Source organism: Pelecanus crispus, chromosome 4 (genome assembly GCF_030463565.1).
Source record: "Pelecanus crispus isolate bPelCri1 chromosome 4, bPelCri1.pri, whole genome shotgun sequence".
NCBI lineage: Eukaryota > Metazoa > Chordata > Aves > Pelecaniformes > Pelecanidae > Pelecanus > Pelecanus crispus.
In genome coordinates, this window is record NC_134646.1 from 52,924,516 (window position 1) to 52,991,488 (window position 66,973).

General features: G+C 41.0%; 2 protein-coding genes across 2 annotated transcripts; both read left to right on the forward strand.

The window, feature by feature from the left end:
* Window positions 1-28,252: 28,252 nt before the first annotated feature.
* FRG1 (FSHD region gene 1) lies at window positions 28,253-35,527 on the forward strand. The gene is made up of 9 exons (XM_075708813.1): window positions 28,253-28,390; window positions 28,748-28,815; window positions 30,627-30,749; window positions 31,687-31,744; window positions 31,929-32,043; window positions 32,385-32,489; window positions 33,264-33,355; window positions 34,410-34,520; window positions 35,407-35,527. The coding sequence occupies exons 1-9, from the start codon at window positions 28,329-28,331 to the stop codon at window positions 35,441-35,443; spliced, it is 771 nt and encodes a 256-aa protein (XP_075564928.1). The 5' UTR covers window positions 28,253-28,328; the 3' UTR covers window positions 35,444-35,527.
* A 5,488-nt stretch (window positions 35,528-41,015) lies between these two features.
* ASAH1 (N-acylsphingosine amidohydrolase 1) lies at window positions 41,016-56,969 on the forward strand. Its single transcript, XM_075708812.1, has 14 exons — window positions 41,016-41,110; window positions 45,635-45,681; window positions 45,873-45,963; window positions 47,204-47,290; window positions 48,295-48,373; window positions 49,223-49,297; window positions 50,098-50,143; window positions 51,589-51,733; window positions 52,933-52,987; window positions 53,194-53,275; window positions 53,888-54,019; window positions 54,237-54,360; window positions 54,910-54,966; window positions 55,650-56,969. The coding sequence occupies exons 1-14, from the start codon at window positions 41,033-41,035 to the stop codon at window positions 55,737-55,739; spliced, it is 1,188 nt and encodes a 395-aa protein (XP_075564927.1). The 5' UTR covers window positions 41,016-41,032; the 3' UTR covers window positions 55,740-56,969.
* Window positions 56,970-66,973: the final 10,004 nt, after the last annotated feature.

Sequence of the window (66,973 nt, forward strand, 5' to 3'; positions counted from 1 at the left end):
CCACTTGGAAGCAGCAGTCACACCAGCTTCCCTGATGACTTGCACTTCTATAAAAACATTGTCTCCCTGTATCTTCACACTGGAAACACATCTTCCCGTGTTAGGAATATCTGCATATGTTAAGAAACATTTCTTTATCAAAAGGATAGTCAAACAATGGAAGAAGCTTCCTAGAGAGGTGGTCGATACCCCAAGACTGTCACTGTTTAAGAGGGATTTGGCCAATGCCTTTAATAATATGCTTTAACTTTTGGTCAGCCCTGAAGCGGTCAGGCAGTTGGACTAGATGATCACTGTAGGTCCCTTCCAACTGAACTATTCTATTCTAGTCATAATTCAAGGAGCAGATCTCATCCTGCTTTTTCCCCCTTTTTGCATTTAGCTACCTCTGCACCTTTTTCTTCTCCGAGTCAAGCACAGTTTGGAAAGGAGTTACATTAGGCAAAGAAAAGGACCCTTTTGCTCTGGTTAAATAAATAAATAAATAAAACTGCCTCCCCCACTACATTTCTCATGTGCAATCTTAAACCGGTAAAGACTTTGTATCAAACCATCCCTGTACATATTTACAGAATGTGGATGTATGCACATACTTACAGGGACATGCACATTGCTGTACCATAGATCTAAAAGCAGTGCCTCAAGCTAAATGTGAGAACGTGTCTTTTGTTTGCTTCCTGAGTCAAGTAGCAAATTATGCCTAAGAAAAAAATAACAGGGCATAGCAGTAGGCTGCTGTGAAAATGAATACATCGGAAGCAATCACTACTTTAACTCAGTTTCTCAAGTGCTGCTTTTTAAGTGATCTTTGAAAGATTTGGATAGGCTGAATAGCCTTTCTCTGATCACAGGACTGAAGCTCAGTCTACTTTGCACAAAACTTAAGTAGCAGAAATTCTTCGATGTACCAAAAGGAGGTGTGGAGCACTTGAGATAAAGGGGAGAAGGCCTTCACAGAGCTAGTTGCTTTCAGGCTGTGATCCATACTATTACCCTTTATATAGGTACTGTTCATTCTCTAATTACCACAGGATAAATTGTTGTGCAAACTTAAAGTGAGCGACAGCAGCTACACAGTATCTGTCCGTTATTAATGTAGTCGTACCCCAAGATCCACGCTATACAGCTGATCTAGTGACAAAATAAAGTTGCCTTACAGGAGCTTCAAGCTACAATCGTAACAGCTTGTCTGTGTGCCTACACTTACAAATACTGCCCTTTTTCTTGTTTGTTTTCAGAGACACTCAGCTGTGGAAGCAGAGTCCACAGCCCTCATGTGGCCTATTGCATCGCCTATGCAGCTTCCTCAAATGGCTTAATTATGTACCCTTGGGAGATTTTAACATCAATTAACTCAAATTGTTCTACAAAAGCAAACAATGGACAAAATCCTGTTTGTATTACTCAAACAGTTTAGAATACTTGTTACTGAATGAGTGGTAAGAGTGTATTTTCCAGGCCCTTTTGTGCCTGATTTGTATCAGTCATGTCCAAAGACGAGCTGATACAGGCCCCAGCAGCACAATTGTAGCTTGGTGATCAAGATGCAGCAGTTCATGTGTTGAACTCTGAAAAGCCTTTTATCAATTCCTGTCTGTTGGCCCAGAGCTGATCATCAAACAAAGCAAGCAGGATTTGGCCCACAGTGTGCTCCATTTTGAAAGCACACAGCTGGGATTGCCAGCATAAGCAAATGTTGGCAATGTTTAACTCTGACAGGGATGCTCTGTTACATATGCTATGGGACTGTCCAAATCCCTGGCAGAAAATAAAGTGCCAGTGTCTAAGTAACCAAAGATTTAGAAATTCCACATTTGTTTATTTTAGAAGCTCTAACTGTACTCCCAAGGATAGCTACAGCACTAGAAGAAGGTTGTTCTGAGGATGATTCATTGCCAAAAGAGAAATCCTTATCAAATAGAAATCAGCAAGAGACAATTTCTCAGATTCATTGCAAGAATTAGCTCTGAACTGAAATATTTAGTCTTTAAAGGAAATCTCCTTCCATCCAGAGTCCTGGATCACTTTTATTAAAGACTGAACCTTCCTCACTTTATCACCTAAGTATCTGCTGGTACTGGCTGTAAATCAGGAACTCGGAAGAGAAGCTGAACCTATATCATGTTTACTGTGGCTTGCTTGTCTCCATTTGTTTAAATCACCTCCTATAACAGATTTGCTGAAATTGGTCCAGGAATGCTGAAGTGTAGCAAATTTATGTATATTTGACAAAGTGGGCTGCAACTAGATGAAAGTTATGAACAATAACCCCAACAAATAAAACCTCTTCCTTTGTATTTATCTTGCACAAGCTCACATAAACACCTGACCTCTTTTCTGCACCTCATAGCACTCCAGAGCCGAAGAAAGTTAAGACTGAACCAGCAGACAAATGAAAGCCACCAACACTAAAAAAGACATAAAAATCTAAAGTAAATCATAAAATTCTAAAGCAATATCCACTCAATTTCATTTACAATGCATCTCAATGTAACTCATTCATCCTCTCACTCTATACTGTCTAACTACACACTAAGCATTTCAAAAAACTTTTTTGTCCTTTTTGGTAAAGCACTTTGTACAGTGTTGGCTTTCAACTATTAATAACAATAACCTGTAACTAATGTTTACCTAAATGCAAGTCCCCAAAAGACTGACTTGGAAATGGATGGTCTATTTACTCAACTTCTGATGAGTACAAACATTCAATCTTTAAAATTGATTTATTTCTAAATGCTCATTCTTCCCCATTTAATTTTCTGACAGAAGTTACCCGTAGGTTAATAGAAAAGTAAAGCTGGAGTAGTCAGCTGCAGAATACTGGGTTGCAGGATTTTTACTCTGAATGCAATTCCAAAGACAAGTCTTTTGCACAAGCTCCCTTTCCAATCTTTTCTAACATTTTCTTTTCTTGTCTTTAATTGCTTTCATCAATATTCCAACATCACGAATTTTTCTCCATTTATACTCAAGATTTAGTGCCCACTGAAGAAAAAAATTGCAATAAATGCAAATAATGTACCTTGTCTAGTCCAGGACTCCTGCTCAGGAATCATCATGTGACAGTATGTACCGTTGTAAGGCACGTCTGTATTTCTAGTTCATCTTGCATGGGAACGAAGCACCAGATCTTCACAAATCATGCCCTGTTTTTATATTTCTCAGCTGCAGTAGCTTAATTTTCCAAATTCCATCATTTCTAGCTACATTTCTTTCCAACTTTAATGTCGTGGTCAATCTGTTTGTAACAGTAATCCCCATCTTCAACTGTTCTTGTGTCTACATGTTCCTCTACAGGGTGTATAGCATCCTATTGTCACAAACTACTCTCAGTTATTATATCCATTATATCTCATTAATTTATCTTCTTACCTCCAAAACCACAGGAACTTCTGTTCTGAAATTACAAGCTTTGTCCAAGCATTCCCACCTCCTACTCTAATCAGGAGCCAAACTCTCATCGCTTTGCTGTGAAGTTCCACAAGGTGCCTCCTAACACAAGAAGAGATGTGACTTTCCCAAGAGTTTGAAGTCGCTGCCAGTGACACTAGAAGAACAATATTTTCTCTTCTTAAAAGTGAAAACAACTATTCAATTACTAGAGACACAGTGTGAAATGTCTTTCCCATTCTCTCAAGGTTTTGACAATGTCAGCTTTATCATCATTCCTGAATCTGAACAGAATGTTTTAAAAATGCAAAAATTTATTCAACTGAAAATCTGAAAGATAATTGTTTCAGGCTAAATGAAATACAGTGCTTTGATTATTCAAAACAATCAAACCTTCTAAAGTGGTTTGAAAGTTATTCAAATTCTAAATTTGAAGACCCAAGTCAGTTTCCATCCAAGCTCCTTTTCTCTTGCTTCTACAGATGAGGCACTACAGTGCCGAGCCCTTTCCTTGGAGTGACAAAACCCACTAGTATACTGCCGAGTAGCCGCGAGTTCTCTCTGCTGGCAAGTCAACTGTAAAACCATATAGATTAGTTGAGAATTGCCCAAGAACTCACAAATATTCTTTTTATAGTACACGCACTGAAATTTCAAAGCAATTGAACAAATTACGATTCTTCTCTCTTGGCTTCCTTACTATTTCTGCCCTTTCTGCATAACTCTTTTAATCAATTCTGGCTTACTCCTAACATGCTCCAAAAAGCCATAACACTTGTTTAATTTGAATCTCCAGTGCAGGCATCAGATATATTTCCAAAGTTATCTCTCTAAGTAACTGACATGCATTTCTTTTCACAAATAGAATCACACCTACATTTGGAGATCACTAAGCTCAAGAAGGTAAAATAACATGGAATAAATTATAAATACATATAGATTAAGGTAAACAAAAAGGAACACGCATGTATGTCATGAGTTATCCTGTCTGAGGGCACCTATAATGTCGCATGGCATTAGCATTATCAGTATCATCTTTCTTTTGCTGCTATGGTAGAAATCTGTGTGTGTGTGTGTGTATGCACACATGGCTATGTATAACTGGGCTTTAAAATTATAAAAAACTACCCCAAACTGTGAAACTTCCTTTTCAATCTTATCCGATTTTAAATTATTTCCACGATATATCTCACAAGTATTTCCACAACTTTTAGGAAAAACTGCAAACTTTGCACCAAAAAAGAGCAAACAAATATCACGTTCCTTAGTGACTCATTATTCACACAGATCCGTGCCTTTGCTAACCCAAATGGTGACTTGTGAACTCTACTTCTTGCACATTTTAGCTGCAACAGTGATCTGCATTCTACAGTCATCAATGTGAGTCAATGCCTAATCTGTTCCCAGATGCTCTAAGTTTTCCATACTGAAATCAGAGTCCTAAAACTAGTATTTTTTCAGGTATTTCTAATCCCCAGCAATCATTTTTGGAATATGTTTAAAAAAGTATGAAACAACTGTATGCAGTAATTAGTACTTAACACACCTTTTATAATCATCTGTTGAAAACACTTTCTAATTTCTGCTACTGTGCACTGCACGCTCATTATATTTTGCAGCTATTTCCACCTGGATGTTTTAATTCCACCAAAAAAAAACCTTCCCCCCCCAATAAAATCTTCACTTTCAGCAAATGTCTAAGCTGTGTCTCAGGGTAGCCTCAAAATTTGCAACTTCATTTTCGACACAAAAATATAGCAATAATGTGTCGAGTTGATGACAAGCTAATGATAAAGCCCCAATTAAACTGGCTTCCTAAAAGAGTGATATCAGAAAGGAACTTCAGCGCAGCAGTATTTGTCACTGCACCCCACACACAGAAATCTGAACTAAAGGAGTGCCTGTCTTCCCTTGATTTAACTGGGAGTTACATAAATTAATTTCGTCATTGGTTGTTTGCTAGGTTGAACATACAACACAAGGAGAAAGTTAGGTGTCTCAGAATACAATCCCAAATGAGCAGCCTGGTAAGTAAGTTATTCCAAGCTAATAAAGAAATTCTAAGAAAAGAGGGTATATAGTTTTGTTTTGGGTTTTTTTTTTCCTATCCAGGAATCCTCTGGAGTGCTACAGAAACCCTTTCTTTTCTAGAGAGCTACAGTTTTACATAGAAGACATGGCAAATTCTCTACCTTTGAAAGGTGTGTCCCAGCTATCAGAGAGGACTGTGGTCCTCTGATATGGTCAGCAGTAGTCCCAACACATGGAATTAACTTGGGATCAGCTTCCAGAAAACACAAATTTAAAAAACCAAGAAAAAGAAAATGCTAATATTAATTTTTCTTCCTGGGACTAGAAGTTTCACTTAAAATTAAAGCTCAGATTGTAATGACTCCTAAAGCTGGAAATTTAGGAAAAATACCAGAGACGGTAAGAGTTAGAAATGCTGTGTCAGTCTCAAAAAATCTTTCTACCTCACCTCATGTCTCTGAGCACATGGGTGGCCTACTGCTGCCTGAAGAGATCAAGGGCTGACCTGGGGTGTGTGCTGACACAACCAACCTATTAGGGACTGAAGATAAAAGTAGAATACTAAGAATTGATGACAGAATTTGCTCTAATCACTTCCACCTACCTTGATAAAAGAGAAAAGGAAATACCTCTGTCTCAGCCATTCAACTTGGGGAAAACTGACTTGTTGGGGGAAAAAAATCTGCAAAATAATGCTTTAAAACATCTGTTAAAAGCCTTTTAATATATCTATGTATGTCTTCAGTTATTTCACCTGAAGGTCAGAGAGACAAGTAACCAGTGATTTTTGTTGGTTTGGTACCTAAGCACAAGAAAAGCTTGAAAGATAAGAATGATATTTGAACTCTATAGTTCAGGTTCACAAATCATTCTGAAAAATAAACTGTTACCCAAACATTTCAGTTTATTCCCACGACTGAAAAAACAGATGTGTCACTAGAAAGCAGAGAGCTTGAAGAGCTTTTGGGGGTAGTCCTCCTGAGTATACCAACTATTCCCTTTAACTTAGAATTTGTATACTTAGTACTGCTGCATACAAAGCAATTTTTAAACTAGAGTTTACTTAAAGTAGATAAGAGACCAAAGCCATGTGTTTCAAACTGTTAGGACTCATAAGTATGATAACTGACTTACCAAACAGAGCTTATCCAAATGACAGTGTGAAATCCTCACTGTTTGCCTGTATTAGTTTTAAGCGCCTTCTAATACCAACTGTCTTCAAAACATGTATTACTAAAAGGACGAAAATAAAATTTCTTTCAATCTGCAATACATTTGGGAAAATACATATTAAATACTGTGTTTGTGTGCATACTTGCAGTGGTCTCAGCTGTTCCCCATCTACAAAATAAGTTACCAGGAGAGGAATGGAACTTCATTTGCAAAGCAATAGCTTTCAAATGAAGAGAACTCAAGTCCTTCATCTTATTACTATAGCTATATGTTAAGCTCCACACACTCTAATAGCACCATAGAGAGGGAGAGAAGACCCCAGACTTGAAGAGACTACAAATTTTGAAGCGATTTCTGACAGCGTTACATAAAATAGCTCATCACAACTACTCCTGTGTACAAACAAACAAACAAAAAATCACCTATAATTTTTGCCAGGAAACAAAAGAACGGAGACTGATTAATGACAAAAATTGTTTGTAGAAATAAGGACCAGGGAAAGTATTTCATTTTCTAACTTCTCTAATAACGTTCAGTAATCCAGCATATTGCCTTTTTAACACCTTTTTCTAGAGCTACTCTAATGCAACATGTTCTCTTTGATGTTAGCGAGACTACTTCAATTTATGCCAGATTCTTTTCTACCATAACATTCCCAAATGCAAGTATCATAGCTTCATTGCCAGTACAGAAAACAGGAATGGATGGCAAAGTTTAAGGCAGAGTACCATATTAACAGCTTAATTATTTTAATTCTTGGTTTTCACATGGGTAGCATCAACAAAACTCAAGGAGCTCTTAGAGAGGACACTTACATACTTCAGTTTTTGGTTTGGTTTTCAGGCTATTATTCCAAGTTGCTTTGGTTTTATTTCAGGTGTCAGAAGCCTGAGGAGGAGTTCCTGTATTAGTTTTATGTGGCAAGGGGTGACCTCTGTGGGGAAAAAACAGGGGCTCCCCCTCTTGTAGACAGAGCCAGCTCCAAACCGAACCCACCGCAGGAGACAGCTGAGGACATCAGCCAAGCTGAGGGCACCTCTGCAATAGCATATTTAAGAAAGGATAAAAACCGTTACACAGTAGCTGTGAGACAGAGGAGTGAGAAAAAAATCCCATAGATACCAAGGACAGTGGAGATGGAGGGAGAGAAGGTGCTCCAGGTGCCAGAGCAGAGATTCCCCAGCAGCCCATGCAGAAGACCATGGTGAAGCAGAAATTCTCTGCAGCCTCTGAAGAGCACCACAGTGAAGCAGGTATCTCCTGCAGCCCATGGAGGACCCCACACTGCAGCAGGTGGAGGTGTCCTGAACAAAGTTGCAGCCCATGGAGAACCCACACTGGAGCAGGCTCCTGGCAGGAACTGCGGCCCATGAGGAACTCGGGCTGGAACAATCAATCTCTTCCTGAAGGACCATAGCCCATGGGAGGGAAAAGTGTGAGGAGGAAGGAGCGGCAGAGACAAACTATGTTGGACTGACCTCAACCCCCCCAAGGTTCCCCATCCCTCTGCATCGTTTGGGGTGGGGAGGAGGTAGAAGAGTCAGGAATGAAGGAGTGAAGTTGAGCCTGGCAAGGAGAGAGGGGCAAGGGGAAGGTAGTTTTAATTTCATCTTTGTTTCTCACCATTCCACTCTATTTTTAATTGGCAATAAATTAACTTCACTTTCTCCAAGTCAAGTCTGTTTTGCCCATGATAGTAATGGGTAAGTGATCTCCCTGTCTCTACCTCAACCCACAAGCTTTTCCATCTTATTTTCTTCCCCTGTCCTGTTGAGAAGATGGAGTGACAGAGCAGCTGGATAGGCATCTAGCAGTCACCCAATGTCAACCTGCCACAGGTCCTTAAGTACTTGTACAGACTGGGTTTCTTGGGACACTTCACCATGGATCTTTCTTTTCCTATTAGCAGTAGAGATTAACCCCAAAAATGGCACTTACTGCATATTCTTTACACACACCATATTCTTCCATTCATTAGATACTTCTATTTGGAACATATTCAGCATTTACCTTGATTTACATCACTTGACAAACATTTTTTCCCATGTAGCTTTACCTATAATTATACATATGCTATACACAGCTGCATCATCACTGAACATGTTTGTTACATTTACTGCTTACTTTGAGGGGACAAAATAGCAAGCATCTGAAATTTCATCCAAATCTTTAAGTAATTTCTGTAACTGGATACAGATGATCTATGGATATATACTATTTTTCTCATCTGCATCAAAAATTTTAGAAGGTGTTTTATTTATACCAAATCCCCATTCCAAGTGTTTATGACTTGGTTACAATGAAGAAACAAAACCAGAAAATCTCTTCTCATCTTCCCATTGTCCATTCAAAATTTATTACACAGTAAGATATGTCATTTTAAATAATAACTACTAAAGCTGGGACAATTAAATTTCTGCTATACCTACTTTGCTTTCTGAAAAAGTCAAATATTACAGCATATTCAAAATCATACATGTAGATGTTACCAGATCAAAATTATATTGCTGATTAAACTGTGAAAACGATAGAACAAACCTGTAATGCCCAACAGCCTACCTGTCTTCTGGTACTGATTTGGAAAACAAAATGAGATATTTCTCTGTCAAAATCCTCATCAGAATCATATATGTGAACACAAATGGGGAAGACTTATCCAGGGTCATTAGCTTCATTCCTTGATACTATGGGTGTCCCATCCAGGAATGCCTTTTGGCAACTTGCCAAATTCCATCCTAAAAGCAGCTAGTTGTTCATCTAATTTCCACTCACATTTATTACTGTCCACCTTATTGCCACCTATTCTCATCATAACTTTACCTCTTGAAGGCAATTGTGGACAGTTTTATTGACCCGCAGTTTTCATGATGACTTTTGCCTCAAATACTTCTTCATTTTTAACTCTGCTGGCCTCTGGAACACCTCTTTGCTTTGTTTAAAATATTTGCTGCTGAAGCTACAACAGTTTTGAGAATTCTGAGATGGAGATGATCTCATCAATCCCACTTGAGTGTACTTGAATTTCTACCCTGTATACAGGCAGTGCAATTTATATGCTCTCCTTCCATTATCCCTCTCACATCAATGTCACTATTTTTACTGAGAAAACATGCAGTTAGTTCTGGAGTGCTAGACCTACAGTATCCTTCATCTTTACCCGTGTAAGTCTTCCTCTTCTTCCCCTTAATTTCTTAATTCTTTCCAAGGTACTTATTCATCTAGCTAGATGTCTAAGTTTTTTTCCTCTTAGTTGGGATAAATTTTCCCAATACATTTAGCAATTTACAAGTGTTCTCTATATTCAAGTTCCTGAGCTCGGGGGTTGTTTAGCCTGGAGAAGAGGAGGCTCAGGAGAGACCTTATCACTCTCCACAACTACCTGAAAGGAGGCTGTAGCGAGGTGAGGTGGGTGTTGGTCTCTTCCCCCAAGTAACAAGTGATAGGATAAGAGGAAATGGCCTCAAGTTGCACCAGGGGAGGTTTAGATTGGATATTAGGAAAAATTTCTTCAACAAAAGGGTTGTCAAGCACTGTAACAGGCTGCCCAGGGAAGTGGTTGAGTCCCCATCCCTGGAGGTATTTAAAAGACATGTAGATGTGGTGCTTAGGGACATGGTTTAGCTGTGGACTTGGCAGTGTTAGGTTTACAGTTGGACTCAATGATCTTAAAGGTCTTTTCCAACCTAAATGATTCTATGATTCTATAGCTGAATGTACTATGTATTTTCTGTCTGAAATTTAAAACCCCACTATTATTCTTCCACTGAATTTAAACTAAATTTACTAATGATATCACTTAATCCATAGTTACTTTCTCTGACTTCCTGTTTTATAGTCACAGAATGGTTTAGGTCAGAAGGGATCTCTTCAGATCCAGCCCCTTGAGTCCAACGCTCATGTTGAAGGAGGGCCAGCAAGAGCAGGTTGCCAAGGACCACAATGCCCTTTTACTCAATGAAAATACATTAAAATAACACAACGTCTTATTGTTTCAGTGCCATTGGGCAGCAAAAACATCCTGGAATGCAAGTACTAACAAAAAGATACTATAAAACTCACTTTTATTCATGTTGTTTACTAGTATTAGTCATAGCTGAAAAAAATTTTTAGATCCTGGAGTCTCTAGCCAAACAGCTATTCCACCAACAACATAGTGAAAAGCATCTGTGCTGCATCTAAAAATCTATCAGTATGTTTGGGGCTTTGCAAAAGCACGGTCACTGCAAGTCATATCCAAACAAACTTAATTTACTCTTAAGCTCAGCAACAAAGGAAAGCAGAGTAAGGTGCAAATGCAGGTAGATACTCAGGCAGTCAACCTGCTAGAAGTTGTAGTCATGGCAGTAAGTCTGATAGAGACAAACCCAGGATCAACACAGACAATGTAAATTTGATATCCAGTCTTAGTATGTTTCTATCTGCTGGAGAGAGCAGTACGGATCAAATGGATGACTGCTTCTCAATCTAGCATCACATCTGAAGCCATAGCTGCTTTTTAGATATTCTTTCAAAAATACACAGGCTCCATCTAGTCTTTCGTATTGTAAAACAAGTCATAGAGACAGCGTTATTTAAGACAGCAACAAACAGCATTTTTTCATTTTTATACTACTAGTCAGAAATCACGTGAAAAACAACCATATTTTTTTGTGTTGGTGCATTAGTTCTCTAAACCTTAATTAAAAACAAAGTCTTGATTTTTCCATTTGAAACAGAAGATGGTTTGTATGTTCACCTACATGTATGTCTGTGCATAGAGAAACACACAGGCACACACTCCTCTCCTCCCCTCAAGCCTAGCATTATACAGAATACAAGAGAAACTGGGAGGGAAGAAACCCAAAACTTTCTCCTGCTGCTGTGCTGGCTTTGAAAGGGTTAAGTGAGCACTCCTCATATCGTACATTTGTACTGCCGGTTCAAATAAATGGGTTTCATTTTATTGTTTACTTGTACTTGATAAGGTTCTTGGATTGATTCTGGTGGCTCACAATGCCTTCCAGGCACAGGATGTTATTCTTACTACTGCATCCAATGCCTTTCACAACACAGTGGTTTTCTCTAAGGCAGGCATTGTGAAACTAAATTGTCAGCAAAATCAGTTTCTCCATTTTTGTAAAACGAAGGAAATTCTGCGAAATGAAATCAATTCTGTGCCAGCACAATAACCATAACAACCAGAAATATCAAGAGAGCTGGAAAAAAGGCGGCTATTTTTTCCCTCCTCTATCAGTGCTGGACAATATGAAGGCACTGTGGAATCCATGACTCACCTTGTTAACCCACAGCTAGGAAAGTATCTAAACATGTTGTTTCAAACCACAGAAGCTGCTCTTACAGAGCAGGCAAGTATTTTTTAACTGAATCAATTAGTAGCAGCAGTAACTCAGGTTCCTGTAACTGAAAAACTATGTCTCTCTCCTCATTCCTCTTCATCTCAAATACAGTTAATATTAATGTCCAGTGAACTCCAAAGGATTTGCATGACTTTGCACTGGGAAATACAGTGAATCTGATTATTTCAACAGAAGACGAAAATCAAGATTTTTTTGCATCGCTCCCTCACCTTGTCACTGACCTGCATAGTCTCAAAATATCTGTATATCTCTGTATACCTTCATCTTGTGTACCATCTGTAGTAAGATGGCTACTAACATCTGATTACCTAACAGAAATGCCAGTAACATTCCTCACTAATAAGGAACTATTTTAAGAAGTTCATTTTTTAATTCATTCAAATAAGCCAAAGAACCGATTTATTATCCACACAGTCTGGTCATTGTTTTGAACCTCCAAAACTGGGCCCATCTTTTTGGAGCATATGGAAATTCTTACTAGAATAGCACAGTATTTCTGCTTATGATCTTATAAAGAAAATGAAGAAGTCATTAAAGTAACTAAAGTTTTAAGGTATTTTCCTGCTTTCTGTGTGGATTTGGAAGATACTTTACCACATGTGTTTGTCCCTAGGCTTCAGAACTAGAGAACCAGCTCTGGTTTTTATACATATACCCTGGTCAAAATCTGCTGTTAAAATCTGTTAGGACTATTTTAAATTTCTGAGGTTTTCTCAAATCTCATCCAGCTCTTTTCTCCATGTTAGCCTGCTGTAAATTGGAGCTTTGGGACTGGCTGCACAAAAGAACTCCCACATTGCAACAGCAATTGCATTACAACACCTGTCTTGCGCATCCTGCCTTCCTAGGGAATCCTGCCCCATGGACAGCACCTGAGGCCCAGCTGCAGAAATGGTCGACACTGACAGCAATATCTGTGAGCGGCAGCCCCTTCATCTGCCACAGCTACCTTTACCAGAGCCTACCAACCTTGTAGCACAGGGAACAGAGCAAATCATGTGTTATCTCCTCAGCTTCCACAACTCAGTAGCCTGTATGCTCACATAATGTTAAGGAGGTGGTTGTTAAAGTCAGTGCTCTCATCCGTGAGCTGTGACTCATGGTAACTGCTAAAGGAGCACTAGGGCAATCACAGCAAGTATGACAGGGATCACAAATCAGAACTTTTACTAACCTAAGAGTAGCATTTATTAGGACTAAGCACACTGCCCACAGAGCCCATAACCTGGTAGGTAGGAAATGCCAGAGAAGGTGTTTTCAATTCTGCCTTCCTTCAGAAGTTACATCTTCCCTCCCTCGAGGTCCATGGAGGCAACTAGCCCTCATGAGGATTCACACCTCTGCATCCTCTAGATGTATACAGAATGAACAGTAGTAACCAGTGCTCCTCAAATCAAATCGGTATTAGTTTTTCTAGGCAAACTGTAATAACATCATAGAGCACTGTTGTCACTCAGCCTCAAATCATAGAATCATAGAATGCTTTGGGTTGGAAGGGACCTTTAGAGGTCATCTAGCCCAACCCCCCTGCAGTGAGAGGGGACAGCTTTAACCAGATCAGGTTGCTCAGAGCCCCAGCCAACCTGACCTTGAATGTTTCCAGGGATGGGGCCTCCACTACCTCTCTGGGCAACCTGTTCCAGTGCTTCACCACCCTCATGGTAAAAAAATTTCTTCCTTATATCCAGCCTAAATCTACCCTCGTTTAGTTTAAAACCATTACTCCTTGTCCTGTCACAACAGGCCTTGGTAAAAAGATTCTCCCCATCTTTCCTGTAGGCCCCCTTCAAGTATTGGAAGGACGCAATAAGGTCTCCTCGCAGCTTTCTCTTCTCCAGGCTGAACAATCCCAACTCTCTCAGCCTGGCCTCATAGGAGAGGTGTTCCAGCCCTCGGATCATTTTGGTGGTCCTCTTCTGGACCCGCTCCAGCAGGTCCATGGCCTTCTTGTGCTGAGGGCCCCAGAGCTGGACGCAGTACTCCAGGTGAGGTCTCACCAGAGCAGAGTAGAGGGGCAGAATCACCTCCCTCGACCTGCTGGCCACGCTGCTTTTGATGCAGCCCAGGATACAGTTGGCTTTCTGGGCTGCAAGAGCACATTGCTGGCTCATGTCCAGCTTTTCATCCACCAGTACCCCCAAGTCCTTCTCCGCAGGGCTGCTCTCAATCTCTTCATCCCTCAACCTGTACTGATACCGGGGGTTGCCCCATCCCAGGTGCAGGACCTTGCACTTGGCCTTGTGGAACCTCATGAGGTTCACACAGGCCCACCTCTCCAGCTTGCCCAGGTCCCTTTGGATGACATCTCATCCTTCTGGTGTGTCAACCGCACCACTCAGCTTGGTGTCATCTGCAAACTTGCTGAGGGTGCACCCGATCCCACTGTCTATGTCATTGATGAAGATGTTAAATAGCACCGGTCCCAGTACGGACCCCTGAGGGACCCCACTTGTCACCGGTCTCCATGTGGACATTGAGCCATTGACCACGACCCTCTGGATGCGACCATCCAGCCAATTCCCTATCCACTGAACAGTCCACCCATCAAACCCATATCTCTCCAATTTAGAGAGAAGGATGTTGTGGGGGACTGTGTCGAACGCTTTACAGAAATCCAAGTAGATGACATCCACTGCTTTTCCCTTGTCCACTGATGCAGTCACTCCTTCATAGAAAGCCACTAGATTGGTCAGGCAGGACTTGCCCTTGGTGAATCTGTGCTGGCTGTCTCGAATCACCTCCCTGTCCTCCATGTGCTTGAGCATAGCTTCTGGGAGGATCTGTTCCATGATCTTCCCAGGCACAGAGGTGAGGCTGACAGGTCGATAGTTCCCAGGGTCCTCCTTTCTTCCCTTTTTAAACTGGGCACAACATTCCCCTTTTTCCAGTCAGCAGGGACTTCACCAGACTGCCATCACTTTTCAAGTATCATGGAGAGTGGCTTGGCAACTACATCAGCCAATTCCCTCAGGACTCTGGGATGCATCTCATCAGGTCCCATAGACTTGTGTACACTGAGGTTCTTCAGGTGGTCTCGAACCTGATCTTCCCTTACAGTGGGAGGGGCTTTACCCCCCTGGTCCCCATCTTTTGGTCCATCAATTCGGGAGGGGTGAGGAGAGAGGCTGCCGGTGAAGACCAAGGCAAAGAAGTTGTTGAGTACCTCAGCCTTCTCCTTGTCTGTTGACACAAGTTCGCTTTTCTTGTTCATCAAGGGGGCTACGCTTTCTTTAACCTTCCTTTTCTGGTTGATACACCTGTAGAAGCCCTTCTTGTTATTCTTTACGTCCCTTGCCAAATTCAGCTCCATCCTTGCCTTGGCCTTCCTGACCTCCTCCCTACACAACCGGGCCGTTTCCCTGTATTCCCCCCAGGACACCTGTCCCTGCTTCCACTGCCTGTGCAGTTCCCTCTTACTCTTTAGTTTGACCAGCAGGTCTCGACTCAGCCATGCTGGTCTCTTCCCTTCCTTGCCTGATTTTTTACACTTGGGGACTGAGAGCTCTTGTGCTCTATGGAAGGTGTCCTTAAAGATCTGCCAACTCTGTTCCATTCCCCTGTCCCTGAGGACCGTCTCCCAGGGGGTCCTTCTGACTAACTCCTTGAAGAGCTGGAAGTTTGCTTTCCTAAAATTTAGGGTCCTGACTGTACTCCTCGCTTTTCCCATATCCCTCAGGAGTGTGAACTCCACCAATGCGTGATCACTGCAGCCCAGGCTGCCTCCAGTCTTGACATCACCGATGAGCTCACTTGCATTGGTGACCATCAGATCCAGTATCACGTCCCCTCGGGTAGGTGTGTCTATTACCTGGCTTAGGAAGTTGTCGTCTATGCATTCCAGGAATCTCCTGGATTGCCTACAGTTCGCCGTGTTGCTTTTCCAGCAAATGTCGGGGTGGTTGAAGTCCCCCAGCAGGACAAGAGCCTGCAAGCGCGAAGCCTCCTGGAGCTGGAAGAAGAAGGCTTCATCAGCAGGCTCCCCTTGATCAGGCGGCCTGTAGTAGACACCAACCACAAGGTTCCCTTTGTTGCCTCTGTCTCTGACTCTTACCCATAAGCTTTCGACCTGCTCATGTATATTCTTCAGGGACAGCTCTTCACACTGTATTGATTTCTTTATGTAGAGGGCAACGCCTCCACCCCTCCTTCCTCGCCTGTCCCTTCTGAAGAGCCTGTAGCCATCAATAGCCACATTCCAGTCGTGGGATTCGTCCCACCAGGTTTCGGTTATGGCAATCAGGTCGTAGCTGTCTAGTAGCACAGCAGCTTCCAGCTCCTCCTGTTTCTTCCCCATGCTGCATGCATTTGTGTAGAGAATCCTGGAACCAGGAGATACAGATTCAAAACCAGACAGAGCAGGGTATCAAAACCTGGTCTCTAACATACTGGATGATCACTTAAGTGGTATGATAAAAAGGTGAAGGATGTTTGGGTCAAGGGATTTACATCAAGTGTGCTAGTTTATAAATCTTTAAAAAAAACCTCTTTGGCTTACTGTAGAGCAATATGTTCAGCACCATCTTCCTACATTCAGGGCCAGTTCTCTTATACTCATGAGGAATTTCACACCTGTGCCTGAGCTTTCCTTTCAAATTAGCTGCTCATCAACTCTATTACTAAACAAACATGAAGCAGCTGTAGCTCTCAGACTATGATTAAAATTAAACCCTTCAAATCCAGCCTAGCTTAGAGAACCTCTGTACAGTTGTTCTCAATTGATTAACTCCAACTGGCTCACTACTAAAACTAATCTATTAATTTAACAGTCTGAAAAAAAGTTTCAAATAAAGCATTTCATATAAAAGGGATCCAAATGATACTTCAAGTAAAACACAAAAAGATGATTCCACTAAAATGCTCTAAGAAAAATAAATTATTTATAGTTTTAAATTGCCTTTTTTGGCCTTAGAGTTAAACCATGGATTATTTTATTGATTCAACATTCATTGTTTTGTTTTGCACAACACTGGAAAAACAGAATGATGCCATTATTGGTCTTCTAAGGGAGGTAATGGAAGATGCTAGGAACTACAAACCAATCAGCCCACTATCAGCTGCATGCACCACCTGTGGCAAAATACAGAGTGCTTACCACAGGGCTGGGTTCCAACTAGGCTACAGAATAGGTTTTCGATCTGAACTTTCCAGAATATATACCCCCTCTGTGCAGCCAATGCAATAAAGGAAAACATAAATAGGGCTGATCCATATGTCTGCATTATCCTGTTTAATCATGATGTGATGCATAAAATCGTAAGGCTAGAAAGTTAGTCTTCTACTACTTCACACAGTAGGTGAATGAGTCTTCTGCATGAACTTTCAAAACATTTCAGGAGACAATTCTTTGCCTTTACAACTTCTCTTTAAGTAAGAGAAAATATGAATCTACATGAGGGCTTCTCTGCTGCTAGCTGCAACTCATAAATATGAGCAATACTAACCCAATCACATACTGTCCTTTTCCTTGTTTCTATTTTAGGTTGAAAGGTTTCGCCTCAAGATCCATGTCATTTTTACTGGTATGACTAAAGGGATGAATCCTCCCCATGTAATGTTCTAGTTCAATTACCAGTATTTCACTGGAACCTAAACAGTCCAATAAACGCACCTTCGTTAGTATTCTCATGACTATGTTCTCCACTTGCTCACCCACTTCAGCATTTAAAGTCTGCTAGTATCTTACGCACAAGATGGCGCTGGGTGTGGATTCACTTTGACACTGTTTCCATCTCCACCTGTCCATCTCATCCTATGGTATGTGCAAAGTACATAACCTCTCAAAAAGAAACTCACAATACAATTTAACAGTTATGAGACAATAGCCTTAGGCACTGCGTGATCCTAGAACTAGGGATCTGTCTCTGAGCCAGATGGTCACATCATAGTCTCCAAAAATTGGCACACAACTGAGGAAATTGCCCAATTCAGTTCTCAGGATTGTAACAGATTCAAAAGCCATGCCAAATTAATGTTAAAAAATAAAACAGAGAGATGTCTGTAGCTCTTTTATGGGAGATGGGAAGAGATAAAAGGCAAAACTTCCGCGGGCTGAGTATGTTTCAGGGATGAATGAAGGCACCATACAGCATGCAGCTTGTGCAGGAAATCTTTCTACCCTTCAGAAGGAGGAATAAACAGGAGACCCCAAGGATGTGACCCTTCAGACATCACCCAAGAGGACAGCTACATTGTATTTCTCATGCCAAGAGCAGACCACAACCCCAGCAGTAGCCAAAACCATGTCACCAATCCAGCCAGGATTATTCCCTAGCCTCTCTGCAGGGAGACACTTTGTGGAGGCATAAGACAGTACTATGCATCCAGACAAAACGAGCACTCTGTCACCAGCATCAAAGGAGACATTTGAAAAAACAGCTGCCTCCAGCTGCTCTTCCTCCTTCCACTAGCAAAGGACTCACAGGTAACATTTAGAAAACCGTATCACCTCCAGATGACCTTCATCTGAATCACACTCCCACACTGATATGCCCCTCTGTGAAGGTATCACTGGTACAAAGGCTTAAACTTAATTTACTCTGAAGTTCACCAACATCAGAGGAGAGCAGAGTAAGGTGCAAAAGCTGGTAAACACTCAAGCAGTCAGCCTGTTAGAAGTTGTAGTCATAGAATCATTGAATCATAGAATCGTTTAGGTTGGAAAAGACCTTTAAGATCATCAAGTCCAACCATTAACCTAACACTACCAAGTCCACCACTAAACCAGTTAAGGGTAGAGTAATAATTTCATGTTTCCTGGCTTGGTGGCTGGATTATTTTTTAATGAAAGTAAAAACTAGGAACCATTAAGGTTGGAAAGGATCTCCAAGATCACCAGTCCAACCATCAATCCAACACCACCATGCCCACTAAACCATGTCCCAAAGTGCCACGTCTACACATTTTTTGAACACATCATGGATGGCAGTAAATCTCATACAGACAAACCCAGGATCAACACAGACAATGTAGTTTTAATATCCAGTCTTAATACATATCTACCTGCTGGAGAGAGCAGAACAGATCAAATGGATGACTGCTTCTCAATCTAGCATCACATTTGAAGCCATAGCTGCTTTTTAGGTGTTCTTTCAAAAATACACATTGCTGGTACCAAGTCTGGGGAGTCTTGTTACATGCCTCCACATGCAGAAGAGGAAACAAGAGGTGGCACCTGCAAATATTCTCAGCATCTCGTAACAGCACCCACACCCCATGAAACAGATGGAGAAAAGATCTGACACTTTCAGGTCAGAGGGGTGAGATAGCTGCTAGGTAAAGCAAGTAAGGGGGTTTCACACAGCATCCAGGAGCCTGACAGCTCTCTTTCCCTTTATCCCTTTTTAGAGCTGTCACTGTCATTTGGTGGATGAATACTCTCTTTGCATGTGTGGGTATGGGTAAGCTGGGCCTTGCACCGCTACAAACCCTTGATTTTTAATAACTGTATTGCCTTGGATTCATGTTGATTCCACAGGGTGCTTTTCTTTCTCATTGCCTTTAACAGTCAGGTCACAATGTGGTCAGTGTTTATGTTTGTTGTCTTCCTGTGAGTAATCTGCCTCAGGCCATAACCCAGGCATGACACAGGAGTACAGTAAGTCTGAACTGACGCTGAAGCTTTCCAGACTGCTGCAGTAAACTACCACAAATAGTGTTTCAAACAGTATTTGAAAATATTATGTGGCTGTGAACCTTGACTGTTACACACCGCTACCAAGAAGGTCTGTCCTTTACACACTCCATCAGCCCCTGAGAAGAAGCCTGACCTATGCATAAACATCCTCTCTTCTTTTTAATGTCCCAGCACAGCAGAGGAGCACTGAAGGACTATTAAGAGTGGCCTGGCTTGCAGGGTTCACTTCTTGCATCACACCACAAGACTACCAACATTATTTTTATGCTAAAAAAACTGCTCTACTTAAACAATATGACTGTGTTCCCTGAATTTCATGCCATTTGAGGGGAAAAAAAAAAATGAACCATTGTTCTTTTTTCACTCTAATTTCAGCCAGCTGCAATTGACGTCCTCTCGCATCCTGTCCCTGGGTGAAGGGGCCCCTGCACTTGCTGGGACAGACTGTTTGCCTTACTCAGAACAGAGGCAATCTCCCTGCCTCCAGGGAAAAATGAGGTGCATGGCTATGGTGTGCATAGCCCACATATCTGACCACAGATCCATAGATTACCCGTTGCTACTGCTGAGGCCCTGGGCAATATGGTATTTCTTTTAACTAGACTACTTGTGGCTTTCCACTAGATACTGGAGAAAAATGCATGTCCCATTCATGGACCTAGCAGAGCTAGACATTTTGTACCTCCTAGATATGGCAATTCTGGTCACCTCAGGCAGTGATGAAACCTGAGCTGGATCTTGGTCATCTGCAACAAAGACAACAGCAACAATGGACCTTACCAATGCTGAATTTTTTCCCTGGAGCCCAATGTAACCAGATCCAAGACCAATCCCTACCCACGCCAGGACTGCACACCGAAAGCAGGTCTGGGAGAATTTCAGGTCTAGTACTCTGGACCAGTTACAGCAGATCCTCCCACACACCCCTAGGGACTCCACCCCCACAAACAGGCCAAAGAACAGTATGGATATGACTCAGTGCTCCATGAAGAAGTTAATTTTCTAAATTACACCCCATATATTGCACATGCCAGAAACTCTGCCTGGATTATTCCCTAGGATTCCACTCCAGCCAGACAGTACTCTGAGATGCACTGAAACACCTCAGCCAGTCTAACAGACTTCACCTTTTAAGATCTAAACCAGATCATGCCTTGTCACAACATAGTTTCATGAAGCTGTGACAGCAAAAAGACTATTTTTATCTTTGGCAAATTAGATCAGGGATTTTCAGGAGCAGGAGAGACCCCTTCAGCAAAATAAAGCTTAACTGGGAAAACATATTTCATGCTGCACCTAGACTGTAAGAAGAGCACTGACGTACACTGAGGGTATGTTGTGGGGAAAACAGCCTAAAAGCAGGTGATGCATACTGAAATGTTCCCTCTCCTTTCCTCTCAGGATCAGAATATGGGAAGATCAGCAGTTTCAACTCCCACTCACTTACCTACGGTGACAGGATGCAAGCCAACAGATGTTGCCAACTCAAAGCACTGAACAATTATTAGTTCGGCTAAAAAACTCACAACATTGGCTTTAAAAGCAGTATTTTAAAAAATAATAGATGTGGTCTTCTTTTGTTCTGCCTTTCAAATTTTTAAACCCTTACAATCAGGTTTTATGTCTCTTCTTCATAACCATGAGGGACAGGAATTTTGGATTGCATTGTATTTTTCCAGTGGAAGCGAAAAATCTGACATCATTCATTAATTCATTCAAGTTACTGAAGCTTTAAAAAAAAAAAGTCAAGCTGCATTAGGATGGTGAATGCTGCCATCTCTGGCTGCCATATTTCAAAAGAATTTCCATATACTGTGCTATGGGTTAGAAACTTTATTTCCTAATGTCAAGGAGGGGATAACTGTAAACTCAGAACCTGTTTTGCTCTGCTTGTGCTGCTTTTAGAAAGCATAACAGAAAAAACTGGACAAACCAGACTTACTAGGTATGTGATGGGCAAAATTAAAAACGAAGAGTACAGTGAGATACTGATGATAGTCCTGATTAAGGCAAAGATCAGTAAGTTCTACATTCGCCTTTCATCTCTAACTGCTTCAAACTCTAATAAATATTGTCATCGTTTGGAGGCTCTTGGGATGAAAAAACAAGTAGGACAGTCTGAGCCAGGCCCTCAAAAATGAGCAGGAGTTAAGTGTATTTATTTCTCTTTTATATTTGGCTCAAGAAGGGGGGGGGGGAAACCCACAAGTGGAACCACAGTCACCTACATTTTACACATTTACAAGGAAGTGAGTGGACAGGGATAATGAACAGCTCAGAATTCCCTCCAGAGCAAAAAGCTTTTTCTATCTTTGCCTAGACTATGCCTATTCTATATGCAACAGTCTACAGATCTCCCTTCCACCTCCACAATTGCTAAGCCCATACAAAAGCATTTTTTACAAGACATTCACTGCCACTGCATTAGTAAAAATTGCCTTTTTGTGGAGGAGCATCTGCATTCAGGACAAATTACACAGAATCAGGAGTTATGGAGGATAAGAGAGGAAAATCACTTCGAATAGCTCTTCAAATTCAAATGGGCAATGAAAACAATCATAGTGGGTAAATGCTCCAGTCCTGTTAGAAAAGAAAAAATGCAGAAAGAAATTATACGGCAATCCTGGGGGAGAGGAAACATAATTTACAAAGAAAAAGTATACAGTTTTATGGCCAGGAGGACACCAGCACTGAAAATGAACACCCTGCCACAGATTCATTCTCCTTTAAAGTCCTGCCAATTCATATCTCCACTGAAATTATAAAGGACACCCATGTAGTCTCAGAGGACATGGAGTAAGAAAAATACACAGCCCAAAGGGAAGTGACATACTTTTGCAGGGGGGTGGGGGGCTTACCCTCGGTAAGCCACTTCTCAGAAGGAATGCTGTGAAGGTGAGTACACCCTTCCTAGACCATGCAAAACCACCTGTTTATTTCTTACTAAGTCACAGAAGAAACACAAAAAGGAAGAAACCTTTTTTGAAATGCTCATTTAAAAAAAAGCACTGGTTAGAAACTTTATTTACCTTAAACTTTGTAATAGGCTAACAAAGAACAACCACAACAGTGCTACACATCCATGAAAAGGGAAATCTGTGGCTTTCCTAATAAGATAAACAAACTCAACCACATATAACAAGGGAAAGGAGGCTTGCTGGAGACCAGAAAAGTGTCCTAGAGAGGGAAAAGTCTGCATATGAACACATAGCACAAAGCAGGTAACTTGCCACAAAAATCGTATCGTGTTTAATTTAGAGTTGAGTCTGCATTTGCTGTACAGTACCAGTAAATAAGGGAAGGGGCTTTCAACTGCATTTGCATCAAACATGCCAGCTATTTGTCAGGAAACATCAAAACACATCAAATACACTCAACTTACAGAATCAAATTTCCATCCCATAAAACCTGAAATTACAGTATATAGCAATAAGTTGCTTCTTAAGCACTGGAAGTAATGCAGTTTGATTTTTCACTCATTAGTGTCCTATGATTTACTAGGAGTTTTTCCTCACAGACTCCTTTCTGCTTGAGGGGTTTCTCCCATCTCAACTAAGACAGGAGTTCATATTGCAACTCTTCCCTCCATCAGGGAAGTTATAGGTCTTTTTCCTACTTACCTAAAAACAGTTTCAGAACTCACCACAGTTCAATTATTGTTGTGACCTCCACCTACCTGTTAAATTGGAACAAAACTGGCCAGTTAAAAAATATTGATAAAGAAACATAGACTAATAGGCAGAGACACAAACGTGTTCATACACACGCAAAAAATTTCCTTTGTACATCAGGATAAAAATCAGAGCAATTAGCGGAAAAAGAATAATAGAATTTGAAGTAGTGCACATGATAAGGCATTTGGCGTGATGAGCAGAAACCAGTAGGCCTGAGCCCAAATAAACACTATACAGAGTTGGCACCTGCATGAGACCACTGTACGTTCACAGCTGCCTTTTCATTTCTCTTTTATACGCCCTCAGTGTCCAGCAGAAAGCTATTTTAGTGACTGCTCTGTCCCCCACTGCCAAACCGTAGAGCCAATGTCTGGAGAAGCAGATTTTGAGAAGGTCTGACCAGCTACAAAAACTTAGCCACAGTTAACTTCACAGAGTGACAGGAGAGGAAAGTGAGGGACTGATCAGGCAAGGCAGAAGAAGCTGAGAAGCCACAACCAACACAAGGTCTCTGAACCAGGGATGCTGAGGACTGGGGAGGTCTGAGCTGGGGCTTCATCCTGCTGCTGACAGGCTGAGAAACCTCTGTTTTCCCAATACTCTACCTACTATACCATAAGCTGAATAGTAGAAATGCCATTTCAAGAATGTTTACTGCCCTGTGCTAAAAATCTAACACTAACATTTTAGGTTTTAAAAAAAGTAATTTCAGGCCACATTTAAAGTCTAGAAGTGATAATAAAAGCATTTTCAGCATGCAGTATTAAAAATGCCAAGAAGCAAGTTAGCTTTTTATTTACATCTGTCATGTCACTGTGGTATGCACCATCATGTCCTGGGGATGCTTCAATACTCTCACACAACTGCTGCTGAACATTATGAGAAACCACCGCAACATTCCAGTGTATGTACTTTGTCCCACTGGGGAAAAATTAAAATATAGTTGCTCTGGTTCTAACTCACATCAGATTTCACTCCTTCTGTAAACGAGTAAACAAGACTATATCCATCTTGGCTGTTACATCAGTCAGCAGCTTAGATATTTCACAAGGGCCCCATACTAAATGAAAGCAAAAAAAAGCATATAAACTATCTGTCAATTCTGCTATCAAGAGAGCTAATTCAAGTTTCTCTGGTTTGGGGAGGTATTTTATATTTCCTAACATAAATAAACAAGACAGAAGAAAACTCCAAAGCACCCAAGTTTTGGTCCAGGCTGTTATGACGCTAGGCTATACCCAGGGACGCTCAGCCCTCCACTTCCATCAGTCCTGAGTGTCTATAGGAAACATTGTTTGTAATGATCCCCTTCAAACTTGAATGATGAAAGTGCACATTTTGCAAATGACACCTCAGCCAATCTGCCCCATCTGCATGAGAGACGGCAAATGATTTCACTCTTTAGGGATTCAAAATAAAATGCACATGCGGCAAATTCCAAGCTGGCAGGAAAATCCAGTCATTAAAAAAGTGATTTGTTTTCTACATTTGCAAACACAAAAGCTCCATTTATTTCCATTGCCATAAAGAAAATGAACTGTTATATTTTTTTAAACAATCATAGCCAGCACATTTTGGAAATGTTTTCATTTCAAAAATACTAACTAGCAAATTAGAGTTTAAATAGCTTTTCTAAAGTGGTACCATTTTAGATACAGTTTTCTGATTGATGGCATCGCTTTGCCCTGCGGGGAAAGGTTTTACTGTCTTTGTATACACTGTAGTGATGCCTGTTTGTAGCCGGAGTCACTAAATTAAAGGAGAAACCTAAACTATGTGAATTTTAAATAAAATTATATTCATTAACAAGAAGATATATTTTACATTATGGAAGCCTGAAAAAAATCTACATTTCTTTTAAAATCAGAAATGTATGGTCTGTCCTTCTGTCTTTCCCTCTTTCTCTTCATAATGGGGAAAACAGAATAGCAAATAAAGAAAATAGCAAACATAACTGATATAGCCCCATCCTAAGAAAGCTTATAAACATGATTAACTTTACACAGAATGAGCTGCTTAATTGAATTCACTGGAACTATTCCCAATGCAAAAATGTAAGCATGTGTGCAATTCTTTCCAGGATCAGGATACATAAGGGTGATCTGTAACGAAAATAAAACTACTCATTTTTTTCAAATTTCTTAATCTGTGTTTATTTCTGTGGCTATAGCAACATCTGGTGGGCAAACAGCAAAACATAAAGCCCATGCACTTCCCCCATATGACATAAATATCTGTATTTTAAAATACAAACTGTTCCTTGCTTTTGTTTTTTAAACGTGAATGAGAAAAAACAACAATTTAACTTAGATAATTCTTAATAACATTAAAGTAATTACATATCTTATAAAATGCTTTATATTCTTAACCAAAAGTGGCCAAGGCATCTTTGTTTCATAACATACTAAAATACTACGTTTTCCTCTCCCATTGCACCTGTCAGGCAAGTGCTTGTATACTCTGAAGTGCTGGTCACAGTGTATCAATATATACTGGCCCACTTTGACAACAGCGTAACCCACACAAATGGGAAGGTTGCACAGTTAAGCAGTCAAAAAATAAGATGTCACAAATAAAGTTGTGAAGTTCAAGTAGAGTTAAGAAAACAATAAAGAACCCCTGCAGATTTGCTCTCCACAGAATCAAAGCCTAAAAAGAATTCAAAATAAAACCCCCAAAATAACCAAAACACTGAAGGGCATGTTAGCAAGCAAGGGTGGCTGAGTGATCACCATGCTGACAGGCATTCTTTTTGCTTCACTCATTTCCTCTGTGCTTTCTTTAATTCCTGCGTAATTGCTCTCTCATTTTTCATATTCCCTTTACTAAAATTTCTGCCTTCTAGGCATATCTGTTTAGAACCAGCAAAAAAGTATTTAATGATAAAATGAGAGTCAAATACAGTTATAACTATTTTTGATCAAATACAATTATAACTATATTTGCTAAAATTCCTCAGTGCTGAGGTTAGCTTGAATTAACTTCCAAAGGGCTGGAAGCATGAGAATGTAGAACGAAATATGAATACCTTGCCTAAAATGTTTTAGCAGTGAACAAGCCATTGTATCTACCGCCAAAACCAAGGAAGCAAACTAAGGAACAACCATTCTATTATCGGTTGCAAAATTCTAAGACAGTATCAAAAGGTTTGTAGAAGTCAGGCAATAATCTCTAGAAATGTGAGACGAGAACAGAATGTACTTGAGAGTGAGGTTAAAATCAATGGATGTATTGCTAGTAGTCTGGCTAGGTATCTCAATCTTGTATTTGGAAATCTGGATCTTCTCTGGTCCTTCACATTCAGTAAGATGTGCAGGACCTTCACAACCTGACTGGATACAAGACTTTGCTCTACACAATACTTCACTGATTGCAGCTCCATGCAGAAATCTGAAGCGGTCAGCAAGCTGTTCATCACTGCCTGCAGCTTTCTGTGCTGCCTATTTTTTCAGCTTTTACTGGAAGAACTAATTGCAAGATGCAAGTTCCCAGGACTGGTAAGTCAATAAATCATTAGTCACATACTGTCTGCTACAGCAACACGCTGCTTCAAGCTATCCACTTCCCAAACACTGATCAAGGAGACGACTGTCTTTCACTGACAGTGAAATTTCACTGTCAGCAACAGATGAAGACACCAGCAGGAAAGTAGCATGCCAGAGACACAAAAAAAGCATTCTGAATTTACACGCACCAGCAGCTTGATTCAAGTATTGCTTTTGCTGACAAGCCCATGCCTCCTCCCAACTGCCTTCTCCCTAAAGCTCCAAAATAGGGGACTTGCCAAAAACTCCTGAAAGTCCGTTTCTGTTGCTTTTGTTCTATATGGCAGGTGTAACCACTTCAGCTTCACAGATAAAAATATGGGATTAGTCATGTAGAAAGAAATCGACAGCATTTTGGCGAGAAGTGGCAAGGTCCTGGATCTAATCAAAGTATCTGTGGAAGACACCTGCAGTCATCCACAAACTCCAGTCATTCATCGGGACATTACACATGCAGAGTTTTCACCTGGCCATGATTTCAGTGATTTTGAAGGCCTCGACATAACCACATGCTTTCTTACTTGCAGAAGATACCTTTGAAGTGCTGAGAACTTGCAAGCACAGCTGAAATCAGAAACGAAAAGGAAGCAATCCAATGCAAGCATCTCTGTACGTGTACATGTAAGACAAGATTTGATAGGGATAGTATCTTTCATTTGACCAGCTAATACAATCAGCAGACAACCTTTTGGGCACAAAACCCCTTCCATTCGTGTGAAGTAGAAACAACAGACTAGAAGACTAAACACAAATTACAATTCTAATTGGGAGTTTAAACACACGTGTGCTAGCAAGGCCGCTCCCCAAAGGGGAACCTGTTGAGAAGGCGGCAAGTTAACTGTGTGAGAAAAAGGTGGTTACACCCCTGGGGGAAAGCCTGAGGTAGATTTTACACCGTGGAACAGCAGCTGGCTTAGAGGATGGGAAAAATTACCACAAACTTCATTTTGCCCCTAGTTCGGTGCACTTTGTTGACTTACGAGCTTCATTGCCCCAACGTGCCTTCTTCACGGGCTTCCCCTGAAGTGTTTGCCCCCGCACCAGCACTGCCCAGCGCCGGGCCCTGCTCTAACGCCGCCCTCGCCTCAGCCGGCCAGGGCAGCTGCGGGCTCCTCACCCCTCAGCGCCAGGGGCCTGCAGTCCTGCAAAGCGCTGGAGCAACCGGCGGAGCCCCGCCACATTTAGAAAGGGAAGGTGCGGGGTGGGACACACGCTCTTAAACCTAATTTTAAACTTTCCGTGGTTTATTTTCCCCGTCAAATTCCGTCCTCAGGGCCCGCCGCGTGCGGCCGGGGAAGGCGGGGCAGGCGCCCTCGCGCCGCTTCCCGCCCACAGCGCAAGCGCTCGCGCAGCGCCTACGTGCCCCGCCTACGTGCCCCGCCCCCTCACCCCAGGCGGGCCGTGGGCGCATGCTCAGGAAACAGCGGAACGAGGGCGGGAGGGAAGCTTGGCCCTGTGGGGCTTCCGTCCCGCCGTTCGGCGGCGCGTAGCTGGGTGTGTTCTTCCGCGCTTGCCGTAGCCCGACATGGCGGAGTATTCCTGTGTTAAATCCACCAAGCTCGTCCTCAAAGGGGCGAAAGAGAAAAGGTGAGGAGCGGGCTGCCCGCCCCGGGCGCTGCGGCAGCCTCCGTGCTGCCAGCTCGGCGGTGCCTGGGGCCGGGGAGCCCGGCCGGGCTCCCCCCGCTGCGTTGGGGTCGCGTCGGGGGCTGGCTGAGGGTGAGGCCAGGCCAGGCCAGGCCAGGCCAGGCCAGGCCGTCCCTCTGGCTGCGGGAGTGCCTGGGCACGCCGGCCAGGGCAGAGGTTTTCGGGTTGTCAGCCCCTTGCTCCTGGCTGGTGTCGGCGCCCCGCTCCTGTAGGGCTTGGGAGCGAGGCCGTGTGAGGCAGCTCGTTGTGGAAGGGCCGGGTCGGAAGCACGTTCTTATTTCTTTGCATCTCCCTCTGCAGCAAGAAAAAACACAAGGAGAAGAAAAGGAAAAGGGAAGAGGATGCGGCAGAGCAACTTGATATTGTTGGTGAGCGGCTTTCCAGCAATTACGTGACAGTGTGGAAGCTGTAGGGGATAGCAGAAGCTGAAGAGATGGTTATAAGGACTTTGTAAACTAAGTATAGTCCCTGTAGAGACTTATAACTTTTGGTCACAACACATTATTTGTATGTTGGGATCTTCCTAGACTCCAAGTGGAACTTCTGACACCAATGGGATGAATGTTCCACGTTATCTTTTTAGCTAAAGTATGTTCTTATATAATCTGAAGCTACTTATCAGCTTGGATCTCTTCCCTGTCCTGTCCCCTCCCCCCCACCTAGTACTTCCTTCAGGAGGAGAGACTTTTTAGCACTATAATGCTGTTATTTAATGAGCATATTTCTATGGAAATAACTTACATCTTCTGTTACTATTACTTTGAAAGCTAGTGGTTGGATCACCTGTGCTTTCTGTTCTTACTGTGCTGGTAGTTACTGTCTGACTGCATCCTTTAGTTCACTCAAACCTTCAATCCTTTCAAAAGGAAAAGAGTTTTTAATTTGACATACTTGCTTGACTGCTGTGATGTGTTCATGTTATAGATTTGCTGCTGTTAATCAAAACTGAAGACACAAACGTTAACCAGTAACAAAATATAACTTTACTTTTTCCTTTTTAATGAAATAGAAGGATCAAAGTATATATGGTCATGAGCAGTAACTTGACAGACTGTTGGCATTCGGTGCTCTCATGTCCTTGATTGATCACAGTTCAGTTCACAAACAAAAACAGTTAAAAAACAACCATAAAGTCATGAGAGACGCAGATGTATCCTGTAGCACAGCATATATTACAGGATAAATGTAAATTTTTATTATGGCTATATAGGCATAAGCTAAAGTAGTGCAAGGGGAAGTCATTCTTGTTCCTGTGTTAAAACAAATTATGATATATGAGAAAATGGGCTATTGTGTCTTACACTAGAAGAATGTTACAGAAGTTCTGCATTCTTTAGTTTAGCCAGATTTCAGAAAAGTGGGAGAGATGTGGAAAATTCATACACTGATCTGCAAGCCCTGACTGTATAGGACAAGACAATTAGCTACATATGTTGTATAAAGATAGGGGAAGATTATTTCTGCTCAAGGCACGTTGACTTGCTAAATTTACCATGTGGAAAAAAGATGTCATATGCAGATTAATTAAAATAGCTATTATCTTAATCAGGTAGGAAATATTTGTAAGACAGTATACCAGGAGAAAATTTTACTGTTTAAAAATCATAAATGTCATAATTGTAAGTTATGCATGTGGGTAGGACTACCTTTAACTTTGGTAGAATTCTATGGGGCTCAAACGTTCAAACACAGATTGGTTTGAGCAACTGAAGTCTAAGGATTACAGCTCACATGAAGTGATTTAACAGCAAGGTGAGATAGTTTTATCTGTTTCTGTTGTGTTGGAGAATCTAATAATTAGATATGATTCCAAAACTGCAGGAGGCTGGTGCAGAGGAAAAAAAAAAAAAAAAAACCACAAACTTCCTTGCAAGGTGTATCTTTGCTGGATCAGCTGAACGGATCAACTTGCCCTATGGGCTAACACAAAGAAGGGATAAAGCGCAGGAGCCTGTGACTAGAGATGGCAGGGCGGGTAGAACAGCAGGACTTCGTTTCAGCATTAACACCATTAAATCGGCTCTGTAGTATAAAATAATGCACAAAGATCTTGAGATAGCAATAGCAATTGTATCTTTAGAATTTAAAATCTCAGAGAAGACACAGAAATATCATCTCTTGAACTACTGTAATCGGAATTTGTAATTACTCTATTAACTGTCATGGTTTTGTATTTTAGGAAACTGGTGGGCTGTCAGTAACTTTGGTGAAATTACAGGAACTATAGCTATAGAAATGGATAAAGGAGCTTACATCCATGCCCTCGACAATGGCTTGTTTACGCTTGGAGCACCACATAAAGGTTTGTTTCAGGAAATTTGGAAATAAGCAGTTTTAGTAATGAAAGGCATAAAAGTAGCATCACTTAAAAGCAAACAGTTTTACAGCTAAAAGCAGTTTATTACAAATAATGCAATAATTCTAGCCATAGCATGAAGATAAATGTAATGACTACCAATCGGTTTCACTAGTTTCTTGTTGGTTTATGTGTACAATAAATTGAACGGCCTTGGAGATGATCACCTGTTAAAGGCTGTACCACTTACTGGATAAAAAGCAGTATAACATTTATTAAATCCTATAAAAACTTTATGGTGTCAGTTGAAGAGCGAAACTCAGGGCAGATGAGTTTCAAGGGTTATTGCTGCATCCTCGTCTTAATATACTTGTTTTGTTGCTGCACAAGTGGGTTACTAATGTGGTGGGATAATTAGCTAGTCCTTACTTTGAATTTGAGAGCCATCAGTCAGACAAGGGCTGTTCTAGAACCCTGACAGCGTGTTTCACCTCCAGAGTGAGATCAAAGCAACGATGGCAATATTACTTCATTCTGGTTTTGAGGGATGGAGAGGCTAGTAGCTTTTAGGATACTGAGTTGTGTTACCATAGCTGAACTGTAATACATTTTGTTATGGAAAAAAAAAACCACTACAAGGAGATTAAGGTTTTCAGAGCCACCTGGAGAATTACAAAACATTCTCAACTGTAAATTTCTTTACACAAAGATTGTCTTTGTGTCTTGTTTGTAAGCACTCTAAATATATGAATGTAAATGAGCACCTGCACAGCTTTTTTAAAAGTGAATATTCAAAAAATGAATTTTTAAAGAAATAAAGTATTGCAGCTTTCCGTAGTATTTCACAATGGCTGTTGTTTAATTCTTTTTGAAACTGCAGTATTAACAGGTTAAAATATTGTATGTTTAATACTTCGTACCTAATGGAAAATTCATTCCTCAGATGATGAAGGCCCTAGTCCTCCTGAACAGTTTACAGCAGTAAAGTTATCTGATACAAGGTAATTACTGTAACAAAATGTTACAAGTTTTGATACTTGTTATCTTTGCCTCTGGTGTGAATACGTGTGTTAATATTATCTTGAAGTACATTGCCTACTAATAATGTGTTTGCGATGTGTTGGATATTGTGAATTGCTTGAATTAAAAACATCCTTTATTGTTGTCCTGCATTTTCTCTTTGAGGATTGCTCTGAAGTCTGGTTACGGCAAATACCTTGGTATAAATTCAGATGGACTTGTTGTTGGACGTTCAGATGCAATAGGATCAAGAGAGCAATGGGAACCTGTGTTCCAAGACGTAAGCTGCTTGGAATAATTCATTTGCTGTTCCTAGCATTTGACTGTATTTTGAGTTAATCTATACTGAGATTCTCTGTCTGTGCAGTAAAAGCCTTCTGTAATCTCTTCCATATTGTAACTTCTAATCTTCTGTTTTCCCAACTGCTGCATTTTGGCAGCTATAAGCATCTTAAGAATGAAGGAACCAGCAGGTCTGCTGGCTAGCTATTGAAGTGTCAGTATATAAAAGAATAAAATGTATTTACAGAGTTTTCTGGTGTATTGTAGAGGATAAGTGTTATGAATCGAAGAGTTTGTATATAATCCTTATACTAACAATATGTGATATTATTTCTGCAGAAGAAAATGGCATTACTAGCAGCAAATAGCCGTTTTATTAGATGTAATGAAGAGGGAGACATAGAAGCCAAAAGCAAAACTGCAGGGGAGGAAGAAATGATAAAGGTAATCTATAACTTCTACAATTAATACAGGATTGGCATGGATACTCAACCAACCAGGTGTCTGTGTGCTACAATTTACTGTTAATGCAATTATAATTGTGTTCTGTAAGCTGTTAAGTGATTTGGCCACAATGAAGGCAAATGAGCTCCAGGGCTGCAAAAACTGAGATACTTCCAGTAGAGGTAGGAAGCTATTTTACCACTACAGAAGGGCAAGATATTGTGGGGCAAGACGGTCTAGGTGATACTCCAGATTAGTTCTGTACAGCTTGGTACAGGAGAGATGAATTATGACTGAAGCAGGGACAGAGATGCAGAATGATGCAGAAGGGGAGATCTTTTAAGTAAGAGAATGTAAAAAGACTATCTTGACTTCATCTGGATGTGGAAAATATATGTATGCCTCCAAATAGAGATAGGTGTCTACTACTCAGAGTAATAATATATTTGTCAGTCTCTGAAAAAGGCATTTTACCCCTGCTAAAACCTAAGAACTGTAATGGTGCTTTTTTAAAATGAAGGCGATTATGTCTTGCAGTAGTACCAAGGATTACACTTAATATTTCCCATACTTCAGGCGGCTCCTGCTTTTATTGCAGTTGTCTCCAGTTGCAAATTAACCAATTTGAAAGCTGTGAACTTAACAGAGTAAGAGTCACGGTGACTTTTTATGAAGGATGTATTGTTGTCTTTAACCTGTAACGTCTGGTTTAAAAAAAAAAAAAATAGGCATTTTCTGTTTTGTTTTGGTTTTTTTTCCCCTCTCAATGACTAGATTCGTACTTGTGCTGAAAGAGAAGCTAAGAAGAAAGATGATGTTCCCCAAGAAGACAAAGGAAATGTTAAACAGTGTGAAATCAATTATGTGTACGTAGTTTAGAGCTGTTAACAGGCTCAAGCATCTTTTTTTGCTTCTTTTTGGGGCTGCCTTTGGTGGAAGGGCCAAACTCCCACCCAGCTTTTCACTCCCTTTCACCTCAGCAGGACAAGGGAAGAAAACAGGATGAGAAAGCTCATGGGTTGAGATAAAGACAGGGAAATTGCATACCAGTTACCATCACAGGCAAAACAGACTCAACTTGTGGAAAATGAATTAAATTTATTGCCCATTAAAGTAGATTTGGGTAGTGAGAAACAAAGACAAAACCAAAGACAACACCTTTCCTTCTTCCATCTCCCAAGCTTGGCTTCACTCCAGGCTCCTCTACCTGCTCTCCCAAGCAGGATGGGCATATGGGTCAACACATAGTGGTTTCTCTCTGCCAGTCCTTTCCTCTCCCGGTTTGCCTCTGCTCTGGCATGGTCCTTTCCATGGGCTAGAGGAGAATATCTGCTCCAGTGTCTGAAGCACCTCCTCCTTCTCCTTCTCTGTCCTGGACGTTCACACTGCCATTTTGCACTTTTTTTTTTCCCCGCCTCTGCTTGCGTGGCATTTTGCCCTTTCTTAACTATGTTTTTACAGAGGTGCCACCAGCTTTGCTGATAGACTCAGCTGTGTCCTGCGGTGGGTCCGTTGTGGAGCCAGTCGTGTCCAGCATGGGGCAGCCCCTGGCCTCATCTTGCAGAGGCTGCCCCTGCATCTCCCCCACTACCCGTACTTTGCCACCTCTGCCCAATACACTTTCGCTGCCTGACTTGTTATGCTAGTAGTTGAAGAAGGGGCTCTTTAGAACCTGTGACCACATCATGCTAATCATGTAGGGGCTCATTCCCACTTAGACTGCCAAAAAAAACCTGAATAGTTTTCATCTAGAGAAGTCTTAGTGCAATATTTGATACTGTGATGGTCTGCTGGATTTTATTAGGCCAGTTGTCTACTGCGTAATAGAAGTTAAGAATCTTATCACAGGTGTTGTTTTATTGAAACACAAAACTTCAAAGAAGTTACACTTTTTAATTTTTTTTTTCCTGCCCCGTACAGAAAGAAATTCCAAAGTTTTCAAGACAAAAAGCTTAAAATAAGCAAAGAAGATACAAAAGCCCTCAGAAAAGCCAGGAAAGAAGGCACTTTTCATGAAATGCTACTTGACAGGTACTTCAAAGTACAAGAAATAATGTACTGATTTAAAAACTACTGGGAGATGGAATTACAGTAAACCTGGGGCACAAAAGAGAGCTAGATTTCAGGGGGTGGGGTGTTGAGCATTTCTTCTCTGGTCAGTGTTCTCCCTGGGTTCTGGGGTTGGGTGGGGTTTTCTTGTTCTGAATTTTCACTGTAGGTGAAGTTTGCAGGTTTGGATTTACCCAGAAACAAATTCTTTTGGAAATCTTTAAATAGGTTGTTCGGTTTGTTTAGTACAGAGGAGTTGAGGGATGAATCTTTTTAATCACAAAAATTAAGCTAACTTTTAACACTTTCAATACCTATGGCACCAGAACATTTTGGAGAGGGGAAAGCCGCATTTTAAAGAGCAATAGTGTTTATTAAGAACAGTCGTCATGTTATTTAGTGGGAATAATTCCACCCACCCCCCCCAAGCTAAGACTGTAGAAACTGTCTTGAATTTTTAAAACGTTTTGTATCAGGATACAGTATAAATATTTGCATTAATTCAGTGGGTGGAATGCAGAAGACTGATAATTGCAAGTAATATGAGAACACTCCTGGGCCACAGGTTGAGTATCAGTTTCAAATCACACTGAATCTGAATTGCATTCCTGAGAGTGGACAAAACACAATTTGTGTTGATTTGAAGGGAAAGACAAGGTTAACTTTACACATTGCAGTTCTAGCTCCTTAAGAAAACAAAGTTAATTAACAAATCCAAAGTGTTGTTAGGCTTTTATCTATGCTTTGAAGCAAAGTTTAAGAAAAATTGCTTTCAATGCTTCCTTAACACTTTGAGGCAGATAAAACACACAGATGGAATCTATATTTTGTCTTAATCTAAATCTTGTTTCATTCCTCTTTCCAATAGGAGAGCAAAAGTGAAAGCAGATAGATACTGCAAATGACAACCAGCTGGTCCATTTTCTTATGCATCTTTGATGATGGGGTCAAATTGAAAACAAGAGTAAAATATTTTCTAATTATTTTTATTGAAGGTGTTTTGCTGATGGTTTTATTACATTATTTTAAAGGATTGCCTGAGAGCTATAATTAAGCATCAAACTAATATCATGTTTCAGTAATGGATACTATTAAGTTTACTCTAAAACTACATGCTATTGAAATAGTGAGAATTATTTAATGGAAAAGAAATTGACCCACTGAATCTTCCAAGGTTGATGAAAGGAACCTGAACTTAGAGACAGGGCAGAAGAGAACGACGATGAAGTTCAGAAGTAAAATATGGTTAACACATTGAACCATTAAGAAATATGTAACTGTATTGAACAAGAAGAAATAATTGAAAAGGCATGTCTTGGAACACTTCATACCAGATCCTGAGTAGGACATCTGTGGAGCCATTCTACACTGCATCAGGTGAGGACTGGGCCAGAATATTCAGGCTTCATAAAACAATGTTCCAAACAGAGCCACTGTTCAGGTTGATAAATGGCATAATCCGTATGCTGGAAAGAGTGCTGACAAGTCACAAGCACCCTATTACAAATGAAAGTGCAGGTGCCTCATAAGAAAAGAGTATGAGTCTCTTGTGTTAGCAGGCCGCTTATTTTACAAGAGGGAAATATTGATTTTGCAAACTTGCTGGTTTCTCTACAGCATGGACTTTAATTTGTTTAATAAAACAGCAGGGATTTTTCTTAAGGTCATAGTATAATAGGCATTCCTAGTGTCTCGTGTAAAATATGGTTACCTGTGTCGAAGCTTTTCAGTAACATCTCCATAGGAACTACCTCAGTCAGAACAATTGCTTACTCTCTCCACAGCATCTGTAATCTGCATCATAAAGATTACTTGGTAACAATGTTGAGGATTTTTATGGTAGTAATTTGAATTGTCTCCATGGAGCTTCCCCTAGCTGTCAATTTGAACTGCACACATAGTACAAAACTGCAAGCTCATGCAAGATAATGATGTGATCAAAAAAGATCCCAAGAACAGACCAATAAAGTCTAGTCAGTAACGGCAATTTGTATCGGTCTAATTTCATAGGCAGTTGGTCTTGAGGAAGAAGCGTGAAGAATTTAAGTATGTCATAATTGCTTAAACACTCCATTGACTTTTCAGCATGAAAACAAATTATAGCTGGTTAGCGAAAGCTAGCTGGGGTTAGCAATAAAAGCATTTATTTTTCAAATAATTTAGAAAAATGTGGCCCATACAGATTTTATGGAACTAGAAGAAGAAAATCTCCATGGGCTGGACACATTCATGATGTAACACAGGGATTCTTAGAAACTCATTTGTTTCTAGAAAAGCAAACAACAAACCAAACCTTTCTCTGATGGCATTTTTAAGCTTTCCACACCCAGCTCTATTCCACTGAGTACAGAGATTTTTGCCACAGGGCTTTTCCCTCTAAAGTAGTAGAATTTATGTGTTTTATACCTGTTAAACCTACTATTCATTTAATACCTATTTTACAAGAATAGGCACACTCACTAGTTCCTTGTATGGATACCTATTTTGGAATGAGCACCTTTTCTTCCTGCTTTAGTTTTTTCCGTTGAGGGAGATACTAAACGAGAAATCAAAATGCCCTCTGCCTCTGGGGAGCCGGTTTGTGCAACTATATTGGGACAGTTGTGCTTCTGACTTTCTTATATGGACAAATTCTCGGAGACCTTCCTATCATTCCAGCTGCTCCATAAGGTTTTGTATTTTAATGCTGATAGAAGTTATAACAGAATGCTGAGAAATTAAATAAAAGCAAGGTCTACACTGAAGGGGGGGGGGGGGGGGGCGGGGAGGGGAGTCAAATGAAATTATGAAATGAGAATTTATTTTCCCCTCAGTTTTCAGAGGTGCAAAAGATCCCTTGGTAGCTGGTTTTTTTGAACTTAAATGATGTTCTAGAGAATTGTCTTTACCCCTATATCTATCTGATGATTGTATTTCAGGAAATACTGTTAACCAAAATGTAATAGTACCAGATGGTCACGCAAACTCATCAAATGCTCGATCTTTTTACCAGTGTCAAGTTCAATAGTTTCATTTTAAAGTTTTCAGAGATTTTATTTCTAGTTTTAGTACAAAACTTTGAGTTTACTCTTTAAGCTTACCACACAGCAGGAATGACTGAAAGTTATCTTTGCTTCCTATCAGTTTCTATTAACTATGCATTCTTTCAAAGCAAGCAATTGCTGGGAATATCAAAGTGTTTGTAGTGAGACTCTGCATTAAAATATTCTGAAAAAGAAACTATAATTAGCAGGACTGATTTTTTTTAATTCTAATTCTGTAAGTAACTGCAGAATTACATTAAAAATCCCTCACACATCAATAACCCAGTTACAAAATCTTAACTGTATCGCATGTGAATATTTGGCTTGTATTAAGGGATTGCCTCTGAGAAAAATGAAAAGTACATAAAGCGCCAACTACCAGTGGTCGGCTATTTGCCATCTAGCTTAAGCCCTGGGAGGCAGACTGTGCAATGATGTAGTCCAGAGAGAAAGCTCCCTGGCATTTAGTGGTCTTGGGAGAGAACAGTTGGCTTCTCTAGGGAACTCTGTGTAAAAGCTGATTGCTCTTAAATAAAAATAGAGACCCTCTCAATCAAAGAGAACTACGTAGGCATAATGTGTGGCTAGCTTTTTACCAATAGCAGAAATGGTCAAGCAGATGAAACTGATTATATCCGTAGCTTAGAGGCTCTTGAATCGCAGTGTCTGTCCATATGCTCTGTGACTCTGTTTTTGTAAAGGAGAGGGCTATGCTGCCCTTTCCGTGGTGAGTAAAGGCACAGTCTGAATTCCCGTATTGTTGGAAAAGATGCATTGCGCATGCCCAGGACATTTGACAGAAGTGTGAGCGCAGAATTTGCAGGGAGAAGGCCAAAAGCTAGAAAAAAGTAGGTGATTGCTGGCAAATGCTCCTGGCCAGAGTCTGAGGAATTCTTGGATGAAAATGCAGCAGAGATGTGGGTTGTGCCATCACAGAAAAAAAATGTAATTTATTTTTCCCCAGATCTCCTCAGTTTGGCCTAGGACTAGGGATCAGAGCTCATTAAGTAGTTCTGGTTGTAGGTACCACGCTACATGTCCCTCCCTAGAAATGTGAGCAACCTGATGTACAAGTGTTGCGACATCATGGACCTGGAAGCGGCCTACTGCCAAAGCTACTCCCAGAAACGCTGGGAAAGAGGCAGCACCACAAGGAGCAGGCTGCGGGCCAGAGTCATTATGTATTGGACAGTTCATTACAGGTGTCATTGATCCACAATCCCTGTGAATCTTAAATGCATCTGAAGTGAATGCTGATGGCTGAAGTAGACTGATATTACAGCACCTGTTTTTCCTTTCGAGAATATATTGTTTAAATAAAATCCTGTCTGGTAGAACTCATAAAAATGATTACTCAAACACAGATGCAGCTGGAAGCAGAAATCGCTATGCTGGTGGAAAGGGTGCTGAACGGAATATTCAGAATCTGAAGAGCCTGAGAGTTACCTGTGGAATTTTCCATTTCATATTTATAAATGCAAATAGGAGAATGCAAGACGTAGGCGCTGTAAATAGCTATAAGCAATAGTAAAGGGAAAATGGAACCGAGCGACATATTTGTTACAGAGCTAGGAAGAAGTGAAGCAAAAAAAATACGGCAGAGCAAATGAAATGAGGCTGCCCCAACTAGAAGAGGAAATACTGGCTTTGGCAAGGGACTGGCAGCCTGCAGGGAATGGGGATATCGCAGTAGCAATGGGGTTGCCCTCTGTGTTGGGACTAATGAAAACTGACAGAAGAAACCAAGACAACAAAATGGAGGACCTAAACTACTGGTGTGGACCCTGGAGACAAGGTGTTCCGATAGGAATGCAGCAGAATAGCCATAGTCAGAGAAACACATGGACTGAAAGGTGCTAATTATTCCTCAAACTTACAATTTCTTCACTGGTGAAAGAACTAAATAAAAGTACAAAGAGGCTTCAAAAAAGTAAGTTGTGAATGTAATGCAACCGTGGCATAATTTTGCCTTCAGAGCATTCAGAAATAGTTTTTCATTTTCCAAAGTTGTCGTTCATTTTCTGCTGTTAAAGATGCCCTAAAGATAGTAAGGCACCTAAAAACTGCTCCAGAATCTGAATCTGAGCAAAAGGGGCTGCAGATGTTTAGAAAATAAGAGGACCAACTTAATCTGGCTATTTCTTACTGTAGACCGTAATGGTATATTCAGGTACCTGCAAATAAAGACAGAATTATTGTCTTACAGATATTTGTTTTCAAGCAAAAAAATTGGCTGGGCCCTATAGAAACTACCCAGTTTCCTAGTTGTGAGAGACCCTCCCATGAAAATGGGAAGTTTCTTCCGTTACGCTGTAATTTTCCTCATTTCTTAAATTTCCTGATTGGTTCCATATCTTCTTCCACCAGTGCTTAAAGCTTTTCTGCCTTGGTCTCTGAAGCTGTGTGCAATTCCAAGCCAATTCCTTCCTACACACTGCTGCGTGCCCTCCCTTCGCCCAAGGCTTTCACACCTTCCAATGCATTTCTTTTATCCTTTCCTGTTTCTTAATTTCTGCAATGCCATACAGCTTTCCAGTCTGCCAAGGACTTCCCTTCTTTTTCTTGCCACCCCCGGTTTGTTTTATAAGGGAGTTAATTGCACAGCCAGTTAAGTCATGATATTAAGGAGGGTACTGCTGCTTTTCCCTGTGCCTAAAAACATGCGACACCTCTCACGCACTGCGTAAAGCGCAAGACACAAGCTAAAACGCAGGTATCCTTGAAGGTTTTTAATATTTATTTGTGGTGCTTCCAACTGTTGCTAACACGTACGCTCGTTATACGTTCGTGTGCTCACGCTAAAATTATACCTGTTTATTGTAAGCTATTTGGAGTGTGCACCTTATTCTGCTGCTGGCTTGTACTTGATACCACAAATATACCGGTTATGTATAGTGGAATAGAATAGAATAAATAGAATAAATAATAGGCAATGTGCGTGGACTGATGGAGCTCATACGCTGTATTTCTCATTAGACCGTGCTCTTAAGCGGGCAAGATGGAGAAAACTCCATCTTCCTAAAGAAGGCGCCTGCCTTGCGTCTCTCATTACCACAAAACGTGCCTAAAATCTCCCAAGGACGCAGGTAATTGGGGGGAGCGAAAAAAAAAAACAAAAAACCCACAATATTTACCGAGCGAAAAAACTGCTGCCGCGGGTTTGCTCTTCGCGGGCGCCATTTTGTTTCGGGTTTTCTTGCGCGGGAACCGTCCCTCTTTTTGCGAGTGTGGCTGAAAAAGTCCCATGCCTCTGCTTTATTGGAAATAAAAAGGAGGGACGGGGAGACGGTGGGCAAGGCCTGGGCGGCGGTGGGCAAGGCCTGGGCGGCGGCGGGAGGGCCGGGGTGGCGGCGGCAGGGCCCTGCCGCCGCCACCCCGGCCCTCCCGCCGCCGCCTCCCTCCTCTGGCAGGCGGGGCGGCGTCATGTGGGCCGCCGCACCGGGAAGGGCTTTGCCCGAGCCGGGAAAGAGGATGGCGGCTTGGGGCCGGGCTCTGCTGTCGCCCGCCGCGCTACTCGTCGTGCTGCAGCTCGTCTGGGCGCCGGACCCGGTGAGCATGGCGGCGTGAGGGGAAAGGGACGGCTCCCCCCCGGGCCTCGCTGGGGGAGGGCGGGCCCCGCCTGAGGGGGCTCCGGCGGGACCGGGGGGGGTGTGAGGGGATGTAAATATTGTCGTGTTACAGCAAAGCAATGATTTTCACAAGGAAAGCTGAGAAGGGCTTGCTAAAAGCACATACGCTCTTGAGTCTGCTTAGTGTATTTGCTATTAGCTTCACCCACGGGGAAGAGCATAGAGCAGGTGGGCTTGGCCGTGTCATTTTTTGTTTATTTTAACTGAGTAGGCGAAGTATTCGACTTCTGGTGAAAATTGTGGAGTCCTGGGGTGGGGGGAGGAGTTACTTGGAACAGGCTGGCTTGCGTTTCCTGGGCATGTAAACAGCTGCTCTTGCTTCCTGATGTATTTTTTTTATTCCTGAAGCAGCGAAGCACTTTTTCATCTCATCGCTTTCTGAATCTCCTCATCCTCTGTGAAGAGGAGAGGTTTTCAAATATCTCTGGATTTCAAAATACTCTTTTGCAATATATTTTTAAGTATTTTGGGAACATGCTACTTGCTGTGTCCTTTTATGTTTGCTCTGAGACTTTTCCTAGCAAATTATATTCAATTCAGTAAAATGAGTATGGGTTTTGGGAGAGGGGAGAAAGGCAGGAAAGGCTTTGGAGGAGCGTGGACATCTGGATGACCCATGTTCCCTTAGCATCCTTAATACACAGAATTAGGCGCTCTTCTCTTCACGCAATCCCATCCCCGCCCCAAGAGCAGCTTCCCAATACTGTAAGCCGGCTCCAGCTTAAAACACCTTCAGAATTTTAGCCAAAAGCTTTCTGGGATGTGGCGTGGGGGAGAAAGTGCCAGCTATCAGCAAAATCTATCATTAGAGCTTGAATTTGCATTTGATTGCACTTGGTACGTCTTCGCACTTGCATAATATCCCCTGGGTGTCCAGGTTGCAGGTTGTGCTGCTGTGCAGCCAGATACCAGGCTTGGATATTTTATTTTCGGCTGAGATGCTGGGATGCGTCATTTGCTGAAGAATGAACGACGATTGTTCTCTTCCTACGTACAGCTGGTTGGGTTCTTTTCACTAACAAAGAACATGGAAGCTAAATGCCATGAATTCCATCTCAGTGGTGCAGACTGTCAGTCCCTTTAGCTTTCGGTTAGGCCCCTTCAACCATACTGAACCTTTTGTCCAAACTGCAGTTTAAACTGGCTTGGTCCCCATTTCTTCAGCGCTGCAAGAGGACTCTTAACTTCCATGTTCAGGGAGGTGAACAGCATTGGGACTGCTGCAGCACGACAGTGCTGCATTGGCATCATCCCCAAAGGGAAGAGGGGCAGAGAGAAAAGTGTGATAGACCGCAGAGTTCATAGGCCAAAAGATGCTCTATGTAACAGATGACTTTGTCTGAAGGAGATTGAATGCCATGTCCTTAAACTATGGAATGGTATTTCATAGCTCAAAGAGGTCATTTTATATTTATTTTTAAATATGAAGATGAGAAACACTGAATATTAGGGAAGGATGCCAGAGATGGTCCACCTCAAAAATACTTTTGAGGGTAATAAATTGCCATTCTTTTGACTGGACAAGCTACGTTCGGCCTATTTCATATTAATGAAGTCAGGCTAGGTTTTAAAATACTTACTCAGCAGTCATTAAACCATGCATTAATTTTCTTTACTGTAGTGAATAATAACTGTTATTACTTGATTTTTTTTTTCCAGGTAGCAATTAATCTTGACAGTTTGCTAACTGTTTGGTTCCTGTTCTGCTCTACTTTTTTTTTCATACAATCAGTCATAATATAAATATTCTGTGCTACTTCCATTTTTTCTTATTATTTCCATCTTTCCCCATACCATGTTCTTTTTCTCCTCCACTGTGTTCTCTTTCTTCTAGTGTTTTGATCCTGTGCTGCCATGCATCCATTTTTGTATTATTACATACATGCAAATTCGAAAGTCAGCAGTACATCAGATAATCAAAATATGCAACCTACTAGTAACAGGCGATTTAAAAAAAAAAAAAGTGCCTTTAATCACCATTCAAGAATAGCTGTATTCCTCCTAGGGGATTCAGTGCATGTTTGAAAAGCAAATTTATAGTGATGGCCTCCTGTTTGGAGCCAGCTTCTGCTGGCTCTTTCTAGGAGACCACCTCTGGCTTGTCATGTTGGAAACTCGGGGCGATCCTCTCATGCTGGAAGGCTGCTCCTGCTTCTCTCAGACAGCATTTATTGCTCCTATTCCAGTGTCAAGCCTCCGCAGAGGGGATGGGATGATCTCCCTGACCACAGCAGTAACTTCATAGCTGCTTATTTCAGTCTGGTGATAGAAAGTGCCTGATGTTTTTTCTGATGCCGTAAGAAAATTCTTTAGGTGTCCTTTTTTCTTTTTACCTTGTCAGAACAGTTTGCAGTTAGTCTCTAGCTGATTGCAAAAGGTAACAATTTTTTTGTTCCTCCTTAGAACTTTGTGTGGAAAAAAAAAAACCCCACCAAAACACTTCTAGTTTTCTGGTTGTCTTGACATCTTTTTAAATTACTGGTTATGTGCCAGCATTTAATACTTTACCTAAAGAAACCGTTAATAATCTTGGCTTTCCTCAGATATCTCAATCAATGCTAGCAGTTTTGGAAGATGTATGGGTTGTTTTGGGGATTATTGGTTTCTTTAGCTTGCTTCATACATAGACAGGTGAGCAGTCTAAAATTACTGACATGTAAGGAGGGAATACTTTCTCTGTATCTCTCCCTTAACTCTTCCTTTAACTGTTGCTTTCCCCACCTCTTTTGTGGCTTAAGTTGCAACGGCCTGGGAAGATAAAAATAGATTCAGATACAAGATTAAAATCTCAGGAGAGAGCGTCAGGAGTGACATAACATTTAGCACCTGGAACATCACTTAAAATCCTCTGAAATCAGTTTGCATGGTCGCCACTGTTTCCTCTGTGTATGCATTGGCTATACTGACAGCTCAACTGAACTTTCATCCATTTCGGATAATTTTTTGTTACAGGCTTTATGTGTCAAGAAGCGTATTTTGACAGCAGATATTTCCTGAAGGTCCAAACTGTGCATCCATTGCAGTAGGATGTATACGTAATGTTCCTTTTCCTGATTGATTTTAGTGTTGAAGGATGGAAAATTTCACAAGACAATTGCATTAATACTGTTAAGTGTTTGCTTGGCTTTGCACGAAGCCTCTGACTTCTGTTGCCCAATTAGTCATCTGATATCCTCCCCTACCCTCCCTGTTTTGAAACGTCCTCATTTTGAAAATTAAATGGCCTCTTGTGTTTGACCTTCTGTTCCAGCTATGCGAAGGCTATAACTGCACTGCAATGAAATCTAGGAAACAGATAGCTGCTGGTCCTATACCTTCATCTGGCATGTAGGAAAACCAAAATTCATCTCATGCTTTCTTCCAGCTACTGGAAACACATGATAATGCACAGAAACCAGTCCCACTTTAAAATTCCTCTTTCCAGTTGTAACAGATTATGCCGGTGTTTAAAGTCCGTAGCACTGTGTAAGACATCGTGTTTTCTAGATTAGTGCATTAACAACAGATAATGTGATTAGCCCAAAGAGAACATGGACATCAGTTAGCTTGTTTGTCCCAGATACGTAGCTGCTAGAAATCTTGTCTCAGTTTTCACTGGAGCCAGAATGCATTACAGGGACACACTAGAAAAGTAATCTAATTAGCACAGCGAAGTAAATATTGGCAATTGAGGGCAGGGAGGGGGGGAAGTGGTGGAAGGATCCCTACATAGTTTTGTTTCTGTTCTGTCTCCTGAACACTTGTGCTTTGGGAGCCTCTGTATGGACTCCCAGAATAGCATGTGTACCTTTCCTTTTTCCTAGTGGGACGTACTGTGCTCTTAGGAGCTTACTGATCTGCTCAGATAGCTCGGGACCAAATCTGGTCTGCTCTCACCTGGCTTGAAGCGCAAGTGTGGCTAGTAGGCATTTGCTTGTATTTCACTGGGTAAAACATGCAATTATAATTGTGGCATGTATATGCATATGTTTGTGTATGTATATGCATGCTTTATGTAATTGATCAGAAAACACCCTTGCATTCATTTTGAGTGTGCCTAAATATAGTTCTCAGACTTTCATTTGTAAGTAGCCATGCTTACAGGAATGGAGGTAACTAGTTTTTAGTTATATGCCTGAAATGCACCTCTCATAATATTTAGCACCAGTTCAGCAGCACTCTTCCACACTAAATAAAAAATCATGCCATATAGCTCATTCCTCTGGCTGAGTAATTTGCCCAAAGTTCAGCGTGCTTTTTCTGCCCCAGCTACACAATGAAGCTTAACACTAGGTATTCTCTGCACCCTTTCCAAAATCCCAAGACATTCTCTTCCTTTATTATGAAATCATCATGAATTGAATTAGCTGACTAGTCCTAAAGGTTTAATTCAAAACTAAGTCTGCTAGAATAATACAGTGTTTTAACAAAGAAGTTAAATAGTAACATTTCACTGTCTTTACAGTATGGAGAAGAGTGCAGGAGTAAAACATACCCTCCTTCAGGACCAACGTAAGTAATCTGATTCAACTTGTCTAACAAATTACAGAAAAGTAGTGATTTGCAAGTCTGAACAGGGCTTTTTTTGTAACTTGTTCCTGTTGCAGATCTAGAATATGTTAGTTACAGGTGGGAAGCACCTATTTTGTCAAATGTTTTTTCAAAGCCTTCTTTAAATTTGAACTCTGGTACTTACCTTTCAGGTTCAAAGGGAACATACCTACATATGTCATAAATCTTGATTTACCTCCCAGCAAAAGATGGGATGACTTGATGCACGACAAAAAGACAGAGGTATGAAATGCAGAGCTTGCTTTGAACCTTAGCTATAAAACTATAAAACTTAGGTATAAAACTAGCACGTGGCCTTTTATTTTGAAAAAAGGTTTGGAAAGGAATACCTGTGCTAAAATTCTCCGAAAGGGATAATATTTCTAGTTGACTTTTTAATATGATTTGCTTGAATAAAACTTTTTTCTGTTCAACACTTGAGCTAGCAGCATCAAGTATAGGGGCACTGATGTTTGGGATATAGAGCAATAAAAACCAGTGTGGCATAAGGAAGGCTTTCATTAATCAAAGCTCTTTAGTCATGAAGTAATACAGAATGAAGTGGGAGGAGTACACCAAAGGGGCAGCCTCAGTAAACTGCAGTGACGCTGTGGCAGCATCCCTTCTCCTCTGCGCATCCCTGCTTCTCTCAAAACACTGCATGAGATGATGAAATGGCGAGGGGGAAATGAAGAACTTCCTGCCCTTTTCACGGATGCTGGTTGCAGCACTGGTGTTTACATGGCAGAAGTAACTTTAAAAATACTCGAGCCTGTTTCAAACTACTTAGCTGTTCTTCTGAAGGTTGCTGAAAATTCAGTTCAGTAATGCTTAATTTCTCAAAAAAGGCCACAGGTTTTTGGTATATCCCTGCTGACTTTGACCTTTCAACTCTCAAAGCCAAACAAATTCTACTTACACCGTAATACTTATTTTTAAAGTCTCATTTAAGCCAGTGGGCGTTGGAAGCTTCAGGTTGCACCTTAAATTCTGAAAGGTTTTATCTCTCATACTTTGGAGTTAGATCACATAGAGTGGAACTCTTACTTGTGGCCATTCGCATGTTGCAAATGGAAAGCATGTACTTTTAGAAGAAATTTATTGAGTCTTTTTGGCTTCAAGAACATCAGTGCTTAAGCAAAGAGCTTTTTATTAACATTTTTAAAGATAGAAGAATGCAGAGTATTAAAATGTGATCAAAAGAGCAGAAGATGAGGATGACTTTTTGCTGTAAGTCATTTTCTCTGGTAGAGGGACATGTCAGAGCTAATCTAGAAAGTTATTTGAATAAAGCTTGAAGAGTGACTCTCTAATGGGGAGTTGGAGGAGTTTTTCTCACCAAGAATACCACATTTAGCACTTTAAGTATGTATTTTTTTCAACAAAATATTTTTTTTAAAACTATGTGAAGGAGTTCTGTTAGTATTCTAACAATTCTTATGCTCAAGATCTTCTATTCAATAAAAGCCCTTGATCTTTTTAGCTGAAGACGGTGGTCCAGAATATTAAAGATATAGCAAATACCTTCTTCCCCAGTGGCAAAGTTGTTGACATAGTGGATAACAAAATAGTAAGTATTTTCAGCTTAATTATTTTATTACTGTATGCTCTGACTACCAGAATTAGAATGCTACTAAATTTGGCAGTTAAGAACTTTACAAGTGATAATTCTTCCACTTCCAAAACAAAAATGCCGTTTTGAAGAGTTACTCTGAAATTTTGCCTTCTTGGTGAAATTTTGCCTTGTTGCCTACTCTGAATTACTCTGAAACCATCAAACCTCAAATGCATGCATCTCTTCCTCCTCTAATTTTTTTCTAAGATCTTCTCAAGTTTGGATTAGTCATGCTAGACAGAGATGCTACTGACTTAGTGAAGTGTTTTGCTACAGTGACTGGAATTCTCTTTGCCATGTTCCAACTCCTTTTAAAAAGTAGAATAAAATTAGGTTTGAAAACTGGAATAAATGTCTGATTACAGGGGCAACTTTGACCAGGCCTCATCTCAAAAAATAATTTGATTCTGATTAAAATAGGCTTCAGCATAAACTCAGGACAGGGGAAAACAGTGTAGCACTAGAGAAAGCATAAGGTCAAATCTGTCCCCCATCTTCATTTACAGCAGCCTTAGGTCATGGTGGCCACACTTCATTTGTATCCCTGTGTGCCTGAGTGGGGTTGACATAAAGGTAGCATATACAGGTAGTCATACCAATGTGTGGAAGTTAGGGATTCCCTTAAACACTGACGTTAAGCCCAGTTCCAGTTGAGCTCTTAACGTATAAGAGTCCTACTTTACTCTGTTCTGACTGTTGCTGCTAATGATAATTAAGATGCTTTGCTAATCTCCACTGCTCACATGTCAATATTTTGATAAGTAATAGTTTTTCCTTTCCCTAAGTATGTACTTGTCTTCCAAGTACTCTACAAACATCCTCAAGTTCTGCAGGCTGCAGAGGGATTAAATACTCAATTTAATAGCTGTGAGAAGGATGTACCTATCAGGGAGAGGTTTGTTTTAAGTCACAAAATAGCATTAATTTACACAAACAACATACAAAACTTCTCCTTTCAGGCTCGTCTGACTGCTACACTTCCTTATCCTTTCAATGAAGAACTCCAAGGGATTGCAAATTCATCTGGGATTCCTTTGGGTAATAGTTCCCAACACTTTATTAACATAGTGGAAAACTAGGAATCCAGACTCATTTAAAATTACTATGTGTACCAATCTGCAGTATAGTTGTAGTCATCTGTGACTTTAACAAATAAACTATTAATTAAGCAGATGAAGCAATAGATTGCATCTCACACTAAATGAAAACAGTATTTCAGAGCAGAATGGCAATAAATCACATAAACTTTTTATCAGGCTGGGATTTCTCTGTAGAGCTGTAGCTTCTCACTCCTGAGTTTTGCACCAAAATTTGTGGGAATCCTTGATTGTCACTGATTTCCCGCTCAGCTGTGGGTCTGCTGTTGACATACCAAGAAGGCAAGGCTCAGTTTCATGCTGTGCTTTCTTTCCTTTGTGATCCTTGTCACATCGTCCCGCCTGCCTTCCGCACCTCCTGCAAAAGAATGCAATTCTAGGTGAGAAGTAGACACTGAATTCCTCCAGAATTGAGGCAGAGAAGGTCCATAGACCTGCTTCCACTGCTTCCCTCGTACAGGAGCAGTACGCCTGGTGCTAGTCAGCAGCTCTTATATGGGAATAGTGGTACATATAGCCACTTTGTGCTTTAAAATGAATCTTACAGCTTCTTGTGAAGTTTCCAGAGGAGGAAGCAGAAATGACTGTCAGCTTTCTGTATGGTCAGGCAGAAGAAGCAGCTCTTGATTTTGCTGAACCAGTCATTTCAAAGTTCAAATGAGATTTAAACAGAAATTCTTAAGAGAAATATTATAGAATGCTGAACTTTGCAGTATGTTTTTTTCTAACCATTTTTTTCTGTTCATGGCAAAATTTTCAAACTATTGAACTTTGTTTCTTTTTGTTCTAGGGGAGATTGTTATTTTTAACATCTTTTATGAAATTTTTACTGTATGTACATCAATAGTGGCGGAAGATAAAACAGGTAATGCAACCCAGAATACTCTTAGCAGTTTTCTCTTATTTAGGAGAGGGTCCACCTCAGTTACACAAACGTAGTCCTCAACTGCAGGCAAGAAGGTCTAGCAGAAGAGACTAAAAGCAATTACAATAAAAAGGTATTACTTGAGAAGGGAGTTAAGAGATTACAGGTGTCTTAGTTTAAAAAAAAAAATAGGAAAAACTACTTTCAAAGATGGTTTGGTTTTGGTTTTGTTGGGGGTTTTTGTGGTTGGGTTTGGGGTTTTTTTTTTTAATAGGTGGCAGTTGTTTTTCTAGAGGAAAGAAACACAGCCAGACACCTGATACTTTCTCAGTGCCATGAGGGATTCCAGTGCAATCCGTTTTGCATCTAGTTTCTAGCTATTTCATATGTATGGTACTAGAGAAAATGGATAGTCTGTTTTAAGAAAAGAGACACTTTTCATTCTCTTACTCAGTTCTGCAGCCCTTGTCTGCACCTGTTCCAGCTTAGGAAATTTCTGAGGGATTCTCAGAGGGCTTACAAACATCTCACTTTTAGAGGAGCTCAGGGTATTACCATTGCATTAAGATAATGTGGAAAGCACCTGTGGCTGAGATGGACAGTTTACAAGATTACTTGATTTCAATTATGGCAAAACACTTACCTGATCCAAAAAAAACCCCACCATTTTTCTGTGCTTATGAAAAGGGCAACTAGGTGATGGTATTTCTCCTGCTTACTCATTTCCTGGTTTTCTAAGCTGAAATTTATGTCTCTCTCTTTAGAAAAATTTATTTATTTATTTATTTATTGTTATGTAGGGAAGCTGTACCATGCCAGAAACTTGGATTTTGGACTCTTTCTTGGGTAAGTACCTAAACTTGTGCCTTTTAATTTTTTTTTTTTTAACTGAAAGAAAAAGCTAGCTGAACCTGAAATTTCTACACGCTTTCTTTGAGTCTAAATGATGAATTGGATGTTGTTAAGACTGTGACAAGTAATTCTACGTCGCATGTTGTGAGAAAAAGCTAAAACGTACAAAAGGATTGTTCTGCTGACCTTATGTCAAACTACTCCAAGCTTGTCAGGAATGACTTTGTAAAACGGTTGTGTTTAGTGTTACTTAGTGTATTCTCAGCTCTAGTTCAAACAGTCTCGAACCAAAGAACAGTCCATGTAACCTTATCTCTGAGTCACGGTATATCTTGTTCTTTACGTGATGGGACAAAATCATCAATTTTAGTGTATGCAGTGAAATGTGGATTGGATTTGGGCTTGGTTTTTTCGTTGTTTTTTTCCCAAATTATCCCCCTAGGTACTGTACTGTGCTTTACTGGCACTTGCCATCATTCATCATTTCTACTCAGAAGCCAGTGATTTGTATTCCACTGATGTAACATTATCATTCCTTTGGATACAAACTCTGTAGTTTGTTGCCCAGCACTGGATTCTCTTCCAGTTCTCATTTCGCACCTTGTGATCAGGTAGTTCAGTGCTTGCTTTTATTATCCCAGTACATTTTGTAATATCACTCATCCAGATGACTCTCAATGCCCAGATGGAATTTAAATGTCCATCTTCGTTAAAATTCTTACCTGCCTATGAAACACTCAAATGTTGTCAACTGTGACTCTGCCTGTCCCTTGGTTTGGCTTGCATTGAATGTCTCCCACTTGTCAGAAATACCTGGAACATGCTGCCTGAAAATTAAGGCAACTTTCAAAGCTGTTCCCAGAACCTGGATTGTTTCCAGAGAATTTAATGGTCTGCTAAGTGTTCTTTAGCACCCTATTGCCTACAAACTGTTCTGGCTTATCTTACAAACTAGAATTGGGATTTCCCTTCCTGTAGAGCAAATCCAGTACTATGATGGTTTGTTTTCTCCCTTTGAAAAGTAAGAATTTGAGGGAACCAGCTCTTTCTGCTGCAGAACAAGGTACACATGCTTTCAGGATACAGTAGGTTTGGTGTCACAGGCAGTACCCGCAGAGGCCTCCCTTTGCCAGCAGGAATTGAACCAAGTTACGTGTGTTCAAAACAAACCAGCTGTAGTGGTGGTGCTCCTTAATACCGCACAGTGTATATGGTCTTGGTTCGAACAAAACTTGGTTCTTTTCACGGACTGCCTATGTGTTTAGACTTCCTAGTTGTCCCTTGCTGGTGCTGCTCAGGTAACTACTGAGCCGTGGGGCTGGCTGACATGGGTAAGATCAGAGGGCAGGCATCACGCACAGGAAATCTGTGTGCTGTGAAGGGAAGTTTTACAAGCTACTGAGGGAGGGAAGTTTCAAATGCTGAACTGTCTTCTGCAGGTGGGATGTTAAAAATAATTCCTGGACTTTAACTCGGGAACTGAAGCCTATAGTGGTAAACTTGGACTTCCAGAGAAACAACAAAACAGTATTCAGGTCTACAAATTTTGCAGGATACATAGGCATGGTGTCTGGAGTCAAACCGGTAAGTATGGGGAGGGGGGGCTTGTCAATTTGTTAATAATGCTTCAGACTTTCCTTTAAGATGCAAATTTTCCTTTCATCCTCTGCCTTGGGACGTTTTGTAATAAATGATCTCTTAATTGTTCCGGTACAGAGTATAGCTATTTGAAGAAAGGTAAAAGAAAACAATGCTGCACACTCTTCCTTGTAAAAGGAGATTGCCTAAATGAAATATTTATGTTTGGACAGTTCTTAAAAACAATGTTGAACTCCAAATACGAACAGGAGTGAATACAAAGTACTCAAGGCTGGAGTTTCTTGCTAGCAAACAAATCCTGCTGTTATCCCAGAGGTGAAACAGCATACTTGTGCTATTTTAATTCTTTCGCCAGTGCTCCTTGGAAAAGGAGTCCTACATTGCAGGATTTTTCTTTTTTTTTTTTTAGTAGGCACCTGAAATCTGGGTTTTATCTACATCTTAAAAACCAGCAGTACAGAACTATACCAGGGTCTCCAGCTTACTACAACTCCTCCTTTTCTACATGCTCTGCCTTTATCCTCTATTATAGGTGGCCCTTTTCACAGTGGAGCATTTCTGGCATAAATCCCTGCATTGTATCCATTTATTTTTGTCTTCTGGTCAAATAAATTGGGAAGAGTCCATTCTGAAAGTGATGCAGTGTAGCTGAATTCCACTTTCCTCTGAAAGAAACACTAGTTGGAGAAGACTGGGATTTGAGTTTGAATAGCATGTGGCAAGTAGCATGAATTGAATTGTGTACAGCTGCATGCCCATGTGAACAGCAATAACATACCAGGGTGTACTTAGCACTGGGACTTAAAAACCTGCCTTCAAACTAGAACAGTATTCAGAGGTCTGAGAAGATTACATACAGCACGGGAAGGAAAACTGGTATTCAGTGATGCAATGAGGACCAAGAGAAAAAAGGCCACAGGCTCGACTTGCTTAGCATAAAAGTATGGTTTGCTGGATTGCTATGCCAGGGCAGAAGACTATGAATTATCATTTCTACTTACTCAGGTAGTGATAAATCAGGTTCTTCTCTGCATGGGCATGATCTTGCAGCCCATTACTCCAAGGGGAAGAGTCTAACGAACAAGAAGCTCAATTGGCGTGTAAATTGCAATGCTGCCTCTTGTTTATTACTGGTATTAATGGGCTGGCGATGGATGAAGGTTGACTTGTTTAATGCTTTTCAGGACTTGTTCACTCTGACAATGAATGAGCGTTTCAGTCTTGATGGTGGTTATGTTGGTGAGTAATGCTCATTTCTTTCTTTATTTCTGTACAAGTTTTCCAGACCTTGGGCATACCAGTTATCTTCATGAGCAGGCACACAAATGGTGAAAAGATTCCAGATCAGCAAGATAAAACACAGTTCATTTTAAAGGCTGTGAAAGTTAGAATAGCATGCGTGAACCTTCTGAAAACAAATTATTGTAAACAGTGATATTTTGCAGGAATCTTCGAATGGTTTCTTGGTAGAAGAGATGGTATGTGGATGGGCTTTCTTACAAGAACAGTATTAGAGAATGCTACAAGGTACTCCCCCCCTCCAAATATTCTACTGCTCTCGTCTGCTTTGCTTTCAACTGGCATGAATACTGTAGATGTATGCTTAGTATCTACTGATACAGATATCTTCCTAGAAGCCTTAACATTAAATAGTTCTGGGTTTGCTGGTACTCTGGGTTGGGGTGGGGGGAGGTATCACACATGATCCCTTAAAACTCCTCAAATTGTTTTCTCAGATTTTTTTTTTCTAATTAACTGATTGGTATCTCAATGTGTAATAGCATTCTGCATCAAAACACATCCAACAGGTAGTAGTATATTATAGGACGTGAGCAGAAACAAAGCTCTCGTGCAGTAAATTAATTAGGCAGAATATGACACAGCATGTCATCATTTTATTCCCATTTTAAATGTAGAACAGGTGCAAAGAGCACCTCTCAACAACCATACTTTAAGTACAAAGTGACCGGAGGAACTCTGCTTAAATGTATTCCTTCACTGTGATACAATCTCCTCATATGTGCATGAAAGGGGAGGACATGTGTAACTACCCAAACTTTTCCTGGGTCTGTGAAACTCATTCTTCAGTACCTGAACCATTTATAGCGTTTAATAGTCCAACTGCTTTGTTATCTGCAGTTACCAGGATGCAAAAGACAAACTGGCAAATACAAGACTGCTGGCTCCAGCTTACTTTATACTGGGTGGAAAAAATTCTGGAGAAGGGTGTGTGATAACTCGTTCCAGGACAGCCACTCTGGATATCTGGGAGTGAGTATGCTTGACTTGACACTTGACTCAGCCTTCCAGAAGAGGACAGGTTCCACCAATAATTGTGTCCTGTGTTTCTTGTGACTTCTGTTGTGCCGTAACTCACTTTGTTAGCATCACAGAAAAATACCATAGCAAGCCTGAAAAAAAAAAAAAATCTGGCTCTATGTAGTACTTACTTAGAGAAGCAAAACACAAACACATACCTCTTTTCCAGCCTTGATATCAAGAAAGGCACGTGGTACGTGTTAGAAACAAACTACGATCGCTGGAAGCCTCCGCTAATCTTGGATAATCGTAGAACACCTGCAATGAAATGCCTGAACCAGACAACGCAAGAGGTAAACATCCTCCGAATACCTCATCTTGCCGTTTTGCAACTCCCAAGTTACAGTACTCATCTGACACAGCCAGGGCCATTCAGGGCATTTGCAAGCACAGCTGTAATGACAGAAGTGGCTAACAATTTTGTGACAATTTCTCTGTGCTTCTGAGTAATGAAGTACCAGGTGGCTCTTTACATGAATTTTTTTTAGTTTTAGGCTTTCTCTTCATCTAGGTGGGTTTCCTGCAAGCATTTTCTGCGGCTGCATGTGCAGGGGGATAAACCTGGAGATACTTTGAGAGAGATTTTCATTGTTTCCTGAGCTATTTTATCACCAGTGAAATTCCAGCATAACACAGTCAGGCAGCAAGCACTGACAGTCAAGTGTCCCATGCTGTACTGAGATCTGGTCTGCTCAAGTTTTTGCAACACATGTTCTTCTGATCTCAAGATGTACTCTTAAAGCTTCATTTTATTACCTAATTGAGCAGTAAAAAGTTAAAGTTCTCAGCATTTACGCTAACAGCTTAATGTCCATGAACATCAATGTATTGCTCTCTTTCAGAACATCTCCTTACCAGCGATTTATGATGTTCTCTCCACAAAGCCTGTCCTCAATAAGGTAATGCTTCTATTTTTGCAGAAAGTTTGGGGGGGGGGGGCGGGCAGACCACTAACTACTGTACATGTAAGGAGGAGGTCACAGTGGTACATTCAGGAGGCTTTGAGGTGAAAACATGCACGTAAAAAAAATTAATTCCATGTTGCTTTGTAAAAGCAAAATGTAATTGCTGGAGTAGCTGTTTTCCAAAGACCCTACAGCTTTACAGCTCTGAGTAGCCTGAGCCCTTTCCTCATAGCTGGCTCTGGTTTGAGGTAGCATTTGCACTACAGACATCTTGAGGACCCTTCTAACCTGAATTAACCTGTGATACATGCCCTTATAAGTAGCATGAAACAAGTTAATAAACCTCATGGTTTACACATACTGCAGTCACATTCTTCGTGCAACAGAAGATGTTTTAGTCTGAACTCGAGGTTTTGGTGTTTTAAAAAAACAAACTAAAGGGGAGAGAAGAGTTTTTGAATGAGAAATTCAGTTACTACATTGAGTAGAGGCAGCATTCTTGGCTGAGGACACAAGCTATTCATGCTTCCATGTTGTTGATAAGTGCTCATTTTAGTTGAACTGTTCAGCTAGTATCAGAGACAGTTTTTCACTAATTACTGTAATGAGGTTTTATCTTTTTTTTTTCTCTCCCCCCCCCCCCTTTTTCCTTCTTCTTCCTGCCACCTGCCTGTTAGCTGACTGTGTGCACAACGCTGATGGAGGTGGATAATGGTCATACAGAGACTTACCTGCGGGAATGCCCAGATCCATGTAGTCCTTGGTAGTCCTGTACCTTTCCTGTGTTGGAAGCTGCTTGTCCAAATTGGAGGTCCTCCAAGAAAAAGTACTTCTGGAAAAAGATTTCTCAGCCTAACTCCTTTCTTCAGAAATCTAATGGCTATATAGAAATGTCAGGGAGCTTCTAACAGTGGAGGACCCTATTGCACACTGGACTTTCCTGCTTTCTGATCAGCAGTTCTGCTGACAAGAAATGTATACTAATGTACGTCTGGTTTGATTTCAGCCATTTCTACCAAATGAGTTCAGCAGTTAGCTCTAGATCTCTTCAGTCTTCACAGTATTCTTGTTTTGGTTTGTTGTTGGCTTGTGGGTTTGTTATTTTTTCTTGTTTGGTTGGGCTTTTTTTAGATTAAAATACTTCTGAAGCACACATGAGTTAAAATGGCACCTACCAAGCATGAAAAAGAATTGGGTATTAGAAGACTATCTGGGACAGTACAGTTCTGTTATTCTTTCCTAAGCACTTAAGATGAATTGCTAGTGTTCTGGTCCAATATGAGGGTATGTCTAAGATGCCCTGTTATAAAATAACCTACCAAGGGTCATATCTAGTCACAGAAACAAGGTCTTAGGGAAATATCAAAAACGAGATCTGAGCCAAAAAATGGCTTTCACTGATTTATAGATCTTTTGCTGAAGCTCTTTCCTGGCCTGTTAACAAATTTTTTTTAATACAGATTTTTCTGTTGTCTCAAAAAAATAAATGCTAATACAATAAATATTCTTATGAACTACTTTCTTTGACCAGAGTACACATGCACTGATTTCATACCTCAGTGGAGGTCACCGTGCATGTTACGTATCCCATGGCAGAAAGGGCATTCACTTCCAAATAGACCAATTTTAACAGTGTCTGACAAACTGATTTCTTTCTTAACGCTCTTGCTGTAATGGGAAGTAGCCAACTACTAAGAGTGGTTGGGTTGTCTGGGAGGATTTTGGTTGGTTGGTTGGTTGGTTTTTGGAAAGTGGGGGAGGAAAGGCAAGTCAGACTACACCATTGCCTGGAATTCAAATTAAGAAAGTAAAGGTCCTTTAGAAACTGAGAGAAGTACAGGCACCCTAATATCCTAGGAAGCAGGTAATCTAGAAGGCAGTAGTTTTGTCCGTGTCGCTGTCTGCATTGCTGGGACTAGTTTCCAGTGCCAACTCTTGTGTTTTATAACACACAAAGAGAAGACACTGGAGAGCAAGCTTAGGGGCTGGCAGATACAGTGCTTCACTTGTAAGCTTTTCTTAACCACCCTAGGAAAGAGGTGCTATTCCTATTCCCTATCGAGCCATGAATTTAAAGTTGCTGCTGGTGTAAGGGAAGTGTTTGCTGTCTCTTTTGGTGTCTGCAGAGACGGTATCACATCAGGTACTCTAACTAAAACCTGCAAGTTCGTGACATCCAGTCACAACAGGATTCTTGATAGCCAGGACATGCAGAACAGTATTAGTGTAGGGCAGAAGTTCAGAACAGAAGATACAACAGTTTTCTGTTCCAAACAGTAAAGGCTACTGTAAGATTTTTCTTTTTTTTTAATCATTGCAAATTTAACACTAAGAAGTCTACAGAAGGGGAAACAAGTTGTTGCCCATAAATCTGAGATGCAAAGTCAACTTTCATCCAAGTATGACTGGCTAAGTTTTACTTCATATCGCTTCCTTTTCTAAAAGAAATATTAAAAGATAACCTTTAATCATCCCTAGTTTCAGTAACTAGGTTACCAGCTTACAGCAAACTGTAACAGCTCTCCCTCCATCAACACTGGAAGAAGCAGGGACAAAAGGAATGCTATTTGCCAAACAACTTTAGCAGCTGATAAAGAAACATGGCTTCTGGTTGAAGAAAATTATATTCTAGGTCTTAGAACGATGCCTGTAGTAGCACAGCAAGAAGCAATTCAAAGGGGTGTAAAGCACTGACGCATTGAGAGCACACAGAAATTAGCATCCCACTATTTAAACTGACATTAAAAAAAGGGCTCGTCTAGTTGTACGTCTAATTTCTTTTGAACTGAAGTATGCAAGCAGAAGCATGTTAGTGTGATTGTACTACCAGAGTCCAGTTTTAATCTGAATCATGAATATTGAACCTATGTAAACCAAAATCAACATAGCAACATGATTTAGGTTAGGGAAGAATGTATGTATAGCGTGAAATGCAGCTTCTGGGACGTTTGATTCGTATAAAACAGTTAAACCAAGTCAGGTGTTACAGTCTGTCCCATGAAGGGTACATCCTGCACTGCTAAGTTAGCACCTTAATCTGGTAGGGGGTTGTTAGATTTATTTGGAATTTGTTGCATAACAGCCATAATCAAATTACTTCGTCATTTAAAAATAAGTAGTAACTTTACTTGCTTAATTAGTCCTGTCCCACTTTAGCATATGTGGAGCAAGGCTGTGTAGACTATTTACAGTCATTAACTAATAAGCTTTCGGTATGTCCCTTGTGCAAGGCAATCCACATTTCCACACTGGAAATCGCTTTACAATTGCAAAAGCACAGCTAAATCCCATGGATGTCTGTCCAGAGCCTGAGTGCCTATGCCTGCTATGGACTAAAATAAACAAAGCTATTTAAGAACAAAAACCCCAACAACTATGTCCTACTGTGTCTGCCTTAATACAGAAAAAGTGACGAATGTGATTAATTGCTTATTGATTTAACCTTCATCTGTCAACTCTGAAAGCACTTGTTCTGAAGGTTTTCTCAAGCCCGACAAGAAGTTTAATTTGCTTTTGTTACAGACAGAGACACGTATTTTCAACATCTGTTTACTGCCTGCCCCCTGCTTCCGCTACCCTAGGCGTTGTAATGGAAGCTAAGGCCATTTCACTGAAGAATGTATACAGCTACTCACAACTTTGGGATTTAATTTTGTCTTTCTGTTTAAAAAAAACCAAAAAAAGCTAAAAGAATGCAAACGGCTGTTTCCTCATACACATTTGCTATACACACAGTTGAGGTACCTCACAAACACTGAGAGGGTGGTGTGATTTTTTTTTTTTTTTTTAGGTTTGTTTTTTTCCCCAGGTCAAGTAAGCAACCATATGTATTTTCTCTTTTAAGTTTAAATAAGGTATTTACACAGCTTTCCTCGTTCTGTTGTGAAATATCAAACCATGGCAAAAAAAATAATATATGTAAGCAACAAGACAAACATACTTTTTATTATTACTGCATAGTCTCGGTCTGTGAAGAACAGCTGCAGTATTTTAGCTTCCAGCAGATTTTTACTGTTAATGTAAATACAAAGAGTTAATCCAGTTTATTCTGAACTTGATTAAATAAGGCATTACAGGAAAGACAAAGCATTTGTTTGGGCGCTGGCATTTAAATGCAAAAACCGTCAGTTTGCCAAGAAAATTTTACACCTCTACAACTTAAGAAACCCATGCACTGAAGCCCCGTACCATTTCAGAGGAAGGAAGAATGCATCTCCCGTGTCAGAAAGCAAAATGTTGGCAGCTAGCGAGGACAGGAGAATCCAGGCAAGGAATTTGATTCTATCAAAATCAAGCAGTAGTTTGGGGGGACACATGCAAGTGAGTTTGCATTAGAGTCAGTTACAAGTTAAGGCTTCGCTTAGAAGCAAAACTCCAGAGCAGCACCCACAGATGTCCCAGAAAGTATCTGCAGGGAAAGCAGCAAAGAGTAAAATGCAGAGTTGAGCTGGTGCGAGCAGGCACGGTGGACTGCGGACTGACAGGGAGCGTTGACAGCTTTAGGCAGGCACCGCAACTAACAACAAAATACTCCTCCCTCCCAGCACAAACACCTGGCCCACCTTCACACAGCCAGCTCTCTGGGCTACAGGTGGAAGGAGAAAGAAAGAAGTGCAAACAAAAAGCTCAAAAGCTTGGATTTCACCTTCGTGGCAACAGCAGGCAAATGACCAGCTTATGCCATGGATCATGAGATGGACTGTCTTCTGCTTTTGGCGGACCAGAAGTGTTGGCGAGAAAGGCACACCCAAGCTCTCGGAGCAGCAAAACCTCTCATCCTTTGCACCAGAAGAACAAGATGAGCCAGAAAGAAGAAAGCTCAATCAAAGCGGTGGCGGAAACCACAATTTGCCTTGGGAAGGAATCTCCAGATATTTATACATTTTATAAGAAGCTGCTTTTGACTGTTGAAAGAGTCTGGAAGCACAACATACCACTTGGCCAAATACTGTCATCAAGAAGCAAGCAGACCATGTGGTTGTTCCCTACCAGTTTTTCAGAGCATCATCACTTGCAGTATCAAAGATTTTAAAGGTCTTTTGTAGCTCAGTCTGCTCCCACACTGTTACTTAGAAGAGACGACAGTAATTATAAAGGAGTGAATCTGTTTACATACTGAGAAGCACTGTACTTGGGATGCTTTCTGATCTACAGTGAATCAGCTCTGAATTACAGTAATTGTATTTGGGACAACATCACTCACTCTAATTTGTTTTGCAAAGTTTGTTCTCCTAGCTCAAGGTTTATGCAGGAGCAATAGAAGAATCCCAGTGGTGAGGCTGCCTCTGTTGGGCATTCTGTATTTAAGGTAACTCCAGTCATAAGGCTTGCTTAAGGTTTTCTACTATTAGTCTTGTCTTTCTTTTAAGCTTACTAAGCTTCCTCTATTAGGCAGATACCCAATGTGGAAAAGAATGCATCCCTAGACTTCTTTATATTTCAGTGAAAATGATTCACCTCTGAGAAAGATAAAAAAAAAAAAAATTTTTTTTTATCTATAGTAAAAAAACAGATCACGAGCATTGTGTTACAGCAAAGTGCTGGAGTGCCATCTTGTTTTTAAAGCAGAACTTTAATTCAGGTATCTGGAGGTGTTTGGATTCAACATAGCCTTTTCTCAGGCTACACCCACCATCTGAATTACACCAGTATTTAAACCTTTGAGTAGTTACGTGTGATTTGCATCAGCTTAGTTCCCAAAATGCTACATCTGCATTCCTGCAAGAGGTGTACATGCACCATCCTGAGAGCTGGGAACAATTCTGTTACGATAGCCACGTTCAGCTGCAGAAGGTATGCCTTCTGCATCAACCGGGTGCAACAAAGCAGTAGAAGTGACTGGGATGGAGAGGGGCAAACAGGGAGAGAAAGAAAGAAAGAAAAAAAAAAAAAAAAAGAGAGGAGCAGGAGCCAGAGCGTCAGGAGATGTCAGAGGAAAGAGGGAAAGAGAAGTAAAACAGCACAGGAAGACAGCCAAGAGTGGCAGGCTATGAAGATCTAGCAACTGCTGTATACTCCTCTACTGACCCTATTACTCCCTCAATTAAGCATTCCTTTGCTGTCCTCTGAAACCCCAGCCAAAACGTGCCTCCTCACCCACAGCAGCCTATGTGGTTAGTACCTGCTCTTACCACAATTTTTTTTTTTTCAAATTATGCTGAAAGACAGTAGATCTAAACTGATCTAAGAAAAAAGACATACTATCGCAAGCAACCATTTGTTAGATTTAAAAGCAGGAGAAGTTACATTAAAAGTATACTAAGGCTGTGAAGCATCCAGAAACCAACAAGCTTAGCAGCCACTCATTCCCCTTCCTTTTTGGATGGGATACAGTCTTTTCGTATGATTCCAAAATTCCTTGTACAGAGACCCCTTGTTTCACTCGCTGCACAGGACAGGCTGTGATCTTGGGATGAACAAGGATGGCATAATAAAGGAGAAAGGCTTCTGCTTTGTTCCAGCTTTCAAGATAGCAAATGAGATCATGCCTTGCAAGAGGCAGGATGGTGTTACAGACCAGGCAGGTCTAAGCGCCCACTGGGACAACGGAATTCTTTCCCCGTTTCTGCCAGGTGCTGCACAGGCAATCCAGCAGGTTGTGGTGTTTGGCAAGTAGCCTGTCTGTGATACCAGCGGTCATGTTTTGGAAGTGCTCATCACAACTGCAATCGAGATGGAGGGAGCCATGCTGCAATCACATAAAGTATTATAAAATGTATCCTATTTTTTTTGCATCTCAGTTCTCAAAATTACCTGGCAATCTTGGTTTCAAATTCTGTACCTCAGAGCTCCGTATGTAACACAGGCATAATATATTTCTAGATATCAGGAATATTACAACATAAACTAATCCGAAAAGAGGTCTAAAGCCCTCAAAGAAAGTTGATTTAGTTCAATACCAGCATGCCTCCAAGGATCATGGAATTAGGTGATACAAGGGAGAGCACCATAGGAAAACTGATAAGAAAACGAATCCTCTCGATGCACGGTTTGGATGGTTGACAAAAAAAAGCAGGGCTCGGGGCCACACACTGAGTGCTGAATGTTAACACCCCGCGTGTTGGCCGAGGTAGAAACTTTGTGAAAGGGCCAGCACAGGGAAAAAGAGGAGAGATGTGATTGTGCAATTAGGAGTCCTGCGTGTACAGGGGAGCAGGTTACATACGGGCATGTACTATGATCCTGGTGTTTTCTTATTTTGCAGTGCTTGAATGTGTGAGCTAGACAGCTAGAGATTTTGTTTTTTAAACTGAGGGCTAAGTATCAGTTGGTGTGGAGAATGTAAGATACAGCAGCACGTAGCATCCACGTGCCTGTCTGGGGAAAGGCAGAACAGCAGCTCTTGGGCCTGGAGAGGACAGTAAAGCAACTTACAACAGCTGCCATTTGCCCGAGGTGCACATCACGACCTCCCAGCAGGCCATCTACACCACCCTCTGCTCTGCCAACAGGTAAAACATACTGCAGTTGCTCTCTGAGGATCTTGATTATACCTTTCCCCCCAAAGCAGCAACCCACTAATTTTCTCTTGTCAGCCTCTGACCAGACTCTGTATTTCTCCCACCTGAGACTGCTCAGCTGATTATCTGCCTCCTTTTCATCAAACACCCTGCGACTGCAGCGCGTGCCCATACCATTCCAGATGAACGTCCCAGCCACCCGGATTTGAAACGATGCCAGGTGACTTCGCCTATCCCCATCTCAACCTCCCGCTTTCAATAATGTCTGTGTTACGCAACATCGCAACAACGTACTGCCACGAATCGTGCTTCCCACAGCCCTCGGTGCCAGGGCTACCCATGGTCAGAAATACCTGCTCAAACCACACTTTTTTTTTTTTTTTTCTTTTCTTTTTTTTTTGGCATTTGATTTTCGTTCCTGCTCTGAGCGTGCAGGACAAAGGCAGCACTGCGTGAGCCCGTACAGAATTGCCCCCCAACCACCAAACAGGCAGACACTGGCTGAGCAGCACCTTTGCTATGTGGAGATTTACCTGTCTTTACCAAGCAACCCCGGGGTTGTCAGCTGCAGCTTGCACAGGTGCTTGTGATTTCCTGTTTCTGAAAGCAGTGATACCAGCCAGACCTTCACTCTCCTTAACTTAGAAAGCTGGTTTGTGTTTTCTTGTGATCTGGTTCCACACCTCCACATGCAGGCTGAGGAGTGCCACATGAATAGCAGCACTGAGGTTACACGACGCTTTCCCTGTTCAGAACACTCGGCGAGGAAAAACAGGAGTATTATTAATTGTAAACATTTCCCACAGACTCAACCCAACAGGTACCACCTAGTAGTCTTGCTCTTTTGCATTTTCTAGTGTAACACAACAACAAAGGAGCATGCTCAAGAACCACTATATGGAATGAGGTATATCTGCTTAATTTTACCTGTGCGAACATTTTAAATTTGCAGTTGAAGGTTTATGCCAATTACACTTCTCAGTTGTGGGTATCTATCAAATAGTTGCTTGCTTAATGGAATAAAAAAAAGTAGTAGCAGGGTTTTTCCCAACATAAGGCATGAAACCGACCCCTGCTACTGTAAATCACAAGCAAGAGCAGAGCTATCTCAGGGATTTTTTTATAGTCACCTGTTCCTGCAATTTCTAAACTGCAGTCGCAAACCTTTAAAGTACTTTGAAATCTAAATTCTTGCTACAGCTACTAAAACATGAGGTTTCTTTTACTGGTATTGAATAGTTCTCAGAGGCACTACCTTCTGTAGTGACATTTACAGATGCCAACCCCACAACCTGCCCTGTGCAGGCAAGCTCCCGCACCTTTGGGGCTCTCCATGGACCTGTGTGCCAGGTAAGTTGGAAAGTCAGAGTTCCAGCAACAAACAGCACTAACGAAAGCACAATACATGCTGCAACACGTACCAAGAAGAACCAAATCACATCACTACAAAACACCAGCCTCCACTGTGCATATATTAAAAAAGCACACGAAAGACACAGGCATTTGAGATGGAATATGATGATTGCAATCCTAATAGAATTCAGCATTTTAACTCTGGACTGTACAGTGTCTGGCAACCTGATTTCAACATTGTTTTTAAACACAGATATCTAACCCATAGAAGGAAATAACAATATTTACAACTTTATGTTCTAGAGAAACACAGAGAAAAATTGCTTTTGAAGTCATAAACCACCTAGAAGGATTAATGAGTAAAAATGCAAAAACTAGTAAACATATTAATTCCAACTGTTTTCTTTGCAAGATATTCACGTTTCCAGGTTTGTTTTGTTATGAAAGCTTCTAAACACAAATTCTGTAAATCACCTATACTAAACATTTGGTTTGAACAACAACAACAAAAGAGTTAATTATGTTACTTGTAGACTTCTAAAGTCATGCTAATGGGAACACTAATCAAAGATTGCACTCGCTTACATTTTCAGTCCTTGCCTGTTGTAGGTGGATTTCATTGAGCAATAAGATTTATAACTTTATGATGATGCAATGTATGTAAGGCTGAATTCATTCATTGCTAATGAAATGTGATTTGGGGACTCTCTTGCTCCAGCTGGGTGATAATTAGGGCTTATCACAGATAGGTCTAGGAAAAGGCTGGGAAATACTTAAGCTTGTTTTGCAGTTACTTTGAGCTCTTAGGAAAGGAGTGATTCTTCTACAATATCAGCCTGAAGTTTTCTGCCTATGCAAGAGAGGTAATGATAAGGTTTTTAACTTCTTTGCAAATGATAGTTATATGAAGTCTGACAAAAGACTACTTTAATAAATTTTTCTGGTGTAGCATCTTTTAAAGTGTGAGATGGGTAGTTTGCCTTCTCAGGCAGCTCAAGTAGAATGTTAATTAAGCAATTGTCTTCAGGGAGACCTTGCAGAACTTGCTCTATACAATGCCTGTTAACTTGAAATTCTGCTTTTGATAGTTGCCTGCCAACACAAGAAGCAACTCTGTGTAGGTTTCCCAAAGCAAAAAAGAGGATCCTAAAGGTAGTTCCTGCTTATGGGGAAAACAAAGCGTTGCATTCCTCCCTCCTTGATGATGATGATAATGGCTCCATATTAACTATAAGCAGAAGGGCCTCTCGGGCATCTAAGTTACTAAATAATCTTAAAAGTAATCGATGGAATGAGAAGGTGGCTCCCATCCTCATAAAAATAAGTACTTTAAAAGCAGCTGAAGGTAAAAGCTAGACTGTGACTTGGAAGATATCTTGTCCATACATGCTATCAACAGGAAAAACAGGAAAAAAAAAATCTACATAAGTAGCAAAATACCTGTCTCCTTAATGCAGACTGTAGCTCAGCTGGAGAGCAGATTCCTGTTTAAAGCCCTTCTCTCTCTGCAGGGAGCTGCTCCTCTTCCTCCTCCTTTCCTTCATGAGGGTGGTCTCAAGCTCCTCTTAAAGGAGAACTGCTGCCTGTGAACTGAAAACTACGTAACAGCTTTTAAAAATCAGCAGTTTTCCTGAATTGTGAGACTTCAGATTTGGAGATGATAAGATGGAGAGGTTTTTCAAAATGGACTGAGAAATACAACCAATATACAATATACCAAAGCACTGTAGAGAAAGTTCCCCCTCCAATTTTAATTTTGTGTTGTTTTTACTATAAAGTACATACAGTTTTGGTTCTTTTGTAGCTTAAAGGAACACTTTTCGAGGGGTTTCTATTTTCCATGGATGTTCATGAACTTCCATGAATGGCAAATTCAGCCATTTTTGTAAAAGAAAGCCATTTCCTTTTATGTTGAATCAAAGGCTTGCATATCTAAATTTCCACTCCAAATGGATGGTGGGTTCTATGGATTTGTTGTTGAAAAAAGCTTTTCACTCTTCTCCCAGTATATATTCATGATGTTTACACTGCGTGTGTATGGGGGTTCTGTTGTGTGGGTGTGGTGGGGGTTTTGGGTTCTGGGTTTTTGGTTTGGGTTTTTTTTTTTTTTTTTCTTTCCCCGAGTAGTTTATACACAGTTGTAAGACTCTGGACCAAGGTATTTGGAAGCACTTCAGCACAGCCCAGACTTCCTAGCACTTCAGAGTACTGCTCGCTTTAGAGATGCAAGTACGCAATGCAAGTCTGGAATAAGGAGTCACCTGGAGAATTGATAGGTCAGCAAACCTCAAGCTTACAGTTCAGGTCCTACTACTTCCTTAATGATGTTATCTACTTATCACACTCCCTTTGAAATGATTTCATTCTGTATTTGACTTAGAGTAACAGAAAAGTCATGAGACTTGCTCCTAATACAGATTGTTTAAGTGTCAGGGTTCTGCCCCCATTAGCCAAGGACTAGATGCAGAAGTGGTTTTGTTCTAATAGTGGTGCAATCCAACTGGCGTTCATACGAAACTAATCCACACAGAGGGCACCTCAGCCCGTTCTGAGATACTAGCCCAGCCTAATGCATATGTGACTGGTAGCATACCCCATATGGATGCTGGGGCTGGACCGGGTTACAGAAATATGTGATGGCTGCTTTCCCCTGGGCCTGTGCTGGAGGCTATGGTGCCCGTTCTGTGGGCTACTTGCCCACAGTGTAGAAGGACAAGGCTCAGTGTTCTCCAGAGCCTGAGGAGACTCGAAGCCATGCTCCTGATCTGCGCAGCTGGGGCTGGCTGACGATGCTGTCTGTCCTTCCTTCCAGCTGAGTATAAGTTACTGCACAGAAACGAATTCCAAATTTGTGAGGCCAGAAGGAGGAAGAAAGATGAGTCTTTAGCGTAAGTTAGTGTGTTTTTTCTGTGGAAGAAGTCTGATGTTTGTCTGTGCTCCAGAAAGCTTGCATTTTATGCTCAAGTGCCCCTGAGGTTAAAACATTGGAGAGTAGGTGTGGGAATCCAGCCTGTAGCCCTGGGTCAAGAGCAGTAAATCTAAGCTGTCCTGCACACTGGTAGCGTCTCTGCTGTCTGAAGCTTCTTGGCTATTTGCTATATGCAGATCCTCTCCTCTGCATACGCTTGTCCTGGCTTCAAAAGAAAGCCTAATCAGCTCTAAGAGCAAAGAAGCCCTGCTGCGGATGG

Coding starts and splice junctions, on each gene's coding strand:
- ASAH1 (XM_075708812.1), top strand. CDS start 41,033: ATGGCGGCTTGGGGCCGGGCTCTGCTGTCGCCCGCCGCGCTACTCGTC. Junction 41,111..45,634: donor TCGTCTGGGCGCCGGACCCG/GTGAGCATGGCG, acceptor CTGTCTTTACAG/TATGGAGAAGAGTGCAGGAG. Junction 48,374..49,222: donor TTCATCTGGGATTCCTTTGG/GTAATAGTTCCC, acceptor TTTTTGTTCTAG/GGGAGATTGTTATTTTTAAC.
- FRG1 (XM_075708813.1), top strand. CDS start 28,329: ATGGCGGAGTATTCCTGTGTTAAATCCACCAAGCTCGTCCTCAAAGGG. Junction 33,356..34,409: donor CAGTGTGAAATCAATTATGT/GTACGTAGTTTA, acceptor TGCCCCGTACAG/AAAGAAATTCCAAAGTTTTC. Junction 34,521..35,406: donor CATGAAATGCTACTTGACAG/GTACTTCAAAGT, acceptor TCTTTCCAATAG/GAGAGCAAAAGTGAAAGCAG.